We start from the raw sequence: 72,089 nt of genomic DNA on the forward strand, positions 1-72,089 counted from the left end.
CCAGGACTGACTACTTAATCTCCAGGGATCAGTGCAATATGAGAACACAGTGCCCCATGTTCAAAGTCAGAAAAAAATTGCCCTTAAAGGTACTAAAATATAGTGTATTTTTTTTCTATGGATACTCTCTCAATTTCTGATGGCATTTTTTATTTGCTAGTTATTGTCAACCATATTATTTATGTGTGTGTGTGTAAAATATTTACAGATTGTCCCTTCAGACCTCACTTACAAAACATAAACTCAAAATATAAAATTATTGTGCTTTTCACGATGGCATCAGCAGAGCGTCAAACCAAATGTGCCCTTCTGGGCATGGGGCTCTCTACAGCTACACAAGTTGCAAGCCCAGGAAACCAGTCCTTCCTTATTATCATTATACCAGGGATGATCTGATCATGGGACACTTCAGCCCCCATAACTGCATAAGCCTATTCCTTACAATAAATCATATATATGTTTGTGTGTATATATATATATATATATATGTATACATCTCCTATTGGTTCTGTTTCTCTGGAGAACCCTGACACTACAATGCTTTTGGATGACTCCCAGGAGAGGTAGGAAGTGATGGTAAATAGCCACATTGGTACTGAGGGTCCAGAGCTGCATCATGAGATTAACGCTCTGGCAACACCGTGGAGAAAAAATGAAGGGGACCACAGTACATGGGGCTAAACCAATTAGGAAGATACTTGAGTAGTCCAGGTGGGAGATGACAGTAGCTTAGTTCAGAATAGTATCCATAAAATCAAAATGAGGGTCTAAGGCAAAATGAGTAAGAGAATTTGCCTCAGGTTGTACCCCAGTTAGGACCTCCCATGACCACTGACATGCGGCTTAAAGTAACAATTCCTGAAATTTGCCTTCAACTCTATTTTACACAAATTGCTATTTTCTCATTGCCAATAAGTTCCCACCATCAGTTTTATTTGCTGGGCTAAAAAATGCAGTGAAATAATCAGTGACATTCTTGTACACCATGATTCTCAGACTTCTCATACAATGACACAAAACCCAAATCTTGAAACACATGAAAAACTTCTCTCACTGACACTACTGCTACTACCACTATGACTCATACTTTTGCACATACACATGTTTTAAATGTAAATGAAGCCACGCGGTTTACAGTTGTAGAGGGAATGGAAAGGAATGATAGTAAGGGTAAATTCGCACTCTTGTCGTCAAGCACATGACTGTCCCCTAATAGCTGCCCTTTTCACTTTTGTGTGAGGTGAAGTGTACAACACGCTACTAGAGGCCCTATCCCACCTTCTGTTTCACTCTTAGAGACCATATGTGACATTTGATACCTGCCTAAATTTACTGCATTTGTAATTTTTCAGATGAGGTTTTTTTTTTGTTTTTTTTTTTACCTTTAAGGACACTTACAGCATTTCTCTAGGGTGAATCCTGAGTTGATTTAAGAAATACATTATTTATTTTGTTTCAAAATAGAGATTTTATGTATTGAACTACCAACGGGATGCTAAGATATATCTAGTCTTAATTATCAACCTTAGAACTTTGGGGGGAATTAACATCAGTTACCAAACCAGATTGTCTCTAGAGCGACTGCCTTTCGGTGGCTCCGATTCTTCATGTTTCCCCCACGCCCCTTCATTTAGAGGGCTGCACACCAGGCCACCGAGTGGGTATTGAAGAGCTGAATGTCTCAGCTGTAGATGACCAGGAAGTAACCCTAATAAACCAACTAGATTATTTCGCAAGAGTGCTAAAATTAGGGCAGTTTCTCTCTCTCTCTCTCTCTCTCTCTCTCTCTCACACACACACACACACACACTCTTTCTCTGGTCAGAACTGTTATCCCTGGAACAGTTTCTACCACTGGGATGGAAAAGCAGCAGGGAACATGGGCATGCAAGATGGAGGGAAAAAGAAAACAAAACCAGCAGAATATGGGGGAAGGAAGGGACAGACAGTCTGGAAAATTTTAGTTCTTGGTTTTAGTCCTATCTGTCTTTGGCATCCGTAGAACATTTCTGTGTAATGGTTTCCTTTTTAGCTCAAACTCTTTCAAATTCCTTTCTCCCACTTGTAATTAAAACAGTTCCAAGTAGTATAATCTCCCAGTCACACCACTGGCACAAGAAAGCACGGACTGGTTGCCAGTATTTTGCTCATACTCTGAGACTGATCTACATTAACTGCAACTTTCCCAAAGAACCTGAGATGATAGCTCTGCAGGTAAATGCACAAAATGGGGAGGCGGTGGCTCGCCCTTTACCTCCTCCTGCTTCAACTCTCTGAGCAGTTTCTCTGGCAGTGCCGTATCCTCCAAGCCTGCTCAGGTCTGCAGGCAGCTCGGGCTTGGCTCATTTATCAAAACTGTCTGGTTTCTGTTCCCTGACTGGCCAAAGTGATTTTTGCTCCTTTGGCTACAGGAAAGTGGAAAGGAATGAATGGGCAGAAAATTAGGAAAAGTTGAAAAGTGTGAAGGATGGAAGAAGCAAGGGAAGCAGATTATGAAAAGGGAGGTCATGCGAAAGCAGAGAGTGTGGGGTTGGTCAGAAATAAAGGCCAACAGGTGGAAAGTAATAAGAAATGAGAGTAAACTAAATAAGGGAGAATGCAGAGTCCACTGGATGCATAGGAAAACTGCATGTTCACTCTTCCTTACTCTCTGGCCTCACTTCTTCCTAATTTTTCAGTCAAAAGATGTTATTCCTTAATGGCTCTTTAATCTCAACAGGTGTTCAAACCTTCTCTACCTACTCTAAATATGGGCACCCCAGCCTTTCCCTCAACCCTGGTTGGACATTAGAAGCACTTGGGCTATGTTTTAAAATGCTGACACCTGGGCCCCACATCAGGCCACATATATCAGCACCTTTGGAAGCGTGACCCAGCACTGATATTTTTTTTTTTTTGAAGTATAGTTGATTTACAATGTTGTGTTAGTGTCAGGTGTATAGCAAAGTGATTCAGTTGTACGTATCTATTCTTTTTCAGATTCTTTTCCATTGTAGGTTATTACAAGATATTGAATATCGTTCCCTGTACTATACACTAGGACATTGTTGTTCATCTATGTTATATATAAAGTATTGATAGTTTGTATCTGTTAATCCCATATTCCTAACTTATCCAATTTATCTCTCCCCCACCCGTTTCCCCTTTAGTAACCATAAGTTTGTTTTCTGCGTCTGACAGCACTAGTATTTTAAAATGCTGCCCACTTCCTACTTCCTTCGTCCAGAACCACACAATAAAAACTCTCTTATTATTATATTTCTTCTGCCTCAAATTTCTTCAGCTATTGTCACTCATATGTTCTTCCTTCCCTATGACCTTAGAGGAAAATTGTCTGCTGTCCTTTCCAAGATAATGCTCTCGTGTGCGCACACTACCTTCTATTTGCGATATTAACTTGCTTTATTGTCGCTTCTCTTTCTCATTTCAATTTCTCCCTTTTCTTAACCTAAAAACTGCCCCAGACAGCTTCTCATTAAGGAAAACTTCTCTTCACCCAACTTCCTCTCCTGGTAGCAATTCTTCTTTATTATCTTCACTATCAAACTTCTTCTTCCACGCTCTTATGCTTTGTCCTCCCGTTTCACGTTTCAACATAGTTTTCACCGTCAACTCCAGTGGCACTGCTTGCTCAAAGACGAACGACGACTCTGGTGCTCAGGTCCCTCGACTTGCCTTGGTCCTCGTTCAACGCAACCTTCCTACACTAGGTTCCTCTGGTCCTCCTGATGCTCTGCCCTATGTCTCTTGCCTTTGGCTAAAATGCTGTATCTGCCTCCTCCTATCCGTCCCCCGAAGTCTCACCCCTCTTTTAAATCTCATTTCAAATGTTCCCTCATCCATAAAGCTTTCATGTCACAGAATCCTCATATCATAGAATCAATCTCTACAGCTATTAACAGCAATTCTTCCCTTCATAATTAATCATTTAAGGTTTTTTAAATGCTACCTTAGAAAAACGGTTATCTAATTTTTTTGTAATAAAACTTAATTTTTTTTTTTCATAAAGAAATACTAACAATTCTGGGAGGTCTATTTGGATGTGAGGAGTAAGAAAGGCATAAGGGTCAAGGTTGGTTCCCAGGTGTCTGGCTTGAGCAAACAACCTTTGAAAGGGAACATGTTAAAGGAGTGAGAAGTGGAGATTAGTTCATTTTAGAGCGTGTCATATGCAAAATGCCTGAGGGTCATACAGACTCATAAGTGAAATAAACACATACAGTTTTGTTGGTGTTGAGGCCATGGAAGTAAGTCTGTTTCTCCGTTGAAAGCATTCAAAGTGAGAAGTGGTTACGGACAGAAGCTTGCAGACACCAATACTTGAGAATAAGACAAAGGAAGAGATTCCAGCTTCCTATTTAGCTAAAACTTATATAACGGACAAAATCAAATACTTTTAAACATTTGGTACCATGTAGATAGATTGCAACTTTCATTATGCTTATTTTATACACAAAACAGAGCACTGTTGAATGATGAAAGGAAATTAAGTCAGTCTAGCAGGAGCTGTGTTCATCACAAAGTCGCTCTAGTTGTTTGTTTCCTGCCTCACCCCCACCCAGAACCTTTGCTTGTAACTCTGCCTGTGGTGAAGTTTTCTATTTCTTCCAACAGAAGCTAGCAACTCCAAAATATTTGGTCCTATCCTTTAGGACAGTCCCTGTCCCTAGAAAAACCTAGGAACGGTAAGTGCGTGAAGCCTTAAATGCCTGTTGAAAGTGTGGCTACACGTCTGCTAGAGAATTTTCACAAGTTAACAGCAACAACAACCGTTACAGAAAATAAATGTAAGAAGAGATTCTCTTGGGAATAAAATAACCTATTTCCTTAAGTATGATTACATCTTCTCGGCTTTGAAGGTTTCTCCGATATATCATCATCATCGTCATCCTTAACATTTTAGGAACATCTTATGTGTCAGACATTGTGCTAAGTGCTTTACTCCTTAGAACAACTCAGTTATGATCATTTTAAAAAGCAGGAACTGAGGTTTACAACAAGTTACCTGAGGTCGCATCATTATTAAACACCTATAATAGTTACCATATGTAAATACAATCCAAGAGTCCCTAACCATCACAACTACGGTGATGGTTATGTTCAGGTTATGGTTAGTTTATGTTTGTGTTTCTCAAACTTGTTTATGCCATTTGTGCATTTTATTCTAATTATGTGACTTCATTTTGTGAATAAGTGATATAGAAGGGTTAAAGAAAGGATGTTGTTTGATGAAAACAAAGTTGAATGAATTTACAAACAACATTGTAAAGATGGATTGCTGAACACTGCTGTTGAATTAGGTATGGGCAAGACAATAAAATTTCTAAAACTTTATGCAGCATTCAAATTGCTTTCCAAGTCTCTAAACTCTTGTTTCACATGTTTTCTTTTTTGAAATTGAGATTTAGTGATATATACATTATGTTATTTTCAGGTGTGCAATATAGTGATTTGGTGTTTGCATGTATTGTGAAATGATCACCATAATGACTCTAGTTAACATCCATTCCCATAAATAGTTACAATGTTTTTTCTTGTGATAGGGACTTCTGAGATCTATTCTCTTAGCAACTTTCAAATATGCAATACAGTATTATTAACTATAATCACCATGCTGGACATTACATCTTCTGACTTATTTTACTTTTTTAACAGCTAGAATTGGGCACTAGATATTGCATTATGATTGTGGTTTATGAGAAAAAAAAAGTAGGCACTGCAATCAGCAGATACACACCCAAAGGAAATGTGTTGGCACTATATCAAATGAACATGCCTTTGTAAGTTTTAAATTTAAACAAAATATTTACGGTATACATGTATCACTTTTTATGACTCACAGCTTTAATCAACTTTTTTGATGACGTGCCCAACCACTGGTCCCATGGCAAGGCTTCTACCAAACACATAATGCTGCAGTGTTCACAGGGGATCACTTGCTATCACATCTGCCTTCTAACTAGCTTGTGAACTCCTTGATCACAGCATCAGTGATCTCCCAATTATTATATATGACTTTGAAATATATCTTAGTATTTAATCTTTTAATAAAAAATAAGTCTGATAATCTGACAACTTGCAATAGCCTCAAGATAAAATCAAGAGTTTTGCAATATTGGTCCCAGGGAAGCTTAGGCACTCAATGGCCACATTCTCTACCTAATACACAGCTGCCTTTCTCTTTTCTAAATAGTATTTCTATATATCTTGAAACAGTAAATAATTGGTTTAATCTGAAACATGCCCTCTGCCCCCCATTTAAAATTCTCAGGTGATATAGGGGAGGAACCCAGTATTTATTATACACCTACTACATGGTAGAAATGGGTTAGGTACTTTACATGACATTTCATTGTTATAGCAACACTGCATGGTAGATATTATTACACTCATTTTACAGATGAGGAAACTAAAATGCCAAGGAGAGAAGTAATCACCCAGCATTACATATAAAATAGGGATTCAAACACAAGTTTGTCTAATTCCAGATTGTACAGTCATTCTGATGCACTGTGGTACTTACGTCACCAAAGAATAATGACATAACAAGGGTAAATAACAATAAGAATTTGAAGGGAATCGATTTTTCACAACCTGCTTGTATTTATTTAATTGATTTATTACATTGTTTTAAAGGGTCATTTCAAGGATCTCATGCTGTTTTTTAAATAGGCCTTTAAAGGCTACAGCTTTAAAGGGAAATGATTTGCTTATTCTGACAATAGGAGTATCTTAATCCATAAATGTTACGACTGTGTAATCCTTGTCTAAAGAAAGAGATAGACTTGCTGGATAGATAGATAGAGATAGATAGATAGAGACAGACAGGGAGAGGGAGAGAAAGAAGGAAGGGAGGGAGGGAGGGAGGGAGGGAAAAGAAAGAAAGGAAGAGGGCTTCCCTAGTGGCGCAGTGGTTGAGAGTACACCTGTCGATGCAGGGGACACGGGTTCGTGCCCCGGTCCGGGAGGATCCCACGTGCCACGGAGCGCTGGGCCCATGAGCCATGGCCGCTGAGCCTGCGTGTCCAGAGCCTGTGCTCTGCAACAGGAGAGGCCACAACGGTGAGAGGCCCGCGTACCGCAAAAAAAAAAAAAAAAAAAAGGAAGGAAGGAAGAGAAAGAAAGAAAAAGGAAGAAAGAAAGGAGGGAGGGAGGAAGGAAGGAAGAGAAAGAAAAAGAGAAACAAAGAAAAGAAAAATTAATTTGCAGGCCATTTATATTGGATATATAGTCTATATACAAACATATGTACATATACACATTCATACCTAAATATGTACATTTCAACTTATGTTGCCACTTTTCTAGGCCAGATGGTTTTATACTATATTCATATATGAGCACATGTGTGTCTCTATAAATTCTCTACCTGCATCTCTTTCTAAGAATTTGCTACAATGTGCTACATAAAATACATAGAAATTCCTGTGAGCATCTATCTGTGATTTCACACGATTACATCATGCCAGGAACTCCATCTACCCCTCTGCGTTCCACTGGGTGCACTCAATTTTGTTTCCAGCAAAAGTTGTATCATGGACTCATCATGCAAGGTTGACAGTCCAGAAAATAACTTGTTTTGATGAGCAGCCCATCTTTCACATCTCATCAGTCCTCTTGAGCCTTTACGGAATGCTGTTGAACCACTGTGAACACAACCAGTAGCAGGTTCCCGGTGACACATTTTTTGTATGTGTGTAGGAGAGAAGGAAGATTCAGGCATAGAATAAATTCAGCCCTCCTCCATGTTTTTCAGACCAACAACGGGGGGGTCCACTTAACTCCCACTGTTGTCTCTCTAACAATGAGTGGGGGAGAAGTTCTTCCTTTCTATGATAAAAGTTCTAATCAAAGAAGTACTTTGAGAGTAGGCCTAAATATAAATATTAGGGATTTCTGTTTTTGCCCTGTACCAATATGCATATTCTATTAGTAAATGAATAACAAAAACATATTTTATTTTTTAAAGTTTATAATTTTTTAATGGTAACTTTTATATATATTTTTAATTAATTTATTTATTTTTGGCTGCATTGGGTCTTCGTTGTTGCATGTGGGCTTCTCATTGTGGTGGCTTCTCTTGTTGTGGAAGACGGGCTCTAGGCACACGGTCTTCAGCAGTTGTGGCATGTGGGCTCAATAGTTGTGGCTCGTGGGCTCTAGAGCTCAGGCTCACTAGTTGTGGTGCATGGGCTTAGTTGCTCCATGGCATGTGGGATCTTCCCCGACCAGGGCTCGAACTCGTGTCCCCTGCATTGGCAGGGGGATTCTTAACCACTGTGCCATCAAGGAAGTCCCCAAAAACATACTGTAGAAGGGTAAAGTTACCAACCCTTGGGGAGGAAAGTGACTTGGATAATGAAAATGCCACCAGGCACTTAACTCCAGCAGCTCTGGCAGGGACAATTGTAATATAATTTATCACCAGAAAGCACACTAAGATGCAGAATACATAATCATCTTATCAGGAAGCTGAGAACAGTGGCAAAACTCATTTGAATTAAGAACCAAAAAATGTTATTAGTCTCAAGGAAATTATAAGTGTGAAACAATCAGTAAAATGGAGATAAATGCTAACAGCCCTTCAAGAGGTAATGTTAATTTGGGGGGGGGGGATTCAAGTCTGTAACTATCAAAGGGTTAAAAATGTACCACAACTTTAAGAGTAAGAATGGCTTGTTAGGGATGTATACATACTTGAAAGAGAATAAAATTTTCTACTTTGCTTTCTTTCAGAGAACTATGTATTTTCATATCACTACTATAAAAATCAAATTATTTCCGTTTGCTGAGAGCCTAAAAGTACCTCACCCAGGGTCTAAACTTCATTCAGTGCACAGCGTTTAGGTTTTCTCCGCTATTATCAAATTTTCTCTTGTTTTTAAGGGACTCTGTGTTATGTATAAACCACACTATGCTCTTTTTTCGACTGAACTGGGAGCTACGCTAAAAATGTAATATCTGGCACACTTTAATAGCACTGGATCCTTTTCAACCATTTTCACATATGCTTTTGCAAGAGACTAGCCCTGGGCAGGGGAAGAAAGAGCAGTCTTTTTTGTCCCATGCATTCTCCAGGAAGAATTTCTTAATAAATGCTTCACCCCACAGGGCTTGCAGCATCTCTCAATGGTCCAGCCTAGCACTAGGTGAGCGCCCGCGGGCACAGCGTGAACAAACCAGCTCCCTTTCCTTTCTCTCCTCAGTGCAGACAAGCCAGGATGTAATTTCCAAAATGAACCGTTCTACAAAACAACAAAAATAAGCAAAGGAGCTTTTCCTCAGCTTCCGCTAAGGTGCTCGGTCCTTCCGAGGAAGCTAAGGCCGCGTTGGGGTGAGGCCCTCACTTCATCCGGCGACTAGCACTGCGCCCGACAGACCCTGCCTAGCCCTCGCCTGCACCATGGCCTCCGTCTCGGAGCTCGCCTGCATCTACTCGGCCCTCATCCTACACGACGATGAGGTGACGGTCACGGAGGATAAGATCAATGCCCTCATTAAAGCAGCCCGTGTAAATGTTGAACCTTTCTGGCCAGGCTTGTTTGCAAAGGCTTTGGCCAATGTCAGCATCGGGAGCCTCATCTGCAATGTCGGGGCAGGTGGACCTGCCCCAGCAGCTGGTGCTACACCAGCAGGAGGTCCTGCCCCCTCCACTACTGCTGACCCAGCTGAGGAGAAGAAAGTAGAGGCAAAGAAAGAAGAATCTGAAGAGTCTGATGATGACATGGGCTTTGGTCTTTTTGACTAAACCTTGAGTAGCACGTTCAATAAAAAGCTGAGTTCTTTAAAAAAAAATAATAATAATAAGCAAAGGCAAAACTATAAAGATGAATGATATTAGTATAAAGTGGAAGTGTCCAATCTAGGACATCTGAAGCCTGCAAAGAAACAATGGTGGCAAAGGAGAAAAAACATAAGAGTTAAGCTAACTCATCTTGCTATAAAGTCTTTTGCTATAAAGGTTTTTTTGGTCTTACACTGGATATTTGTGCTTGGATATGGTATGTATACTGAAGACCCTCCATTTTGGTTGTAATGTGTTTTTGTTTTATTTTGTTTTGTTTTATTGAATTATTTTATTTTATTTTTTATACAGCAGGTTATTAGTTATCTGTTTTATACATATTAGTTTATACATGTCAATCCCAGTCCTCAATTCATCCCACCACCTCCCCTCCCCACTTTCCCCTCTTGGTGTCCATACATTTGTTCTCTACATCTGTGTCTCTATTTCTGCCTTGCAAACTGGTTCATCTGTACCACTTTTCTAGATTCCACATATATGCGTTAATATACGATATTTGTTTTTCTCTTCTGACTTACTTCACTCTGTATGACAGTCTCTAGGTCCATCCACGTCTCTACAAAGGACCCAGTTTTGTTCCTTTTTATGGCTGAGTAATATTCCATTGTATATATGTACCACATCTTCTTTATCCATTCGTCTGTCGATGGGCATTTAGGTTGCTTCCATGACCTGGCTATTGTAAACAGTGCTGCAGTGAACACTGGGGTGCATGTGTCTTTTTGAATTATGGTTTTCTCTGGGTGTATGCCCAGTAGTGGGATTGCTGGGTCATATGGTAATTCTATTTTTAGTTCTTTAAGGAACCTCCATACTGTTCTCCATAGTGGCTGTTATCAACTTACATTCCCACCAACAGTGCAAGAGGGTTCCCTTTTCTCCACACCCTCTCCAGCATTTGTTGTTTGTAGATTTTCTGATGATGCCCATTCTGACTGGTGTGAGGTGATGCCTCACTGTAGTTTTGATTTGCATTTCTCTAATAATTAGTGATGTTGAGCAGTTTTTCATGTGTTTCTTGGCCATCTGTATGTCTTCTTTGGAGAAATGTCTATTTAGGTCTTCTGCCCATTTTTTGATTGGGTTGTTTTTTTTTTAATATTGAGCTGCACAAGCTGTTTATATATTTTGAAGATTAAGCCTTTGTCTGTTGATTCGTTTGCAAATATTTTCTCCCATTCTGAGTGTTGTCTTTTTGTTTTATTTAGAGTTTCCTTTGCTGGTAATGTGTTTGTTTTAATGTGTAAAACGTGACTAGTAACTCCTACTTTATAGGACTGTTATAAGAATTATAATTTGTGAGCAAATGTGAGGCATTTTTTAACCTGTTGAAGCAGTTTTGATCTAGAACACCATGTTATACACTGTTACAGTTGGCAGGGCCTTGCAGGGATGTGCAATGCCCCTGTTGTTAGTTCAGAGCTCCTGAATCCATTCAATCACAACACTATCTGTGACATCTCCAGTGAGTGCTGCTTTGTGTCCGAGAATCTGGCCATGACTCACACGTAATAAATTAAAAAACCAAAAAGTTTTACGTGGTCCAACAGCCCTATGCCTTTTAAAGGCACACTGTCCCCCAAGATCTTGCCCCTCCCATCTCTATCCAATTTTCTATTTCTCTCTTAAATGAGATTTTCGTGTTTGCTTCATTTGGATAGCACTGATGTCAGGCTCCTATAACCCACTGAAGCCAGCCAGTCCCTCCCTGGTTTAAGTGTCTCAATTCTAGACACAACTCCTTTCCCCTTTCCTATTCTTCCCATAAGGGAGGTGTTCTTGTCAAATGAGTGTAGTTTCCCAATATCTCAAGCATTTAAAAATAATCCTATATATGCATATATTATACGCAAAAATTCACGCCATCGTATTGCCTGAGATCCATCCTGTGAACGCAGCCAGGCATGTTAGGTCCCACAAGTCACCACCGCGGCCAACGCAAAGCCTCATTAAGGGCGTAAAGAAGGACTGAGAGAGACAACCCTCACCCTCTCCACTGGGAAGTAGGGTTAAGTCAGAGAGTAGAGCAGGAGAGCCAGGAAAAAGCCTCCTGCAGTCTGGGCCTTGCATCAAATATGAGGCAGTGATGGTCTACCCCAGAGGGAGGGGCAGGAGAGCTGAGAGGGACCCACAACGAGATGCAGGAAACTTAAGACCTTTTGTGTCTAAGGGTGAGGAGAACTGACCAAAATTCTCCAACACGCCATACCCCACACTACCTCTTTTACGCACAATGACCAGCATTCAATAAAAAAATATTACACTATGCATGAAAAAGCAAGAAAACACATTGTCAAGAATCAACAGTCAATAGATGAAAACCCAGGCATGGAACAGATGTTAAATGATCAGACTGGGACTTTAAAGTAACCATTCCTATCGGCCAGCAGCAGAATAGGATCGACAGCCCTCTCATTATTCAAGCAGTGGTTCTCAAAGTGTGCTTGGAAGATCAGCAGCAGCAGTAGCTCCAGGGAACTTATGGGAAATGCAAATTTGGGGCCTCACGCTATACCCACAGAATCTTGGAAGGGGGCTCAGCAATTTGGGGTTTAACAAGCCTGCCAGGTGATTGTGGTACATGCTAAAACTTAAGAACCACTATACTAAAAAAACTGAATTCACTACCGTAAATAAAGACAACATAGGGTTCAGCTATCTCCACTCGTTAATTCCATTAAATATTTAGAATGAAATAATAGCAATGCAACATGGACATTTTCAGAAAACAAAGGAAAGTGGAACAGTTTTGAACTCATTTCAGGAGACCAGCCTAAGCCTGATACCAACCTGAGAGAGACATTATAGGAGAAGAAAACTATAGACCAATATCCCTCATGAACTCATATATTCAAAATGTTAGCAAAATATTAGATAATTTAATCTAACAATGTATAAAAAAGATAATACATCATGACCAATGAGATTTATCCCAGGAATGCTAAGTTGGATTGACAATAGAAAATCAACCGTGCATATTAACAAAATGAAAGAGAAATGTTATATGATCCATTTAATAGATGCAGACAAAGCATTTGACAAAAATTTATACCCATTAATGTTAAGGATTTCCCATCAAAGTAGGAGTAGAAGAGAAATCATAAAATTTAATCAAAGGAGTCTACAAAAAACCAATGCTAACTTCCTACTCAATTGTGGAACATTAGTCATAAAGCTTCTGGAACAGTGCTTGGTACAAAGTAAGCACTACAAAAGAGTTTACAAAAATAAAGAATTACACAGGTCTCTATTTTGCCTTGCCAGAAATGCTACAAGTAACTACATGTTGTGAAAATTTATGATATAATATTAACTTTCATCCTGCCAAAAATTAGATGTTCAGTAGATGTTCTTTTTTTGTTGTTGTTCTTGGATCCCTACATTTTTAAAAAATTCTCATTATATTTGGTTTTGAAATTTAATCATGTTCTAAACACTTTAGTACAGGAAAAGAGAGATTTTTTTGGTCATAAAATTATTTTTAAACATTATTACTCTTTTCTTCCTTTCTAAAGAATGGATAATGCCTTCCTATTTTCACTGACTGAAAAGCTTTACAGCAAAAATACAAGTTTCTGATGGTGTGACTGTGTGCGTTTCTGAGAGAGGGTGAGCCTGTATGTATTTTATGTGTTCTGCGCGTCAGGGTCCCTTTCATCTTGTCCTAGTTTATGTGTCCACCTGAATGCAGCTGGGACTTTACTTGCAGCATCAGATGTCACTAAAGCACAGGCATTTGGTGGTGGCACAGTAGTTCCAACTGGACCTTAGTGTCCCATAATGTTTCCCAATACAGACATTAAAAAATCAAAAACCAATTTAAAGAAGTGCAATATCTCTCTGCTTCTCTTTAGGTGCCGGAAGGGTAAGAGGTTTTCTTTCTTAAGAAGTTATCTTAAGAGTTATGAATTACTCCTAACTCCTATTTCACATTCACTGAACTTCAGTTCTCTCATCAGAAGGAAAAAGAAACCCACCTTTATCCGTAATAATTTATATCCTCCCTACAGCCCTGTGATATGATACTAATATTACCCCCATTTTATGGATAAGCAGACTGAGTCAACATGAGATTAGGCAATTTAAAGTGCCGTAGCTAGTAAGTGGTAAAGTTTTGAACCCAGGTAGACTGACTCCAGACTTCTAGCTCTTCAACAACTCATGTACTGCCACTCAAATTGAAATCATTTGATTAAAGTCTTTATTAAATCATAGGTTTCACAAAGCCACCAACTATTTACCTGGCTCCCAGGGCATAGAATAGATACCTAAGAAATAGATGAATGAATGAACCATATCATGTAGCTATTCTTATCCCTGATTTACAAATGAGGAGACTGAGATTAAAGAAGCCAAAATAGTCTTCTCAAAATCAAGCAAATACAGAGTACATCCAGGATTTGAATCTAAACCACTCTGACTCCAAATCTTTTCCTCATTCCCTTTATAGCACAGCACACTAACTCTTCTTTAGAATTCTGGAAACCTCCTGATAATTAGTTGACCGCAAAAAAGCACTGGGGAGAATTTGTCCTTTTGAGGGGTTGTATATGACACCACTTTTGTCATGAGGCCTTTATAAAAGAAGGCAATCAACATCACCTGCTGGTGACGGCAGTAGCCTTGAGGTCCCTGATGATGATGATACCTATGATGAAGAATTAGTAATGGGATGGGGGGAGAGAGCAAAGTTCTACCCCTGGGACATAATATTTTTAACCTCAATTAGTCCATTAGGCATTATGTACACAAACTTTGATATGTTCCGTAAAACAGATCTGCTACATTAATGGTCAGACATTATCTGGGCAAGTGATAAATTCATTTAATTCAGTAATAAAACAACAGATATTGACTCTGAACTGTCATTGACATAGCACTACAGGACTTCCCTGGTGGCGCTGTGGTTAAGAATCCACCTGCCGATGCAGGGGACACGGGTTTGAGCCCTGGTCCGGGAAGATACCATATGCCGTGGAGTGACTAAGCCCGTGCGCCACAACTACTGAAGCCTGCACGCCGAGAGCCCGTGCTCCGCAACAAGATAAACTACCAAAATGAGAAGCCCACGCACCGCAACTAAGAGTAGCCCCTGCTCACCGCAACTAGAGAAAGCCCGTGAGCAGCAACGAAGACCCAATGCAGCCAAAAATAAATAAAATTTTAAAAAAAGAAATAGCATGCACAATCTAGTTTACAGTTGTTTATTTTTAAGAAATTTTAAACTTTTCACTAACCACTTTGACACTACATGAAATATCCTTAATACAAAAAAGGGTAAAATAAATTTAAGATAGACAGGCTGGACTGAAAGATATCAGTACAATCATAATAAAATATATAAAGGAAGTAAATCAGATTTACTTGTATTCTTTACGGATTCAGAGGTAAAAATGAAAATTCATATTTTAGCACATAGCTAATTATTAGTCTAATAAGAAGAACATTCATGTCACCAACAACAAAGTCAAAAAGACATTCTCTTAATGGTGATGTTCAATGTAGTTCTTTCCTGTTACGTCCAATTGTTTTCTTCTTAAAGAAGGAAACTAAAAAGAACTGGAAAAGCAGTTACCATTCAGAGTCAGCTGCAGGCATAGCCACAGGGTCTATGCACGTAAATAATGGTCTGATGCTGTCCAGACAGGCTGATGACTCATTCCCAGACTTGCTCTCTAGATAGAATCGTAATTACCGGAAAATTTCACAACTTTCTGCCTCAGACTAAGAAATCACCCAAGTATGTTTAATGAACAAATAAAACATTTGCTTTGCGAGTTTGAGTGATTCAATCTAATGCTTCAATCTTCTGATCAGTAAAAGACTAAAATACCTTCCACTAACTCTTAAAGTAGCAAGAAAAGGAAGTGGCATCAGAAAGATGTGTGCTGACAAAATAACCTGTGACTCAAGGCCAAACTAAAGTACATTGTCCTTACTTTCTCTCCTTTCCTTCCTTGCTTCCTTTATTCACTCATTCAACAAATATTTACTGAGCACCTATCATGAGCAAGGTCAAGTGTGTGGCTATGTCTACTGTGCTCTCAGCACGCATCAGGAAGCTAGGACACCATACTGAAATATGGTGGTACACGGTGGACGACGTTATTCTTTCCACTTATGTTTAGCCTATCAACAACTGTGATTAAGTGGGGTTGCTTGAAGAGAGCTTCTAGCTGGGTAATCAGATAAGACATCTGAGACCCTTCTTGCCTCTCCTCAAGACCAGCAATCCATTTACAACTCCTTTTTAAAAAATATACTAGCCTTCTGCTTCTCTTTGTTTTCCTCTTAACTAGAATGGAGATATTCCATTATGCAACATTTCAATAATATATTTATGTCCTTATATTTTGATCTCATGGGTCTTGCAAAATACCAGTCTTGGATAAACCCACTTATTGATTCTCTACTTGCTTATATTCATTGTTGGCATTCCAATACCTTTTTTTTCCCCCATATAATTCTGCAGTCACATTACTCAGCAGTGACTGTTTTAAACCTTTTCCATTTTCCTGGAGCTTCCATCCCTGCTACTTTCCACATTGTCCTTGGTGTTAGTAGTTCATATTACCTAGTCTCTCAGAGGGAAAGTAGGTGCCACCAGGTAACATTTCCTCCATCTCTAAATCACCAAACATCCCTTCTCTCTTCACCCATCTCCACCCTCTCTTTTGGCAAGAGAGGAGATGGTCCTCCTCCCTGTATAATTCAAAATCTGCCAGCTGTGACTGAGAGGCTACCCTCTCCCACCTTCCCAGGAACTTTACACAATCAAAAATTTTTTTCTCTGCAATAGTTTCTAATTTTCCCTTAAGCCTGAATATTGTCAATTGCTTTTAAGCTCTCTCAAGCCTCTCTCAGAGAAAAAAACTAAAACTCTTACCTCATCACTCATTCCCCTTCAGCTACAACAGGCTTGTCAACAACATTGTGCATATTTTGCTGTTTCCAATTCTCATTTCATCATCACCAGTCAGCACTCTAATTTGGCTTGAACGCCCACCACTTCCACCGAACAGCTTTCATCAAGGTCCCTAGTGACCTCCATGTTACTAAATGGAATTTTTCTTTTAGGTTTTCATCTTATTTGATTTCTCAGTAGCATCTGACGATGTTGAATGTATCTCCTTCTTAAGACACTTTCTTCTCTTGATGTGCTATAGCACATTCTCCTGGCTTTCCCCCTATGTTTGGCCATAGCTTCTTGGTGTCCTTTACACGCTCTTTCTCTTCTACCCTGGAAGTAATTCTTGGCTTTCCTCCGGACCAAACCTAGGCTCTTTTCTGCTTTCACGCTTCCCCCTAAGCAATTCCATGGTTTAGTTACCAACTATATGTCTAGATTGGACGTAAATCTCACGTACCTCCTAAGATATCTCCCAACTGCCTCCTTATTTTTTCTTGGTCAGCATCCCACCTAGACTCAACTACACCTCTACTTCAAGTTGAATATGGAGGTTAACTTGGGTGTTAAAGGTTGAGGAGAATTTTACCAGGTGGAATAGAGAAGTAGAGGAAATTATTCCAGATATTGAAAATGGCAAAACAAAGGCATAAATTCATAAGAAAAGATCAAGGTGAATTTTGAAATTGGTAAGTAACCTGCTTGACATGAGCACAAGCTTTAAAAATAGGGTCACAGAGGCACTGGGCTGTCAGATAAGGAGCCCAGTCCCCACTCAAAAGATAAGAGTATTCCTATGATGGTTTTCAGTGAGGGTCATATGGTATCAAAACAGTGGTTAAGATGACAAACCTCAGGGCCTTATGCAGGGTGGCTTTAGGGAAAGAGACTGTAGAAGCTGGAACATGAAATTGGGATATAACTATTTTAGGTTTCCTGTTTTGGGGTGATAAAGGCCTCAATCAAGATGACAATGACAGGGCTTCCCTGGTGGTGCAGTGGCTAAGAATCTGCCTGTCAATGCAGGGGACACGGGTTCGAGCTCTGGCCCAGGAAGATCCCACATGCCGTGGAGCAACTAAGCCCATGCGCCACAACTACTGAGCCTGCACTCTAGAGCCTGCAAGCCACAACTACTGAGCCCATGTGCCACAACTACTGAAGCCCTTGTGCCCAGAGCCTGTGCTCCACAACAAGAGAAGCCACGACAATGAGAAGCCCGCGCACTGCAACGAAGAGTAGCCCCCGCTCACCGCAACTAAAGAAAACACGTGCACAGCAACGAAGACCCAACACAGCCAAAAATAAATAAATAAGTAAATAAATAATTTATTAAAAAAAAAAAGCTGACAATGACAACTGGAAGAATGGGCCCAGAAAACATACTGAAAGACAGCAACAAAATGTGATACATGGAACATGCAGCAGATGAAAATTCAGGCTGAAAACTCTCTTGAAGGTTGAAGGTAATCACAAAAAGGGAGTCACTATTTAACGCTTAGAAGGCGATTTGAAAACACGGATCTAGCATCTTGGAAAGAGGCCTGGGGTGTTCTTATTAATTTAAAAGTCACACTCCAAGAGACGGGAGCTGAAAATTTCACAGCTGACTTTTCCAAAGAGAAGCATAAGTAGAGAAATGGAAGAGAAGAAAGTCAAGGCTAAAATCTTGGGAGGTATATAAAATGTTAAGGAAGGAAACAAACAAACAAACAAAAGACAAGCAAAGATGAATGTAATTTGTGCAGGGCCAGAGAAGCCAAGGAAAGGAAGCACGTCAAGAATGCTTCTGAGGAGCCACAGGGAGAGGAAAGGACATCGCAAATTCCCTTGCAAGGGATTAGGAAGAGATTGATGAAAGCAGCTCGGTCTTTGAAGAATGTTGTGGTTAAAGGAAGAAAAAAGTTACAAGATACTAGTCTAAGGAGAGAGTCAAACCGGTGAAAAGTTTATGTTTTTGCTTGCTTACTTTAGGCTAAGGAAAACCTGACAGCACATTTATACAGTGTGGAGGGGCAATTGGAGAGGTTTTGGCAAAAATAGCTCAGTTGTGAGGACCTGAGAATGAGGTACTCGGGAGTCTGGATGAGATAAAGTTTTAGGGCACTGTTGGAAAAGAAAGATAAGGGAGGAATCAGATCACCTGCAGTTATTCATCTCCTAAAATGGCCACGTACAAAACAGAAAAGAGGGGCTGCCAAGATAGTTTTTTAACATTTCTTTTGAAAAGTGATTAATGAGTTTTGCCCAAACGATTGTTGTATCTGTTATGTTTAGAAAAGTCTGACCCTGGGAAGGCAAATAGGTTTAATCTGTCACGTCAATTCCAATTGATTAGTAAACCTGCAGTGCTATTGGAAAGGATTATGAAACCTGCTCTAGCTCAGTAGGAGAGTGCCCTGTGATTGATTAGCAATGTCTACTTTGGGCCAAGCATAGAGGGTTGATATATTTGCTAACTCTGGAACCATAACTATTAGTTATTTAGTCTAATCTTCTGATGTACAGATCAGAAGCAAGACAGCATTTAGATATTCATCACAGGTTTATAGGAAAGTAGAAATGTTAGGCAAAGTCATCCACTTGAAGATTCCTTAGCTGAAAGACGTGGACTTTGGAACCCAGGTTTTGAAAGCTGCAGAATTCAAGCAGAAATACCAGACCTCATTCATTTTTCTAAACTGTTTCAGAGTTCAAGTCTGTTTCTTCCTCCCAAATTCATCTGGAATTGGCTTGTAACACATTTGAACTTTACATTTAAAAAATATACATACAACCAAAATTTGCACCACTATCCAAGACTGGTTGTCTGATATTCTCTTCAGTAGAAAGAATACTATTCTGGATCAAAAAGCTTTCAAAAGGTACTCTTTACAGTGGGATGAAGCAAGAGAGAATGACAGAGAGGGAGGAGAGCAGCAGCATCTCTGTGTAGCGAGAGGTCTCTGCAGATGAGGAAGGGCTGGTGGAAGCACCATGACAAAACACCTTCTATAGTGCCAGCCCCTATCGTGTAAATATTGGTCAGGGGCCCTGGGAAGAAGGCAGGGTATGGTTGGGACAACACAGTCCTGTTCATTTGCTTCAATGTCTCAATTTAACTGGAGGTAGAAGTTAGCTATAGAAAAGAAAATCAGAAGGTCCATCATTTTAGTAAAGATATGTTACTAAGAATATAAATATTGATGTATTTCTTGAGTATAGTTAACTTTTTGGTTAGCACTGTTGAAACTAAGCTCTATACTTAATAGTTGCATTCTTGTTTTCTATACTTGTGTTATAAAATTCCTCTGCTATTATGTAGTACATTGTTCATGTGAAGCTGTTTTTAAAGGAAACACAGTTCTGTCTTGATAAATATCAGGAAACTACCAGATGTTTCCTACTGTCTAAGCCAAACCAGCCAACAGTATGATCATGCTGTCCCTGACATAGTCATGAACTGTATACCACCCATGGCCTCCCCTGTAATACAGAGTTCAATGCTCTGGCACACAGCAAAATGTGCAATTTAAATAGTTAGAAAACAAAATGAAACAAAAACAAGAGGAACATCATTCTAATGTTATTTTACCTTTCTTACCTAAAAAATGCTATTTTTTTCTATTCAAATTCTTAATCCATAGAAGAATAGACTTCCTTTCTAATATCTTCCAAAAATAGAACAGAATTTATATTTTTTCTCTTCTGAAAGTGGAGAGTTATTTAAGAGATTAGAGAGAGAAAAAGCTAACTTGTTCTTTAAGAATAATATATTAAGAAAGGCTAGTTGTTAAGCAAGTTTCTTATTTTAATAACCCAGGCTGAACCCTTGCTCAGCCTGCATTCTAGCCTTGGGGCTATCTGGACAGGGGAGAGATAGGGAGGGAATACAGGGTTTCAGACAGAGTAAATGGCATATGTAATGACTAGGAGACAGAAAAGCTTAAGGCATACTTAGCTATCAGCCAGCGGTCCCCTGGATAGGTATATACAGAAAAACAATGGGAGGAAAATATAACATGGTGGATTCAAAATGTGTGGTGTGGCACTTTGAAGCCAAGCTGAGTAGTTTCTACTTCTATCAGCAGATAATATAGGGCCATTGAAGGCTTTTGAAAAAGGAAGTGTATTATTGGATCACTAGTGAGATTCCTCATGAAGAGGCGTAGAGAGAGAAGTGTGAAAGGCAGGGGTCATGGCATGTCTGTGTATAAGAGCCTGGAAAGAGTTGCTAATAAAGAAGCTGGAAAAGCTCCAAGAGGCAGAGGCAGCTGGAGGAGCATGACGGGTGAGATTTCAAGATCAAAGGAGGAAAGTGAGTGTAAAGCAGATTCCAATGATAGAGAAGGTCACAAGGGATGAGAATTTAAATGCCCTGGATTTGGCAGTTGGGAAGTCATGTAGAGATACAAGCAGCTCATGCAGCTCAATATCAAAAAAACAAACAACCCAATCCAAAAATGGGCAGAAGACCTAAATAGACATTTCTCCAAAGAAGACATACAGATTGCCAGCACACACATGAAAGAATGCTCAACATCACTAATCATTAGAGAAATGCAAATCAAAACTACAATGAGGTATCACCTCACACCAGTCAGAATGGCCATCATCAAAAAATCTAGAAACAATAAATGCTGGAGAGGGTGTGGAGAAAAGAGAACTCTCTTGCACTTTTGGTGGGAATGTAAATTGATACAGCCACTATGGAGAACAGTATGGAGGTTCCTTAAAAAACTACAAATAGAACTACCATATGACCCAGCAATCCCATTACTGGGCATATACCCTGAGAAAACCATAATTCAAAAAGAGTCATGTACCACAATGTTCATTGCAGCTCTATTTACAATAGCCAGGACATGGAAGCAACCTAAGTGTCCATCAACAGATGAATGGATAAAGAAGATGTGGCACATATATACAATGGAATATTACTCAGCCATAAAAAGAAACGAAATTGAGTTATTTGTAGTGAGGTGGATGGACCTAGAGACTGTCATACAGAGTGAAGTAAGTCAGAAAGAGAAAAACAAATACCGTATGCTAACACATATATATTGAATCTAAAAAAAAAAAAAGGTTCTGAAGAACCTAGGGGCAGGACAGGAATAAAGATGTAGACATAGAGAATGGACTTGAGGACATGGGGGGGGAGGGTAAGCTGGGACGAAGTGAGAGTGGCATGGACTAATATATACTACCAAATGTAAAATAGCTAGCTAGTGGGAAGCAGCCACAAAGCACAGGGAGATCAGCTCAGTGCTTTGAGACCACCTAGAGGGGTGGGATAGAGAGGGTGGGAGGGAGACACAAGAGGGAGGAGATATGGGGATATATGTATATGTACAGCTGATTCACTTTGTTATACAGCAGAAACTAACACACCATTGTAAAGCAATTATACTCCAATAAAGATGTTTAAAAAAAGATAACCAACAAGTACCTGTTAAAAAAAAAAGTGAATTGGAAAGGAATGACCTTCTATGCAACATTTCAGGTATCCAGTTAAACTTGTGATTCATTATGGTCTACCTAGAGTAAAAGTCACAGGTGAGCCTGGAGGATAGGAGCTGAGTTTACACCTTTCTTCTGATTTGAATTGAGAAAGCATAAGATTTGTCTAGTGCCCAGAGAAGGTTCAATGCCTGGCAGTTTTGATTCGACATAGGGAAGTTGTTTCATCTTGAATTTTCAGAACAAGTATGTGTATGGAAGAGAAGACTTTGGGCTTATCAAAGTAGTTTTTCTTTCACTTTTCACAAGTTGCACTTATTTTCATAAAACAGAAACAGATTTCAAAAAAAAGAAAGTCATGTGGAGAAAGTGGTTAGTGAGAATGGAAGTGAAATTGCAAGATTTCGAAGATTACTCAAAGAATGAGAAATTAGTAAGGAATGGAGTCAGGCAATGATACAGGCAATGCTCTAAAATGTGGGAAATTGAATAAAAGCATGGAGAGTCTTGCTCTGACAGGAAGCAGAACAAGGGCAAGTTTCTCCTTTTAGTGAAGTTTTACCATTATGATTGTTGTTAATCAATTTGGGTAGAGAATCCAAGTCACACTTTTAGGCAGAAAAGAAGAAACCAATCAGGGGAGAGAAAGAAAAATCTAAGATATGGCATACTTTATAGACTTAGGTCCTAGGAGATCCAGGGATAACAGAGCTCAAGAAGATAGGCTTAGCAAAAAAAGGAAAATATTTGCTTCTCCATCAGAAAAGCGAGGGATCAAGAAAGATGAATTTGACACATTCTCATGTAGAAAGGAGAAAAAGTAGGGGAGTGTACATCTGCTGTTCTCAAACTCTCCTACTGAATAAAATGGTAGGACATTTGCCCGTAAGATGGCCGGTTGAAATAAGGCTGGACTCTTGAAGAAAAGACAGAAAGTTGGCAACCGATGTAGTGGAGAATCCAGGCGAGAAGTAAAAGAACCCCCCTGCAGCAAAGGGCTTTGCCAAAATTAGTCAGGGCTTCTCCACACCTCGTCATCATCCCGGAAACTGGATAGCAAGGCTTGGAGAGAAATATGGTGGAAAGACAGTACCAGAGATACCTGATACTTCACTTGAGGTTGTTTCTTCTTTTATCTTATAAACTCCTCTTCACTCAAGTCATGGATAATATTTGCTACATACAGAAATGTCCTGGGAGGGCTCCCCTGGTGGCGCAGTGGTTGAGAGTCCGCCTGCCGATGCAGGGGACACGGGTTCGTGCCCCGGTCCGGGAAGATCCCACATGCCGCGGAGCGGCTGGGCCCGTGAGCCATGGCCGCTGAGCCTGCGCGTCCGGAGCCTGTGCTCCGCAACGGGAGAGGCCCGCGTACCACCAAAAAAAAAAAAAAAAAAAGAAATGCCCTGGGAGAACAGTTTTGGGGAAATGAAGAAAAGACTCAGAGAAGAGAATGCTGGCCCAAAGTGGAATGTGAGGGAGCTGGAGCGATAATTGGGTAGAACGCAGAACCAGAGGTGACTTGCGAAAGTAAGCCTCAGGAATTCACATACATGGGGATCGACTTCCCACGGGGCCTGAGTGATTTTTGTCTAACTCTTAAAGGACAGTATGAAATTATCTGATGTCAGAGTAATACAAGTATGATGCTTAAAATGGGTGACTACCTGGGCCCGGCTGGATAGAGGCAAAGAAGTTCAAAATGTGGGGAAAAAATATTGGGAAAAGTAGAGGGACTATAAAGGAGAAGGTGGATGAACAGCAGTATTTCTATAAAGGACAGAAAGAAAGACGAAGGCCTGAAAAATTCACAAGCTTGGGATTGAAGGGGAAAGAATTTTAAGATAAGCCAGTGCTGGCAGAGATAAAGTGAAAGAAAAGATGAAGGAAACAAAGTAGTGACTGCAATCCTGCAGCAAAAGAACAATACTGGAATTTTGATGTTTCAGTTGGTAATTTTTCACAAAGCAGCACGTGGTTGTCATTATATTGTACATTCTGCCCCAGATGCTGCTCCGCCTGAAAGAGGGTCAGGGTTCAGGCCTGAAGTCTCTTTGACCTTGTGGCTTCCGTGACTGAGGAATAAAGTCCTGGTTTAAATAAATCATCTAAGAGCACCAGAGGTCTGGCCCCTGACAATGCAGCAGGCTTAGAATAAGAAGAGGAGGAGAGTGAAGTGCAACAGTAATCAGCCTGAGAGACAGTCTGGGAGTTAGACAAGGTAATGACCTCCCACCCTTCATTGCTCTCTTCAACTCCTACAATCCCCCTACCACACTCCTCCTTCTTAGTGTCTCTCCCCACATGTTTTTAAGATCCTCTCATGGACCTCAGGAAGCATGGGACAAACTGTCTTTGGGGAACCCCAAACGACTAGAACATCAGATTCTCAACTCACTAGTAACCTGAGAAATTAGAATGAAGACAAAAACAATACCTTTTAGATAGCTTAAAAGGTATCACATATTTGCTATGTGATGGCAAAAAGAGTACATATCATAAGAGTATACAGCACAAAAAATTTTCACAAAGTGAAAACAATTGTGTAATTAGGGACCTCAACCTATACCCAGCATTCCAGAAGGCTTCTTCCTGTCCCCCTTTCAGTCATGCCGTTCCCCTAACAGCAACAACAATCTTGACTTTTAACACCATGGATTGATTTTGCATTAAAAAGTACAGTGTTACTTTGTTCATATTTTTAATACTTTCTGGGCATAGTTCAAGATAGAAATTATTAATATCCCAAACTGGTAACATACCAACAAAAATACTAGTATTTGAATACCTTAAATGGCATGGCACAAAGTAGGCCTGTATAATGGAAGGGTATCATGGGCAATACTAGTATTGTAATCACTGGGGTTAAGGAGATTGAGAAATTCTAAGGTGGGAGTGTCAAAAGTCACCTCATCATCTTAGGTTGGCGGGAGACTAGGGGGAAGGGTGGAGGCAAGGTCTCTGATGTCATCAAGGGAGAAGCAAGGCTAGCAGGTGACTACATGCAGGGAGAGAGGATGGCAAAAGAGAGCAGCTTGAACTTCGAACGTGGGTGAGTGAAGGCAGTCCGGTGGTGGTCAGGAAATGGCAGTGGGGAGCCCTCGGCCCAGGAAGGAAAACCGGTGAAAGGAGGAGAAGTCTCTGAGTGATTGTGATAATGGGGAAAGCCACGGGAAGGAAACAATTGAGAAGATGGGTCCGTTTGATTACCGCAGAATGGAAGGTAGGCAGGGCTCAGCAGAGGGCACATGGGACTGGGGTCCAAGCCTCCAACGCAGTGAAACATTAACAGGGTCTAAACTGAAGGCAGAACTTTCATATGGATTATATAAGCAACCTCCCTCTCAAGGTAAAGAATCCTAACTGTTTTTTGGCTTATGGACACTTTTGAGATGAAAATAGTAGATTGTCTTACCAAAGCGGGAAGGAGGTGGGGGAAGCATATACAACAGCATTTTAAATTCAATTTTAGAAGGTTGATTAACTCCTAAAACTCACTCGCACATGCTTGTGTATATTGCAAGTTATGACAGTGAGTGAGTGAGAGAGAGAGAGAGAGAGAGAGAGAGAGAGAGAGAGAAGAGGAGAAGGGAGAGGAGGAAAAGATGGAGAGGAAGAAAACCAATATGTCAACAACAATGTGGGAAACCAGGAAGATATATGGGATTCTAACCCAAGACCCTACATCTTTTATCCTCATTCATTATCAACCTGTGTTTATTAAGGGTTAACTGAGCCATGTACTAAATACTGAAGATGTATATGATTCAGTTCTTTGTTATGTACATATCTACCAGGTAACTAGGTGGTTTCTTGTGAAATAAAATCAGCATCTCTAGAGAATGGAATGTACAACATCCAAGGAAACAATACTGAGCAATGAGAAAATGAGATTCAGGTGGAATCAGAGTCTCTGGCTTTGAGTGCTGGTTTCACCATTTAAAACCTGTATGGGGCTTCCCTGGTGGCACAGTGGTTGAGAGTCCGCCTGCTGATGCAGGGGACACGGGTTCGTGCCCCAGTCCGGGAAGATTCCACATGCCGCGGAGCGGCTAGGCCCGTGAGCCATGGCCGCTGAGCCTGTGCGTCCGGAGCCTGTGCTCCGCAACGGGAGAGGCCACAACAGTGAGAGGCTCACGTACCACAAAAAAACCCAAAAAAAACAAAAAACCTGTATGATCCTGGGAGATGTACCTAAGCTCTCCAAGCCATAGTTTTGTCACCGTAAAATGGGGCTAATCCTAGTACCAATGTTATAGGGTCCTTGTGAGGATTAAATGACTTAATGTGTAGCAAGCCCTTAGCATAAAGTCAGAAAAACTCAACAAATGTTAGCATTTGTTAGCAGGGATGACACAGGAATAGGAAGAAGCCTCTGAATAAGGAGACTTACAGAGCTGATACTCTCACTGTGGCCTTGCTACTACTTAGCTGTACAACCTTTATAAATGTCATTAGCCCATGGTTTCCTCATCTGAGAATTTAGGAAGACACAGTCCACAAAACCTCCCTCACTTCTGATGCTAATTACAAGTTCAGGAGTCCCCAAGACCACCCTTAGAGTCAGTAATTTGCTAGAAGAACTCACAGAACTCACTGAAAGCTGTTACACGCACAGTTACAGTTCATTACAGCTAAAGAGACAGAGTAAAATCAGCCACGGAAAGTGATGCATGGGAAAGAGTCTAGGAAAGTTCCAGATTTCCAATTGTCTTCTCCCAGTGGAATCACGGCCAACACTGCTCTCTCAGAAACAGTGTGTGACATGCATTGGGTACTGCCAAGCAGGGAAACTCACCAAAGCCTTCATATGCAGAATCTTTGTCGGGGCTCCATGATCAACTGCCCCCATGGCTTGTCCTGTCTCCAGCCTCTCCAGAGATCAAGCTGATACCACATGACTCAAAGATTCCCCGTAAGTCACACCGTTAGACTGTCTGACACGGCCCAAAGTCCCCAGGTACACAGACACTCTTATCAGGCAGGACATTCAGAGGGCTTAGAGATCACCCCGAGGTAGGTAGGGAAAGGCCAGACCTCTCTTTGGATGAGGTTAAATTCTTTATACTATCAAAAGCTGGACTTCCAGTTCTAACACTCTAGACCAGCAACCTTCAAATTTTTGTTGACTGGAACCTACAAAAAGTAATGAATTTTACATGTTGATTTCAACATATACGTGTTTCATAAGACAAATACCCTTTTACTATACGGAATGTATGCTGATATTCTAGTTTGTTTGAATTTATTTTATGAACAATATTGGTAACTTTCCACTAAATTGACCACTAATGGGCCTCAACGTGCAGTTTGAAAGACAGTGATTCAGAGCAGGGCCCTGTGGGCCAAATACAGCCTGCTGCTTATTTTTATAAAATAGCATTGGAGTAGTTGCCACAGAGATAGTACTGCATGCAAAGGCTAAAATATTTACCACCTGGCCCTTTACAGAAAAAGTTTGACGACCCCTGATCGAGTGTAGTATCATGATTTGTGACCTCAGGAAAATACATTTATGATATTGCCTTATATCCATTCCAATGTATGATGAATTCATAAACTTACCCGTTTTGTAGTTTGTACAAATACATGATAACAACACAAATATTAGATTCCAGGGGATAGTTTAAGCCCATGATTTTTGTGTTCTCAAATGTGTGATTGTGCTCCTCGCTATTCAAAAAGCATCTGCAAACTCCTTCCCTTCTAGATAACCTGCACCCTTTTAACTATAGCAAAGTATGAGAAGTTATGTGAGAAACATCTGGCACCGTCAAAGACATCAGAAGCCAGAGAAATACTGATCGGTATTAAAGAGAAGGAGTTCAGCCTTCATAAGAGAAATGTACCAAGAAAAAAAATTCCAACACATACACCCAAAGAAATGTCAGTAGGGGCCCCTCTAAAGTCCACATTCAGATGAAATGTTCAGAAGAATTAAAACAAGAGCAAATTTGGGAGGAGAGGAGTACCCCAATTCACTCTGGACATCTCTCTCATCTCAGCCCTCCAAGACCGAGTATTAGGAAGAGACTAGAAAGAAATGCAGGCTTCCCCAGAGGGTGAGCTAGGAGTGGCACAATAATATCAGTTTCTGAAATATTAGCAGGATTGGCTTTTAGCCTCACCAGACTGACTGACCGGTGTTGGGAACAGAAATAAAAGCTTGTGACTTCATGGGGTTTGACCCTATTGAAAATGAGCCCCTCTGCTCGAAGAGGTGATCAAGTCGCAGGGGTCCTTTCTACTCTCTAACATAAGGTGCGAAAAGGACATAATCAGAACCCGTAACCTTCCGCTTTCCAGAAATTGGTACGTCTGTAAACGGATTTAGTAAAATTAATTTTCAAGAGGCTGCTCGTCTTCTCCTTAGTGCAATTCAGCTTTGCCACACCAGCTGTGAAGGTTTGTCAAGTTACTGAAACTCTCAAATTCACTTTGATACAGATTTCTAATCTTCCCCTTCCCACCTTTTTAAATTACTGCCTGAGTCTGTGCCCTAAACATGCCCATGTTTTGCTTTTAGCACCAAAACCTTCTAGTTTATTCTACTGGAGCTGCTTTTCCCCTGTATCCCTAGGCTGTTCCTGTTGGCTTCCACGGTCCAAAACTGAGACCAAGATCCTCACCCAATGATGCAGGTAGATGGTAAAATATCCCCAACTTTCCGCCCTTCTTTGTATCTGTGCCCTTTACCACGTGACTCTGAAGCTCCCTCATTCAAGAGGGGGCACCTATTGTCCTTTCCTTTGAATCTGAGTTTGTCTTGTGTCTTGCTTTGCACAACTGAACGCAGTGGAAGTGATGGTGTGCTTGTTCTTTCCCTAGGCCTTAAGACACTGTTTTTGCTTCCACTCTCTTAGAACCCTGCTGTACTCTGACAACAAGCCCAGGCAAGTCTATTAAAGGATGAAAGTCACCAACTTTGCCACAGCCAACCCCTAGCCGAAACCCACTGACTAGTCAGCCCGGAGCTGATCCATCAACTGACTACAGATGAATCAGTGACACCCACCAAGATCAACAGAGCCAGGCCCAGATAGATTGACTGGTGAACTCAGAAACAATAATAAATGCATTGTTTTAAGTCACTGGATTTGGGGTAGTTTGTTGCCCACAATAACTGAAAAGCATTTTTAAAGACTTTCTATCAATGACAGTGTACCCAATTAACTATAAGTTCCTTCTGTTCTTGCGATATAAATTTAATAAATGCCTTCTTAGTCGGCCAAGCTGAACTCACTAAGTGGAATTTCTCTCTCTTACTTTAATACCACAAATTCTTTTCCTTCACTTATGCTACTGTGTCTCTTTCCATGAAATGTTCCCAGAAGAAAAGGTAGAAAACGTCCTAGGTTTACCCTCATCATTCACTTATTACCCTCCTTTTCTCAGACACTTAATCCACTTACACTTTGCACCTAAAATTGGCTTCATTAAGTAAACTTGATAACTGTCACCACCATTTGTCTCGACTGCCAATTCCTAGAATGCAGGCAAAATGTTGGCAGAACTTGTCCATAGAGTATCATGTTTACAGGCCCTTAATCCGTTTGTCAAATCAAATTAAAATGAATGGTTTTTAAATGTTTGAATGACTCCCGGCTCCAAATGGAAAAGTCCAAATATTAATTTATTCTACCTTATATCTGTTTTTATATTAAAATAATATATGTAAATAAGGATCAGTTGAAAACCCAATCTTCCAACAATTACTTAAAACAATAAAAGAAAAGGCAAGTCTGGACATGGGCAATTAAAGAGCAAGTGCATCCTCGTTGTATGTTCCTCGTTAATACATGACTTTAGTTATAAAAAGGAAACATTTAGCAACAATGGTCTTTGAACTGTTCTTAAGTAATCAGTGAACTATATCAGTATTTATCAGAGTTTTTAGATGATGTTTTCAAAATATTTAATATCGCTTTAAATGTTTCTCTCCTTTCTTCTTTGTCTCCCTTAGATTGAGACACATCCAGGCTTTAATACTATTCCAAAACACCCAACAAGGCAAGACCAACTCCTTCCCCTTCCTTCTCTGTACTGTGCCCATCAGAGCTGTGAAAGTCGGAGTAACTACGCCAAGTCTGTAGGATGGATAATTCTTTATATATTTATATTTAATCGAATTATTTCCAAATGAGATTTGAGGGTGTTTGTTGATAAATACTGATCATCATCAATACATGAGGACTTTTTATGAATTTAAGGAGCTCTACTCACAACCTAGACAATCAGACCCATTAATTCCCAAAACAACTCTGTGACGTAGGCCATTTACTTCGTCTGTCTCAGGCTGGCTGTAAGAAAAGGCTGAGATGACACAAGCTAAAACTACCTTTACTAAAGAAAACTCAGTTTACAGAGACTGAATTTGATGACTTCTTTGAAAAGATTCTTTGGTACCTGTTCTTTAGGGGTATCAGTTCTCTAGGGGTATCACTAATAATTTTGGTATTTGCAAGAAAGTCTTTATAGAGTCTGATTTATCTCTTCTTGGCACTCTACCATAATTCACGTAGCTTCTATCAGATAAATTCTGGTACTAAACTGAGACATTATATTTTTCAGCAAAAGAGCAAAGCTATTTGATTGTATAATTAGAATTCATCACTGTTATAATAATTCAGAGTTGTGATATGATTTTAACAAAGCAAAATTCACCCCTTTGATAAGTTAAAATTGTTATGCTAGGCTGTGATTACAAAAAAAAATCAACCAACCAACCAATCAACCAACAAATGAAAAGTTAAAATAAGTGACGATAAAACTCGATGTCATACACAGGGCAAAAATTTCTGAGGCTATAGTAGCTGGCTACACATATGCCAAAAGGCACCTCGGAAAATTCTTGAGCTAATAATTCTTTTCACTCTGAATATGTTTTGGCTTCTAAAAGAAAGTACAATTGCATAATGTTTAAGACACAGTCTCTGTTTTGCTAGTTACACTAGCTATATGATTTTGAGTGAATTATTTACCCAATACATAAGGTACTTGTGAGAATTGAAAGACATGATCTATGTAAAAAGCTTACTCCAGTGTCAGACAAATATTAAGCACTTCATATGTATAAGCTATCAGCATCATCATCATTTATCACCATCATCATAATCATAATGCAGGGAACACGGGTTCGAGCCCTGGTCTGGGAAGATCCCACATGCCACAGAGCAACTAAGCCCGTGCGCCGCAACTGCTGGGCCTGCGCTCTAGAGCTTGCAAGCCACAACTACTGAGCCCCCGCATGCCACAACTACTGAAGCCTGCGTGTCTAGAGCCCGTGCCCTGAAACAAGAGAACCCACTGTAGTGAGAAGACTGCACCCCACAATGAAGAGCAGTCCCAGCTCGCCGTAACTAGAGAAAGCCCACACAAAGCAACGAAGATCCAACACAGCCAAAAATAAATAATTAATTAACTAATAATAATAATCATTTAAATGTAATCATCATCATGCCATCATCAGCATCACCACTGAAAAATACAAAACATACTTTCCTGTTTATCCTTAGAGATCATAATATACTCTGTAATTTCCACCTATATCTGAGTAAGTATAATTTCTGTAAATTAAATTCCATGATCCTAAGGGTTTTATCTAATTCAATACTGTACCCTTTAGGCCTAAACCAGTGCCCTATACATAGAGGGAGCTCCAAATATTTTTGTTGTTGAATAAATAAATGCATACATACCTTTACATATTTGTTAATATGGATTATTTTTTATGACTGTAGAATTTTACAAGGATCTATTTCCTTCATTTTAAGTGTAACTTTTGCACAATAACTTTGGAGGCAATTTCTGAAATTTATAAGCCACCTATTTTAATCCCTCCCTGTCCATTTTCATGTTCAATGAAATTATGTACTCTTTAATATTAGATTTTATTCCTTGTTCAAAGAAAAAGAGGTCATCATTTAATGCGTGCGTGAGCCAAAAGGAAAAGGAAGCAATGGCATCAGTGAGGCTCTACATTCTCCCAGTGTCAGTGAATGGTTTTTAATGGTCTGTGGATTCCTCCCTTCAGACTGAGTGTAGCTTGACTGGAAAAGGCGCTGAGGATGTCCTGGTCTTCCCTGGTTAGGACAGCTCAAGGCACAGAGTACGGTATGAGGTTTCACCCTAACAGGAGAGGGCCCCCAGCACTTTCCTTCTGTGATCTTCCCACTCCTTCTATTAAATCAAAGATATCTTCTCACTGGTCCCTGCTCTCCTAGACTGTTCTAATAGAAATAGGGGCTTACTTCTCATTGATCATCATCCTTCTAAGACTCAATTAGAAGAGATATAGGTGGAGTATAACTACTACTGACTCAATATATTTGTCTTACTTGGTGGGATAAGCTTAACAGATCAAACTCTATGATGATTAGTCATATCCTGTAAACTATACAAACTTATTACTGATTCATATGATATTAATACCCAAATATACTTACTTTCAAAAGGCTATACATAGAAATATGAATTTTGCTCTACTTTTAAATTACTTTTATTTTTAAACTAGATAATATATTTGCAAGATCCCCAAATCAAAACTTTATACACAAATATACAATGAGAAATCTCCATCTCATCCTTTCCCACCTGACTGTACCCAACATGGGCCCTAACACGTAGCAATTTTTATTAGTTCCCTGTACAAACGTCCAAAGTTTATTTAAACAAATAAAAGCAGATGCAAATAGGTATAATATAATGTGCTCAACATGACTAATCATCAGGCAAATGCAAATCAAAACCACACTGATAGATCACCTACACCTGTTAGAATGGCTATTATCAAAAAGACCAGCAACAACAGTGTTGGCGAGGATGTGCAGAAAAAGGGACCCTTGTGCACTGTTGGTGGGAATGTAAATTGGTGCAAATTGTACAGAGCTTCATCAAAAATTTAAAATAGAATTTCCATATGATCCAGCAATTCCACTTCTGGGTATTTATCCAAAGAAAATGAAAACATAAGCTTCTAAAAATATATGCATTCCTGTGTTCACTGCATCATTATTTACCATAGGCAAGATATGGAAACAATCTAAGTGTCCACTGATGGATGAATGGATGAAGAAATTGTGTTATAGATATACAATGAAATTAATATTCAGCCATATCAAAGGAAAGAAATCTTACCATGTAACAACATGGATGGACCTTGAGGGTATTATGTTTAGTGATATAAGTCAGACAGACAAAGATAAATACCATATGATCTCATGTATATGTGGAATCTAAAAAAAAAAGGAAAAGAAAAGAAAAGCAAACTCATTGATACAGGAAACTGGTGGTTGCTAGAGGTGGGGTGTTGAGAGAGTGAAATAGGTGAAGATGGTCAACAGGTACATGAAAATCTGACTGCAAAAATCACAGGAAATCAAGGAAGTGCAAATTTAGAAATAATGAGATACCAGTTTGCAACCAATATACAAAACAAATTGTCTTGAAATACCAAGTATGGGTAAGCTTCATATTGTTAATTCTGCCTAGAAACAGAAAAACCAATTTTACTAATGAGTTCATAGAATCTAAGTCTCAAAGCACAAAGCACAGTAACGATTTAATCAGATACTGAATGATTACAGAACTAGATATGTGGGAAGAAATTAAACCCATGATTTAAATTCTACTTAACAAATTCCCACTTACTTGAAGGTTACTTTTACAATATATCCAAATACACGGTTACCATATTTTTTCATTTTCTTCCTAATGTAAGCTAATACATTTTTAGCAGCTGAACACTCTAAAATCAAGAGGATTTTATTACAATTCTACAGGTTTGCTGATTTACTATGATGAAACAGTGAGAAAAAAACATAATTAGATTTAGTAGAAACATCTGTGAGATTGGATATTTATTAAGGAAAAAAACTGAAGTGGGCTGACTAATTTGTCATACAGTTGAAAGTACATGAAAAGCAAACGTTAGGACTTGGAGGCATACATGACTGAATAGGTGAATGTGACTCATAGAAATTCAGCATCAGCCTTGTAATCCACAACTCTCAAGAAGTGAGGGGATACAGGTGCTGACTTGGCCCTCCTTGAAGGAAACAAATGATTTGACCTACCTTCCCAATAACCAGAATACCAGATGTTTGCTTCCCTATACAACAGAAGAAAACCTTATGACTTGAAAGAAATGAAACAGCTCATTAAAGTAAAACTTTTCAAGCACCAAGGTACTAATCCCATGCCACCTTAAATGTTAAATAACTAATAGTAGCAATACTAATTGTACTATGGTTGTTGGAAAAAATATCTTTACTTTTTTAAACTCTACCATGGAGTTGATCATGCTTTGGGATAAAATTATCCCTGGGCTCCCAGTAATCCCAATTGACGTCAACACTTGGAAAAAACGCAGGAAACTGAAGGAAATCGTTCCAGCTCTTGGTTTGCTATAACCTGCTCTTTCAAAGGCCTGGGGTATCTTGTTCCTTCTCTGAGAGGGGAAGGAAGGTAATTTCGGAAGCAGGATGCTGATATACTTTAGGAAGCTACTAGAGGTCACGGGCACCTCTCTGGTTTAATAAGGTACACCTATGCATATAAGCAGGAGAAAAGGCCTCCTTGAGGAGAAACCTGGGCTTCCATGCCACACTGAAAATTGCAGGGCAAGTTAGTAACTAAACCCATTTCAGCTGGAGCTAACCTGTCACGGTTTTGCTCGTCTTTCTTTTCACTTTAACCTGGCGCAATCTGCATCCAAAAAAACAGAGCGAGAGGGGAAAAATGCTCAAAGAAAGGAAGAAAGGTCCTTTTCTTTGAGGTCGTGCTGCCGGTGCCTTCATGAAAGACTTGAGCAGGCCATATACTTTGTTGTTGGTTTTTTTGTTTGTTTTTTCCCAGCAACAGAGACATCAATGGTTTAAAGAACGGGGGAGCTTACATGTCTGAAGCACGGTCCTGGAGTGACACCTCACCGGATACTGCGGACTGCAGGCAGGACGCGCGACGCGACGGCAGTCTTCGCTCCGGGGAAGGGCGTGTGGGGAGGGGCCGGTAGAGGGTGTGCTGGGAGAGGTTACCAGTTATAGGGGAATTGACGTCAGGCCGGCTCATTAGTTACCAGGGAAACCAGTAGAGGTGCACGCCCCTCACAACCCCTTTGCTGATAACAATCACCAGCTGGGGCCTGGGGCAAGGGCATAGGAAGGTCAGTCAGTACCCTGAATAGGATGTAGGTGAAGCAGGCCCTGGTCTGGCAGCGGATGTACACAGAGCAAGGGAACAGCCATCTTGAGTGGCCTGACCATACGTCCCACACCTACATACCCAGCAGAACCCTTACAATCTTGGTCCACAGCTTTTCCGAGATATCTTTGGGGCCAGGCCATATACTTTGGCGTGCTGCATCCTCAGGCTAAAACTTCTGTAGCTAGGATCCCATGGTGAAAAGTTAAGCTGTGAATCGGGAGAAAGTATTCACAACACCTTTCACCTGCAAAGGATGAGTGGCCAGAATACATGAAGAATTCCAACGAAGCAATGAGAAATAAGGCAAGCTAATTTTAGAAAGTGGCAAAAGGTTAATTTGTCCCTTTGGAGAAAGAAAGGAGGCGAGCTTGGCCCGGGCCTGCTGGAAGAGGCTGGTAGGCACAGGCGCAGAGCTAAGCATCTGTGCCAGTGCCCAATGCCACAGAACTGGAGGGTCGCCACGCCAAGGCCTGGCAATCACGTTGGAGATGCGGCTCCCTGCGGGAGGACAGACCAGCGCTGGCCCCCAGGGGGTCCTCCTGATTCCCAGCCCACTCCCTTTCTCCAGGCCACTATCGTAGAAACACTCTGAACAAAATCTGTATGACATAAACCGGGAAGTGCTAGTGTAGACGTGGCTTGGCCTGGTTCCTGACTCAAATAATCTGACTCCATCAACTTTAGGAACTCTGCTCACTCAGTTCCCTAATAGTTAATGTTAGATGAAAACATTCCAGGAGTCAGAACTCAGTGCTGTAAACCTCCTGAGATTTGAAGCAGAGAGAGCTGGATCTGAGACCTGATTTATCAAACCACCTAATCTTTAGATACAGGTCCCAAACACCCAAAAGGTTATGGGAGAAGTATAAAAGGTAATGCAAAACAAACAAACAAACAAAAAATCCCCCAAAACAACAGCCTTCTTAAATCACCCACACTCATTTTCCAGAGATAAAACTTTATTTGAGGCATCAAGCAATATACTGAAAGAGGTGAGTCATGCACAAGTGATGTCCTTATTCCCATAATCGTACATTTGATACTCTCTGTCCTCTTAAAAGGGGTGTGTAGTGCGCAAGATGAGAAGCACATAGCTTTCAGACAAAACCATATCTCTGTGAGCACTTAAGAAAGTCTCCTTTAAATTTTGTTGTTCCTTCTTTAAAAGGCATGTCGGTTTTATTTCAGAAAACTACAACAAACTACTTCTTCCACTGAGGAGGAAGTTTCTCCCCAGAGTTATTTATGAAATAATGCAGCTGCCTTTTTCTTTAAAGGGATTCTTGTCTTCTGGAATTCCTTTCACCAGAGGATCTTCTCCAGAACGTTCTTCAATATAGTTCTTTATTTCTTCAGAACATTTAGACACCTTAAGGAGAAAAAGAAAGGAAAGAAAGAATGAATCAGGTCAGGATTGTTCAAACTTTGTCACCACCCTTCAGTGAAATTAATATAATTGGGTACAACCAGAAGTTTTTAAATGAAATAGAATAGAATAAAAATATTAGAGTACAGCACAGAGCCTATATAATATATATGAATGATACAGTCTAAGTAAAATATATTTCTTACTATGGTCAGGGTCAAAAAAGTTTGAAAGTCACTGTATTAAAAAAATTACCTCCAAATGGACTTGAGGACACGGGGAGGGGGAAGGGTAAACTGGGACCAAGTGAGAGAGTGGCATGGACATATATACACTACCAAATGTAAAATAGATAGCTAGTGGGAAGCAGCCTCATAGCACAGGGAGATCAGCTCGGTGCTTTGTGACCACCTAGAGGGGTGGGATAGGGAGGGTGGGAGGAAGACACAAGAGGGAGGAGATATGGGGATATATGTATATGTATAGCTGATTCACTTTGTTATACAGCAGAAACTAACACACCGTTGTAAAGCAATTATACTCCAATAAAGCTGCTAAAAGAAAAAAATTACCACCAGCATTTTCTATCCACTATGCCTCATGATTTCCTTCCTCTGCTGAAATACAATTATGACGTGTCCACCATATTTTAGGAACTGAAACATACTCCACTTTCAATTTTGCACACTAATGAACAGATGCAATAGTAGATACTCCCCAAATGTTTGGGGGTGTGACCTGCAAAAAGTCTCACTTACTGGGTATGTGCCAGGTTCTGCAATTTCATAAAATGATAGAAGCATTGAAGAAAGTCTGACTCCGGAGAGGCTAATGTTGTCCAAAAGTCACCCCCATCCCCACCCCATGTTTCTGCTCAGAACTGATCATAAGAAAAGACTTATCGGAGGCTTAGTAGGCTTATCTGAGGCTTGTGTTTATATAAGTAGTTTAAACTTTTTCTGAATGGAGGAAGGATTGAATAGTGTCTTCAAAAACTCCATTCAAAAGAGACAGTTTGTAAGACTGATTTTTAAAAAAGGGAGGGGAATAAACAAGAAAGAAAAAAAAAAAGGATTACTGTCTTCATGAAGGCCTGCATTAGTAGTAAGAAATTAGAAGTAAAAATTAGAGAAGTTCCAGAAAATTCCAGTGGAGTCCTCTTAAAACTAGGCAAATGTTCCCATTGATTTTGTAATCTAGATTAGAAATCTTCAAACCGTTTTAATGTTGATCACTAAAAAATGTTTGCATATGTATCCCAAAATGTAAATAATTATTTACTTATAACTAAGTGCAGTTACTACTGTGTTAATACATCATGTATAATCATAAAATATAAACTAGAAATTATTAAAAGATGAGATTCTAAACTAGCCAAAAATATATCATTTTGCAATATATACACATATCAAATCACTATGTTATATGTCTAAAATTAACATAATGTTTCATGTCTATTATACCACAATTAAAAATTTTTTTTAATAAAAAATTTAGTGTTTTACTCCCACACCTCAAAGATTCTTGGCACGTCAGGGTGGAGGCCTAGGTGATACAGTTAAAATGTGGCAAAATAAAATCTTTACAAATCTTTACAAGTACCGTTCGTTCTCTCAGGTAACATTTGCTGTCAATCACTGCTGACATTCATTGTGCGGGCATTTTAAGTGAATTCTCAGAGGTGATGATGTAAGTGTCCATAAGCTGGGCTCTGTGGCCACAGAGAAATTTGTGGATAAGACTCATGTTTCCCCAAATTGTATCTGTTCTTAGAGAGGCTTCTTCATTAGGTTTCCAAAAAGATGTGTAACCTCCGGAAGTGAATAATGACTTCTCTGATGCATTTCCTTCCACAGTCAAGAGGATATGTTTGAACAACAACTAGCTAGAGCCAGAATTCAGACTGTGTATTTTGTATCCTTGGCCTGAGCAGAGTACACGGCTCAGAAGTGAACAATTTATTGACAGAATAGTGGACTGGGCATCAAGAAGATATGTGTTTTAGTGTTTTCATAACAGCTCTATCATTATTTCTGGGGTCTTAAATAAAAGGCTGGTTAGCCTCCTCAGGATTCAGGTTTTTTAATCCTTAAAAGTGAGTGGGTTGAATGATCTCTAAGAGCCATAATGTTTTTCTAGCACTAAGACTCTATAATTCAAAGTGCATAATAAAATGCTGGAATCTTATTATTAGGACGTAGATGCCTCTCCCTCTACCCTCTAAGGTTATCCCTGAAGCTTTCTCTCCCTCTGGCACAGACTTGGGGTTTCTGGAACTGAAAAGCCAATCCAGCAGGGTGTGTCCTAAGGAGTGGAGGGAGCTGGCAGGGAGGAAAGGCTAATGAAGGATACCTTTAACTTCCACACAGTCAGCTGCATCCAGGCCCCTGCCCAATTTCTAATTTGAAGCTTGATAACTGGAAGACACTTGTCTCTTTTTTTCCCTATAAGTTCTGCATAGTGATACCAAATATTAAGATATTTCAACTTCAATATATGCAACTCTGTTTAATTTGTAACCTCTGAGGTTCAATGCGTGAAAAAAATCTAAGTGATCAACAGATGCCCAGCTGTGGGCTTTGCCATCCACAAAATGGATCCCTTAAAGTTTCAAGAAACAATCCTATGCACTGGGTCCTGGAACTTTGGTTTTGCCTTTAAACACAGCAGTATTAATAAGCCACAGAAACTTTCAACATGTACAAAAAGGACTGTGAACTTCAAAATCCTGGAAGACTAGGGATTTGGAAGTTACAGATTAAATTTGAGAAAAGAAATGTATAAAGAGTAAAACACAAAAAAGCCTGCACATTCCAAACATCACTCAAAACGTGCCTTCTGAGTAACAAGACTCTTGTTATGAACAGATTTACCATAACTAGAGCAGGAAGGTAAGTGAACGTATTAACCATACCTACTTCCTTTCCATTTTTTCCTTACCTTTTTCTAGTATTAGACCATAGAGAAATAAAATCAGTTTAAATTTTTCTTGCTGGGGAGAAGGGACTATGTTTCTTGTTGGGGAGAAAGGACTATTTTTCCCTTAAAAAATTATCTATCCAAAAACCTATTCCTGGACTACAGGTTGCCTGATTGAGGAAAAAGGGAAGAAACGAAGGCCTGTATTCCCAGTAAAAACTTAAAGTAAAAATTACAAAGTCTCCAACAAATTTCAGTGGAGACTTCTGAACACTGGGACATATGTTCTAACAGAATTTGTAATCCACTTCAGTGGTCTCTAAAATTTCTAATCATGATCACAAAAAAGAACTTTTGTATGCAGTATAATTATTTGTTCATAAATAAATACAGATACTACTGTATAGGTATGAGTTCATTGCACATACTTACAAAACATAAAGTGGAAATTATAAAGGGATGAGATTTACAAATAAATAAAGATAGATACTGTAATGTTTTGCTCCCAAGCCCCAGTGGACTGTTCATCACACACTTCCTAGAGAGCCCTGATGAAACTCAAAACTAGGTAATTCAAGACTTACATTGTGATTTTTTTAAAAAACCCTTTAAATACTGTTCTTTCCCATTATGAAAAAGATCAAGGAACTAAGTAGCCATCTGCCTTTTCCCTACAGCTTGAGTAGTTTTTAAAACCAACTAACAGCAGGCAGAATTTCTTGTCTGTTCCCCTCATTCTCAAATATTTGGCTTTAAAATTACTCATGAGATCCTTGCTCTCTCCTTTACCTCCTGTGATTTCCCCACATCAGCTGGCAGTTCCCAAGCACCACCAAAGCCCTTCTTCAAAAGAAGCTGCAGAAAAAAGGAAAAAAAAAACAAAAACAAAAACCCAAAACAAAACCCCAACCCCCGCCCCCCACCCCCCCGAGCCAAAAACTGTTTTACTGCAACAAACTAGGAAAAGCTGACTTTGGTTCATTTCAGAGAAGGAAATATTCTGGGACATCCAACTTACCTGTTGTCTCTGCAACTTGACTTCTTTGCGAAGTTGCTCAACTTCCATCTTCAGCTTTTCCTTTTCTGGCAAATCTTCGATGTGAAGGGCCGGCATTTTCGCCCCAGACTGGGCGCAGGGACAGCTGTGGAAGTGGGGCGGCTGGACGTGCCGCAAACCAGGGCGCGTCCCGAACTAACTACGTTGCCTGCGCACCCGGCCAGCGCAGGAGGTGACAGCCTCCCCCACCGCCCCGACGACTTCCCCTCACGCCAGCCCTGCCTAGCGTCCCAGGATCTTAAAACCCCTGCTCTTTTTCTCAGATCTCCACAACCCCAGGAGGCCTGCCCCCGGGAGCCCGGGGAGGGTTGAATTTGCGAGGGGGCCCAAGGACGCAGAGAGGCTGCGCGCTGCGCTGTGCGGTCTCCCGCGGGGATGCTGGCCGGGCCCGCCCCGGCTCCCGACCCTGCCACGCCCGCGGGAGACCGGCCTGGGCTGGGGCCAAAGGGTTGGAGTTGAGCGAGCCCACTTTCCTGCAGAAACAACAAAAGTTTTACTTTTGTTCCATTTTTTTCCCCCCAAGTCACATCCGGGTTTTGTTTGTGAAGCAAGAAAAGGAGGACACTAGCCGGCAGGAAATAACGGCCCTTCACTTCTCCAAGAGTTTCAAAAATATACAGCATGTAACTTTCCTCCAGCTACATACATGTTTACTGTGGGAAATGTGGACGCTTAAGAAAAGGCCCAAGAGGAAAATGAAACTGAGCTGTAATCACAGAAACGCCCATCGCATCTGTTGATGTATACACACCCAGTCTGTTAAATGCCTGAAGCGGATTAACAAATTTTGGAATAAAAAAGGCATCGGGATGTGAATATTGTTTATAACTCGCACAGCCATTTTCTGACATTAATAAATTGTCATCCTCAACAATAGAGTTTTATTCTTTCTGCAGGGGAATGTTTTGTAATGTTCGAAGTATAAGCGGATGATCCTAGAAAAGACAGAAGCAGAAATCTTGAAGTTCTTACCAGAAAGTATTTCTCCATTCCCCATCTGTCAAGGTTTGGGTGACACTTGACACCGAGGGTTTTGAATTCCTGGCTCAAGCATCTTCCTGGATGTTTGCAGTGGATTCGCTTAGTATTGGTTACTCCACTTTCTGGAAAGCAACATGCATCTAGCTGCTACTTTGTGAAGCCAGGAACAATGTCTGATGTGACAAACGTTTGCATGCAATACAAGGTTTCCCTTTGACTATCTAAAACGTTGTTAATGATGCTCAAAAGTCTAGAAGAAAAATAAAGCATGTAGGAAGAAAAAATAAAGTATCCCAAGCAGTCAGATACATATTCCTTTCTCCCCAGAGATTACCTCCTGCCTATGGAGTCAAATTCAAGTTGAGTAGAGGCAGTAACTGAATATTTCAGGGTATTTGGCCTTAGACACCATAGCCATTCCGTTTTGTAAGCAGAGGTTTTTGTTTGCTCATAATTCCTCACCAGGCTCCACCCACTTATCCTCAATAAATATATTAGAATGAAAAGAACAATGAGCCCCTTGATGGGTTGCAGTCCCTGCTCTGCCACTGGCCATCACTAGAAAAGTCACTTATTTCTTCCTGGATTTTGGTTTTCTGGTTTGTGAGATATGTCATGGGGTAGGGGAGGGGTGAATTAGCTAAGGTGAATTTCATTTCTAATTATATTTATGTATCTACATCTGACACATCACTTTCACAAAGAAAAATATTTAGGAGCTTCATTTTCTGTATTTGAAATACCACACATTCCAGGATCTCCCAGGCTCAAAAAACTTGGATCAGCTGCAGGAGCTTTCCCTGTTAGCAAGCAGTGAGCCAACACAAAAAGCTCACATCTGTTTCCAGAACTGATTTTTTTTTTTTTTAATTTCCCCATTGCTTAAATTTAAAAGGTTGGTTAAAACTAGCTTAAATAAGTTAGTGAAAGTAAGTTAATGTGGCCTGAATTAAATAAGTTCAGCACCCAAATTAAATAAGTTGGTTAAGTAAATTAATGTTTGTCTGTTCCAAATCATAAGAATAGAGTTATTTTGGCCTTGAAATTTCTTCCCTGTGAAATCATCTAGTTGCATGCAGTGATATTTATAAATCCATAATGGTTCTTTAAATGGTTCTTTAACTTCTTCCACAGTATTATGAGACTTAAATTAGAAATGAAATACATATTAGTATAATTTTAAAAATTTTAAATTTTAAATTAAAATTTAATTTTAAAAATTTATTTTAATTTTAAATTTAAATTTTAAAATTTAATTAAATTTTAAATTAAAATTTAATAATTTAAAAAATTTATTCTTATCAAATAATTCACATGCCAATAATATCATATTAAGTAAATTGATTAAACTGAGTTGGGAAATGCTGACATCTCATGATCACATGGCACTGAAAAACATTTTGCTGTTGTTTGGTTTTAAATGGTAAAATGATGGGTACTTTTTTCTTTAAAAAACAAAAAAACAAAATACAAGAGTACATAGCTCCCTACTCCTAAGCACTACTTCACCTCCTACGGGGCAACCATGGTAAGCAATTTCTCGTGTATTCTCGAAGACATATTTCATCAGCAAAATATTTTGGATAAACAAATGTTAAAATCCATTATTAGTTGTATCCAATTGTGTTAACTTTTTACTTATATTGTACATATTACCTCTAATGAAGTTACTTTACAAAATGGCATGTGTAGAAACCATTCTGCAGTGAAGATGACAGATGTAATCAGAAATGAACCTTTATTAGCCCACTGTCTCTTGACAAATGTTTTAAAGAATCTGCTAAATTAAAAAAAAAAATCAACCATGTGGTTATTTTCACTTTTAAAGTATAAAAGAGCAAAGACTATGACATATTTACCTTGGCATGTAAAGAAAGGGAAAGCTCTTTGACTATTTTTCTAATGTATTAAGTATGCTGTTAAAAATCCATGTAAAGAAAAGTCTATAAGCAAATGTTGAGGTTAATTTTATTGGAGTTGATTTAATATAACATGAGCTCAAAAAAGCAGGGTTCTGGTTTTATCTTGTGAGTTTTTCAAGACATAGATCCCTTCTGCCTCTGTTCTGTAGTATAAATAAAACTAGGTTACCTCCCAAATTCTGCTCTTCTAAAATTTATAAAGTAAATGGTGACTGTTTAGGCCATGAAAATGATTGTTTCTTTAAGGGAAATATTTAACCCACATTTGATGCACTCGGTTCATTTGATATTCATTCAATTTATTATAAGATTCCTTTTCCAGATAAAAATAATAGGAAATCACAAGATGACCAGGTCTGATGCTCCAATTTTCATTAACAATTACTTACAATTCATCGTATCAAAATGATTTACCAATTCTGTCCATATAAGAGTTTAATTTCTACTGCATATAATTGGTCTTTTTCATTACTCAGTTTACTGTCTTCCTTGTGGCAATACATTCTTTTAAGAATTTAGGAAGTTTCAAATTAGCCTTGTTTTGAAATTGGGCAAAAATCAAATCAATCCAAATTAAAATAACAGTGAGTGTTTTTTTTTTTTTTTCTTGCTAAAGTTTAAACTCACCTATATGTACACTGGTGGCCCTGGAATAACAACTTCTGAAAAAAACCCACAGTCACTGACTGCCAGTTGTAGCTGTGTAGGCTGAGGGACATTCTGATTTTATTACCTTCTTCCTGGACCATCTTTCCTATAATTTTTATCTTATTCAAATTTCTGCTGACAATCTGTATTTTTAAGCAACAGGAATTTTACCCTATGGTTGATTTAATCATTAGTTAAGCCAATAAGAATTCTGAGTTATCCAATATAAAAAATACCTCCCTTGCCTGCTTTTAATTGAACACTTATTAAGTTAATTAAATGGTAGAGACAATTTATTAGTTGATATGGCAGTTTCAAAGATGAACAGTTTCTGACTTGGGAAATTTACAGTATAGCATTGATACTAAGACAACCATATAAATTAGAGTAAGAGAAAGCAATGTTAAATGACTTAAGAGATATATGCTGGGAATGGAATGAGAGACTGAGATAGTTTTTAGTCAGCCTCAGAAGAAGGGTAGGATTTCAAAAGGCTGAAATGAGATGGAGTGGAGGGCCATTTCGGGTGGAGAGCTCAGTATGACTAAATCCAGGTGAGAAAATGAGGTGGCACGTCAGGGATTATTTAATAGTTAAGTCTGTTGACTACAGGAAGTCTAAAGGTTTTATAATAATAGAAGACATTTATTACTTTTTTTCTATATGTTTATCTCCTATCTAAATGATTTTATATAGTCACATAAGGATCCACCTTAATCCATTTTACAAAGTTCAAGTGTTGAAATTACTTATCTGAAGGTCTCAGCTATAAAGTGGATGAGTCAGGGTTTTAATGTAGCATCTTCTGGCTCCCAAATCTATTTCCAGTTGTTAGATGAAAGGTAGAGATGTTGTTAGGACTATACCTGTTACTAAATGCCAAAGCCAAGACTTCATATTTTTTTAATCAGAAAAAAAAGATATATTGAACACTTAATAAACATTAAATGGCACATGGAAAAAGCTCCTAGAGACAGACAACAATTAAACAAACAACTAGATAAAACATATAGGATGCTAGAAGGTGGTGGGTATTATGGAGGAAAATTAGAGTGGGAAAGGGAGATAGGGAGTGCTGGGGGTAAGGGTGGAGAGGGTTTTTGTAATTTTACACAGGGGAAAAAAGCTTCTCCTGAGGAAAAAAGACAAGACTCCTGTAGTTTATCTTGGAATTCCTTAATACACAAAGCATGTTTTGTAATAGGGAAGAATCTTTTGTATTCTATTACAAGTTAATCACTAAAGGGATATTGCCTATAAGCTTAAATTATACATAATGGCCCATATTTGGGAACCCTGCCTCCTAGGTAATATGCATTTAGCTAAAATACCTTTGTTTAGCTCACAGGAAACATTCTGACCAGGCCCACCTATGAACGATGGCAGGGAAGAAGAAATGAATACATCCCCTCCAGAGGCTGATGGGAACCAGGAAAGGTTTGACTTTACTCCCTCCCCTTTTAGTATAAAAGAAGCCAGAATTCTAACTCAGGCAAGATGGTTCTTTGGGACACAAGCCCATCATCTTTTTTAGTTTGCTGGCTTTCTGAATAGAGTTGTTTATTGCTTTCTGAATAGAGTTGTTTCCCGAAGCATTCATCTCTTGATTATTGGCCTGTCGTGCGGCAAGCAGTATGCGCTTAGACTCAGTAACAGTTTGATATGTGTTGGAGTGTGTTGCTAGCGATTCATCCAGAGATCCAGAATTTGGCCCTGAGAAATTTGCCAATTCATTTCTCTGATCCTCGATTTTCTCCACTCCAAGATGAAGGGGTTGGACAAGTGTCAACAGATCTTTGCTGAACATTTACTCAGAGTAGGAGGGCACTGTGCTAGGAGCCAAACCTGAGACGACCTTTAGATTCCCTTCCAGGCCCAATCATAGATAACGTTTATCTTGTTTTTTGTTTGTTTTTTTTTTTTTTTTGCTGTACGCGGGGCCTCTCACTGTTGTGGCCTTTCCCGTTGCAGAGCACAGGCTCCGGACGCACAGGCTCAGCGGCCATGGCTCACGGGCCCAGCTGCTCCGCGGCATGTGGGATCTTCCCAGACCGGGGCACAAACCCGTGTCCCCCGCATCGGCAGGCGGACTCTCAACCACCGAGCCACCAGGGAAGCCCTTACCTTGTTTTTAAAAGGATGACAATCAATTAGCATTTGTGAGTATTCTGATTACTAATGTATCCAAAAACAGCACTGTAAATGTGGGACAGCAACAAAGAGACACTAACAACAAAAATAGTTTCCGAGTTGGGGTAGTTTACACTTGTCATTTGTTACAGAAGCGTAAGCAAGTTATCTCTTAGTCATTAGCACAAAGGTAGTGAAATTTGGCTTATGAAAACAGAGTTAAGATGCCGGGAGGAAACTGATTAGGAAGGTGATGCAGGTGATGGCTATTATTCTATCATCTGCAGAAAAAATTCTATTCTATCACTGCTGCAGAAAAAAAGGACTATACTGGTGAGTCTTCGTGGGGAGGGGATGGAATAGCATGCATCTTAAAGGATTCTAAGTATTTTCTCTAGTTCTGTTCCCAGTAATAATACTAGTTAACACTTATTGGGTCTTACTACATGTCAGACAATATGCTAAGTGCTGTAGTTACCCTAGTATAATATTTAACCACCATGAAAAAGGGGGTTGGATCATTATTATCCCTATCCTACAGTAGAAGAAACTGAGATTAAGTAATTTATCCAAAGTCAGGCAGGCAGTAAAGTGCCAGAGCCAGACCTTTCTGGCTTCTCATGACCTTTATTTGAGTGCTGCTTAAATCCACCATGCTCCATGACCACAGACTGAACCCTTAATCCAACTGGCATTCTGGGAAAAAGTCATGTCACTGGTGACAAGCAGAATTGGTAAGAATGCAGAAAGAGGTTATGTTACAACCACTGCTGCTGACTGGGGGTTGAAAGAGGGAAACAAAAAACAGAACATCAACAACAAAACTCTTCACAGCATACATTCTGCCAAGATAGGTTTTCCGTGAATCAAAAGAATAGATTTCTTAATTCTCTAAGTAAGTGAAAGGTTGGGGAAAATACAAGTCTAACCATGAAATTAAGAGTGCTGAAAGGGTAATGGAGAAACATAAAACATTAACTATATGCTGGCATTCGGAATAATATAGACTCATTTATAAAACATATTATTGTTAAAGAAATGGGTCAGTCAATATTTGTTGTCAATTATGTGTTAAACCCTGTGCTAAGTACTTTAAGAAAAGCGTAGACTTATGCATTATCACAGTCCAAATTTTATTAAATGCTCATATTTATAATTTTAAAATTCATGTACATGCTTAATAGTATTATTACATATGACCAAACAGTATGTCATTAAAGCTCAAGATATTCCATGGAATTAAAAAAATTTTTTTTTATGAAATCACACAGCCTCCTTTGAGCTCCTTGAAGGGATTTTTGTCCTCTGGGATACCCTTTACTAACGGATCCTCCCCAGATCTTTCTTCAACATAATCCCTTACTTCTTCACAACATTTGGACACCTTAAAGGAAAAAAAGAAAGAGATGACTCATTTGGCTTAATAGAGAATACTGCAGAATCCAAGAATGCATTTATAATAATAATTTTTGTGTGTGTTCTATCTTTTTAATGTGATTCTGCTTTCTGCCAATGCATTTGTACTTTCTACGAGAGAAGAAGAAATAGCTGCTCCCTGCCCTGTCCTTGTGGATATCTCTGGGCAAAGGCTAACCAGCCGCCATACTCCAGCTAAGGGCTCTCAGCGCACGCTGCCTCCAGCTTCTTTAGAGGAGACAGGGTCCAGGGATCAGAACACAGCTGACAGCACAAGTCAAGAACGTTACCAGAGTGAGCATTGATTAAATCGTTGACTTCATTCCAAAAATATGACCTGTGAAGGTGGAAGGGAATGAATAATTGTTAAATTCCAGGTTTATCACCACTCCTGGATTCTCAGAAGTATACACATGTAATTTTATTTTAAGCTGGTCTACAATGATTGATCATGATTGTAAACTTGAAGGTGAGCTCCAAAGGGACCTTTGGCTGATTTGTTCACATGTATCCCAGGCATCTAGAACAGAGCCTGCATTTAGTTGGTGCTCAGTAAATAAATACTGGCTAAACTAGATCATTCGTTTTGCTTATGAGCTTGCTCCTTAGTCATCTGCTCCATTACAGTAATGACCCTGTGAAAAATCAGGCTTTAGTATTTTAATGGACTCAGCCAGAGCCTGTTAATGTACCATGTAACATACTGTTTAGAGAGAGGCAAAGTTCTATACGCGTGTAAGTATGAGTATGTGTGCGTGTGTGTGTGTGTGTGTATACACATGCATATACACACATGGGACCAAATTATTCATTTCTTTTAATGGTCAACTTGTTTTGTTTTCACTTAATTTATTCTTCATGACATTAACACAAAACTGCTTCATTTTTGGCAGTCCATGAAGTGACCATTCTGTAAGTTACCTAAGGAATTTATTGTTTTGTTTTAATAAAATCTTCACACCATTTTTGCATGAAAGTTCTAAGCAACATTAGACAGAAGACTTAAGATTACTTAGACTCTGCAAACTCATTATCTACATATTAGAACAGATCATTTCTAATCGGGGGCAGGACATCGTTCAGGTGGCTCCTTCACAGGACGATACTTGGAGTTTATGCACACGTTTGAAATATGCAATACTTTAGATTCACTTTTTTCCCCTCAAAATTCAAACTTGAGATTTAGATTCACTTCTTCCCCTGTCTTCCAAACACCAGCTCTTTGGGCCCCAACCAGTTGTCAGGAACAGGACTCAGTGAGGGGTTAGTTTTGACAGTGCCTGGCTAGGATCTGAGGATCCTGAGGAACACACTACCTAAAATCCTGTGTGGGTGGATGTGCTTCAAAACTACTTCACGGAGCCTTATTATAAGTATATATAGTTTAATACAGGATTACATGGCATGGTAGAAAGAGCACGGGCATTGGATTCAGGCTATCCCAGGTTTGATTTTGACTCTGCCCACTTACCAGCTGTGTGTCCTTAGTTAAAATAGTTTATCTAAGGTATAGTTACTTCATCTATGAAATATGAGAAGCAACACAGATTGCATTAAGTACCTGGCATACAGAGATAGTCAATCAAATGGTAGCTATTACTATAAAGATTCCTTTTAGTTTTTGCCTATTATATTTGCTTATAGTCATTGTAAATCTTTCAGCTTTAGAAACTGATGCAAAGAGTTGTCTTACTCTGACAATAATGCTGCCTTAACAGCAAAGTAGGTTGAGGCACATTATGAATCGGTCTGGTTCATAGATATAAATAATAATTTTTAAAGTAATAATAATTACATATTGTTACTATTCCCATTTTATAGAAGAAGAAACTGGCACAGATGAGTTAGCTCATTTAAGTGAGTATTACAAAGGAAGTAAGTTGTAGAGCCCCAATCTGAACCAGGAATATGGTTCCAGAGGATACCCACTTACACGTACCGTGATGACACTATGCTATCCTGTGTCAGAGCTCTGGATTCAGGCTTGGAAAGTTCTGTGTGTGAGCATGTATGTGTAGTTTTGGCAGTCTGATACTAGATTAAATTGACTTCCAAGAGCAAAGACACATTGAGTAATAGGGCAAAGGAAACCCAAAACCTGACAAATGGGGACGGATGCAATATTTATCCAAAACAAAAATTCCCAGGTGAACTTGCCACAAGTGAATAGTAAACATGACGACAACCAAACTGCCTACAAAACAATCCTGAGTATATAAATAACAAAACAGCTTTTGGATGTTTCAAATAAAGAAGAAAAAGATAACCCTCCTTTACCTCAAAAGTTTATTTTCCCCCAATTATAAACATAAGGATTTAAACTTTTTTGGTGTGCGTTCCAAGCTTCTGTGCTGTTTACAGATTTAATTTTATCTTTTAAAAATTACATGTTTTGCCTGTATGGAAAGGGCAACAGGGAAGTTTGAGACAACTATAAACATAAAAGAAGTCAAAATTCCAATTTTTACTGGGAGTAAGAGTTTTGAGCAAAGTATGAAGATAATACAAGCTTCTTTTTTTGCTTTGGCCTGATGAGGTTTTTGTTTTTTTCTTTTTTTTAAGAAATATGAAATATACTCTTCTCACTTGTGAAGGAGTTTTTGTTCTACTGATGTTCCCAAAACAAAGAAATCTAAAATACATATCTACATTTTCTAAGCTTCAGTCACTGTTTGGTGGAAACTTTTATTCCTTTGCCATTTCTCCTCCTTCTACTGGCAGAGGACTTTTGGTAACCATTTCTAAGATCTGACAAATGTTTTTAGGAGAAACCAGTGAGTTCTTGTGCCTGAACTCATTTTTATTTGCAAAGAAGGAATAGAATGTATTCATTCATTACTGGCCATGACAGTGCTGGAGGGGATGTCTTGGCTAAAAGTATTTGAACAATATCAAATAAAGAGAAGCTTATCAATTTAGAAAAGTAAAAACAAAATGCCTATACACATTGCTTTACTTTATTGCTAAGCTAAAATATGATGTCTCATATTCTTCATTTTATTTTTCTTTCCCTTTTATTTAAAATAACTCTATAGGAGGACGCTTCAAGATGGCGGAGGAGTAAGACGTGTAGATCACCTTCCTCCCCACAAACACATCAGAAATACATCTACATGTGGAACAACTCCTACAGAACACCTACTGAACGCTGGCAGAAGACCTCAGGCTTCCCAAAAGGCAAGAAACTCCCCATGTACCTGGGTAGGGCAAAAGAAAAAAGAATAAACAGAGACAAAAGGATAGGAACAGGGCCTGCACCAGTGGGAGGGAGCCAAAAGGAGGAAAGGTTTCCACACACTAGGAAGCCCCTTCGTGGGCAGAGACTGCGGGTGGCGGAGGGGGAAAGCTTCAGAGCCGCGAAGGAGAGCACAGCAACGGAGGTGCGGAGGGCAAAGCAGGGAGATTCCCATATAGAGAATCACTGCCGACCAGCACTCACCAGCCTGAGAGGCTTGTCTGCTCACCCACTGGGGTGGGCGGGGGCTGGGAGCTGAGGCTCGGGCTTCGGAGGTCAGACCCCAGGGAGAGGACTGGGGTTGGCTGCATGAACACAGCCTGAATGGGGCTAGTGCACTACGGCTAGCCAGGAGGGAGTCTGGGAAAATGTCTGGAGCTGCCTAGGAGGCAAGAGACCATTTTGAGGTGCGTGAGGAGAGGGGATTCAGAGCACTGCCTAAACGAGCCCCAGAGGTGGGCGCGAGCCACAGCTATCAGTGCGGACCCCAGAGACGGGCATGAGATGTTAAGGCTGCTGCTGCTGCCACCAAGAAGCCTGTGTGCAAGCACAGGTCACTCTCCACACCTCCCCTCCCGGGAGCCTGTGCAGCCACCACTGCCAGGGTCCCGGGATCCAGGGACAACTTCCCTGGGAGAACGCACGGCAGGCCTCAGGCTGGTGCAACATCATGCCAGACTCTGCCACCAAAGGCTTGGCCCGCATTCTGTACCCCTCCCTCCCCCCAGCCTGAGTGAGCCAGAGACCCCAAATCAGCTGCTCCTTTAACCCCGTCCTGTCTGAGTGAAGAACAGACACCCTCAGGCAACCTATACACAGAGGCAGGTCGAAATCCAAAGCTGAACCCCAGGAGCTGTGCGAACAAAGAGAAAGGGAAATCTCTCCCAGCAGCCTCAGGAGCAGCGGATTAAATCTCCACAATCAACTTGATGTACCCTGCATCTGTGGAGTACCTGAATAGATAACAAATCATCCCAAAATTGAGGAGGTGGACTTTGGGAGGAACTGTAGACTTGGGGTTTGCTGTATGTGACTGACTAGATTCTGATTTTTATGTTTACCTTAGTATAGTTTTTAGCACTTGTTATCATTGGTGGATTTCTTTATTGGTTTGTTTGCTCTCTTCTTTTTTTAAATTACTTTTTTATTTTAATAATATTTTAAAAATTTTAAATTTTAATAACTTTATTTATTTGCTTTCTTTTGTTTTTTTCCCTTTTCACCCTGAGCCGTGTGGCTGACAGGGTCTTAGTGCTCTGGCGGAGTGTCAGGCCTGAGGCTTTGAGGTGGGAGAGCCAAGTTCAGGACAGTGGAAAACCAGAGACCTCCTGGCCCCACATAATATCAACCGTGAGAGCTCTCCCAGAGATCTCTGTCTCAACGCTAAGACTCAGCTCCACTCAACGACCAAAAGCTCCACTGCTGGACACCCCATGACAAGCAACTAGCAAGACAGGAACACATCCCCACGCATTAGCAGAGAGGCTGCCTAAAATCATAGTAAGTTCACAGACACCCTCAAACTCAGCACTGGACACGATCCTGCCCACCAGAAAGACAAAATCCAGCCTCATTCACCAGAACACAGGCACCAGTCCCTTTCACCAGGAAACCTACACAACCCACTGAACCAACCTTACCCACTGGGGGCAGACACAAAAACAATGGGAACTATGAACTTGCAGCCTGTGAAAAGGAGACCCCAAACACAGTAAGTTAAGCAAAATGAGAACACAGAGAAATACGCAGCAGATAAAGAAGCAAAGTAAAAACCTAGCAGACCAAACAAATGAAGAGGAAATAGGCAGTATACCTGAAAAAGAATTCAGAGTAATGATAGTAAAGATGATCCAAAATCTTGGAAATAGTATGGAGAAAATACAAGAAACATTTAACAAGGACCTAGAAGAACTAAAGAGAAAACAAACAATGATGAACAACACAATAAATGAGATTAAAAATTCTCTAAAAGGAATCAATAGCAGAATAACTGAAGCAGAAGAACGAATAACTGACCTGCAAGATAAAATAGTGGAAATAACTAACACACAGCAGAATAAAGAAAAAAGAATGAAAAGAATTGAGGACAGTCTCAGAGACCTTTTGGACAACATTAAATGCACCAACAATTGAATAATAGGGGTCTCAGAAGAAGAAGAGAAAAAGAAAGGGACTGAGAAAATATTTGAAGAGATTATAGTTGAAAACTTCCCTAATATGGGAAAGGAAATAGTCAATCAAGTCCAGGAAGCACAGAGAGTCCCATACAGGATAAATCCAAGGAGAAACACTCCAAGACACGTATTAATCAAAGTATCAAAAATTAAACACAAATAAAAAATATTAAAAGCAGCAAGGGAAAAGCAACAAATAACATACAAGAGAATCCCCATAAGGTTAACAGCTGATCTTTCAGCAGAAACTCTGCAAGCCAGAAGAGAGTGGCAGGACATATTTAAAGTGATGAAAGGGAAAAACCTACAAACCAGATTATTCTACCCAGGAAAGACCTCATGCAGATTCAACAGAGAAATTAAAACCTCTACAGACAAGCAAAACCTAAAGGAATTCAGCACCACCCAACCAGCTTTACAACAAATGCTAAAGGAACTTCTCTAGGCAAGACACACAAGAGAAGGAAAAGACTTACAAAAACAAAACCCCAAAATTAAGAAAATGGTAATAGGAAGATACATATCAATATTACCATACATGTAAATGGATTAAATGCTCCAACCAAAAGACACAGACTGCCTGAATGGATACAAAAACAAGACCGGTATATATGCTGTCTACAAGAGACCCACTTCAGACCTAGGGACACATACAGACTGAAAGTGAGGGGATGGAAAAAGATATTCCATGCAAATGTAAATCAAAAGAAAGCTGAAGTAGCAATTCTTATATCAGACAAAATAGACTTTAAAATAAAGACTATTACAAGAGACAAAGAAGGACATTACATAATGATCAAGAGATCAATCCAAGAAGAAGATATAACAATTGTAAATATTTATGCACACAACATAGGAGCACCTCAATACATAAGGCAAATGCTAACAGCCATAAAAGGGGAAATCGACAGTAACATAATCATGGGAGGGGACTTTAACACTCCACTTTCACCAATGGACAGATCATCCAAAATGAAAATAAATAAGGAAAAACAAGCTTTAAATGATACAGTAAACAAGATGGACTTAATTGATATTTAGAGGACACTCCATCCAAAAACAACAGAATACACTTTCATCTCAAGTGCTCATGGAACATTCTCCAGGATAGATCATGTCTTGGGTCACAAACCAAGCCTTGGTAAATTTAAGAAAATTGAAATTGTATCAAGTATCTTTTCTGACCACAACGCTATGAGACTAGATATCAATTACAGGAAAAACTCTGTAAAAAATACAAACACATGGAGGCTAAACAATACACTACTTAATAACCAAGAGATCACTGAAGAAATCAAAGAGGAAATCAAAAAATACCTAGAAACAAATGACAATGAAAACACGACCCAAAACCTATGGGATGCAGCAAAGGCAGTTCTAAGAGGGAAGTTATAGCAATACAAGCCTACCTCAAGAAACATCTCAAATAAACAATCTAACCTTATACCTAAAGCAATTAGAGAAAGAAGAACAAAAAACCTCAAAGTTAGCAGAATGAATGAAATCATAAAGATCAGATCACAAATAAATGAAAAAGAAATGAAGGAATGATAGTAAAGATCAATAAAACTAAAAGGTGGTTCTTTGAGAAGATAAACAAAATTCATAAACCATTAGCCAGACTCATCAAGAAAAAAAGGGAGAAGACTCAAATCAACAGAATTAGAAATGAAAAGGGAAAAGTAACAAGTGACACTGCAGAAACGCAAAGGATCATGAGAGATTACTACAAGCAACTATATGCCAATAAAATGGACAACCTGGAAGAAATGGACAAATTCTTAGAAAAGCACAACCTTCCGGGACTGAACCAGGAAGCAACAGAAAATATAACCAGACCAATCACAAGCACTGAAATTGAAACTGTGATTAAAAATCTTCTAACAAACAAAAGCCCAGGACCAGATGGCTTCACAGGCAAATTCTATCAAACATTTAGAGAAGAGCTAACACCTATCCTTCTCAAACTCTTCCAAAATATAGCAGAGGGAGGAACACTCCCAAACTCATTCTATGAGGCCACCATCAACCTGATACAAAAACCAAACAAATATGTCACAAGAAAAGAAAACTACAGGCCAATATCACTGATGAACATAGATGCAAAAATCCTCAATAAAATACTAGTAAACAGAATCTAACAGCATATTAAAAGGATCATACAGCATGATCAAGTGGGGTTTATCCCAGGAATGCAAGGATTCTTCAATATACGCCAATCAATCAGTGTGATACACCATATTTACAAATTGAAGGAGAAAAACCATATGATCATCTCAATAGATGCTGAAAAAGCTTTCGACAAAATTACACACCCATTTATGATAAAAAACCCTCCAGAATGTAGGCATACAGGGAACTTACCTCAACATCATAAAGGCCATATATGACAAATCCACAGCCAACATCGTTCTCAGTGGTGAAAAACTGAAATCATTTCCACTAAGATCAGGAACAAGACAAGGTTGCCCACTCTCACCACTATTATTCAACATAGTTTTAGAACTTTTAGCCACAGCAATCAGAGAGGAAAAAAAATAAAAGGAATCCAAATTGGAAAAGAAGTAAAGCTGTCACTGTTTGCAGATGACATGATACTATACATAGAGAATCGTAAAGACACTACCAGAAAACTACTAGAGCTAATCAATGAATTTGGTAAAGTAGCAGGATACAAAATTAATGCACAGAAATCTCTTGCATTCCTATACACTAATGATGAAAAATCTGAAAGGGAAATTAAGGAAACACTCCCATTTACCACTGCAACCAAAAGAATAAAATACCTAGGAACAAACCTACCTAAGGAAACAAAAGACCTGTATGCAGAAAATTATAAGACACTGATGAAAGAAATTAGAGATAATACAGACAGATGAAGAGATATACCATGTTCTTGGATTGGAAGAATCAACATTGTGAAAATGACTACACTACCCAAAGCATTCTACAGATTCAGTGCAATCCCTATTAAACTACCAATGGCATTTTTCACAGAAGTAGGACAAAAATTTCACAATTTTTATGGAATCACAAAAGACCCTGAATAGCCAAAGCAATCTTGAGAAAGAAAAATGGAGCTGGAGGAATCAGGCTCCTTGACTTCAGACTATACTACAAAGCTACAGTAATCAAGACAGTGTCCATCATCGGATGAATGGATAAAGATGTGGCACATATATACAATGGAATATTACTCAGCCATAAAAAGAAACGAAATTGAGCTATTTGTAATGAGGTGGATAGACCTAGAGTCTGTCATACAGAGTGAAGTAAGTCAGAAGAGAAAGACAAATACTGTATGCTAACACATATATATGGAATTTAAGAAAAAAAAATGTCATGAAGAACCTAGAGGTAAGACAGGAATAAAGACACAGACCTACTAGAGAATAGACTTGAGGATATGGGGAGGGGGAAGGATAAGCTGTGACAAAGTGAGAGAGAGGCATGGACATCTATAAACTACCAAAGGTAAGGTAGATAGCTAGTGGGAAGCAGCCGCATAGCACAGGGAGATCAGCTTGGTGCTTTGTGACCGCCTGGAGGGGTGGGATAGGGAGGGTGGGAGGGAGGGAGATGCAAGAGGGAAGAGATATGGGAACATATGTATATGTATAACTGATTCACTTCGTTATAAAGCAGAGACTTACACACCATTGTAAAGCAATTATACTCCAATAAGGATGTAAAAATAAAAATTAAAAAATAAATACAAATAAAGCAACTCTATAAAAATTTTAAAACATTTTTAGCTTAGTGGCCATAGAAAAACAGGCTAACTCCTGGATTTGGCTTATGGAAAATAGTTTGTCAAACTGTTGATTTTAACTCTAAATCAAAAGATAATTATGATTATTAATTTTCTTAATTTCTGATGAATTTTATCTGAACAACTTGTTTTCAACTATATTGAGTTTCTCCAGTGAATGATGTGGGAGAGGAAAAATAATTTTCCCTCTACACTTCTAGGTTCTTGACTGAGATAACCCTGTAATAAGAAAGACAGATTAACAGGAGAAAAACAAACAGAAGTTTAATAACATGTACACCTCCTGTATACAAGGGAGAGACTCAGGAAAACTGAGTAGCTCCCTGAAATAGTCCAAGCCACCATCTTAAATCCCACTGCAGTGAAAGACCAAAGAAGATGGTAGGTGTAGATGACAGGGGTGTGGGGAGCCAGTTACGGGCTTAAGATAATTACCAGAACCTTACCCTAAAATAATTCATGACAGCCTATCCCTTAAGGACGAATATTTCCTCCCTTATGTCAGAGTACAACCTCTTGGCTTTGCCTTTGTAAGCCCCTGACTCCTTCTCTTCCCTGGAACACTCTTTCCGTTTTACCCAAATCTGTCTCCTGAACTGTAATTCTTAACACCCCAAATACACGTTTTTTATTCGGAAAAAAAAAAAAAAAAAGGAAAAGCACAGTATTAAAAAAACAAAACAAAGCAAAAACAAAGAACAGTCCCTAAATGGACAAAGCTCCACATCAACAAACCAAAACTTAATACCTAACTTAACTGCAGTTTCAGCCTTTCCCAGGAGTGGAATTTAAACCTGTCAATCTGTAACTTCCTGATCAGCACTAGTGAGGTAATCTGCATGATAGACCCCTGCTCTTCCCACAAAGGAAGTTGCTCCTGCCTGAAATAATTCTTTCTTTTGTTTATGACTTCCTTGTCCCACCCCTTTGTGCCTATAAAAACCTTCCATTTTGTACAGCTCCTTGGTGAGCCTTTCTACTTGCTAGATGGGATGCTGCCCAATTCATGAATTATTTAATAAAGCCAATTATATCTTCAAATTTACTCAGTTGAATTTTGTTTTTTAACAACAGCAAACAAGGGTAAGGCTGTTAAGCAGATCTAATCCTTGTGTTCTCCATGATAAGAGTTTCTAGAGTCATGCTTCTCCTCCTGACACAGAGAAGGAGACACCCTTACTAATGGAGATTTCCCTTATAAATGTAACTGTCTCTTAGGAAAGGGTAACTTCTAGTTGGTTTTCAGAGCTTCCCCTACGTCTGCTATTTTTCAAAAATAATCAGCCTAAAAGAATCCATATGCCAAAAAGGCATATTTTGGGGTGGCAAATTCTGCTCCCCTTCAATGGTTTTTAACCTGGTAATGCTACAGTTATCTCTAGTTTAAAAATAAAATTCAAAACAGAGCAGCAGTTTACCAGCATTCTTTCCAGTGTCACTTCTTTCTTGAGCTGGTCAACTTCCATCTTCAATTTGTCCTTTTCTGTCAGGTCCTCAATATTGATCACTGGCATCTTTTGCCTGCTGAAAAGGTAGAAAGTTTATACACCTGAATTGCTAGACTCACGTCAAGTTAATGTTAGCCAACCCTTCCCTCAGCTCTTAACCTACTAAGTGAACTGTTTGTTTTAACTTCCTGTGATAGTCAATTTCTCTTGAATGCTCTCTGAACAATTCTAGCACTGCACACTAGCCTTGAGGTTTTAAAGCTTCCTTATAATCTTCATTAATATGATTAAACTAAGTATTTGACTCTAAATACCTGCTAGTAGGTTTGTGGGGAGAGGTCAGTTCAGTCAGTAAATAATCTTAAATATCCAATGCTCCTCCTTTTCCCTGTTTATTTGACACAGTGTAAAAACTTGAGGTTCCAACCCTTATCTCCAATTCCAAAGCCCTCCCCCATACGATTTATGCCATTTAAGTTAGTTTGAGGTCATTCTGAGGACTACCCATTAATCCCCTAAATCGCCGGAGTATTTGATCTGGTATTAACAGAGAAACATACAAAAAGTGTCATTATAAGTTCCTTGTAAATAACGGATTGAAATATAAACCAATGGAATGAAAATATAGCAAACAAATAACCTTGTTAGTTAGAAACAAACTAGCATACTACTTAGATGTGTTTCTCCTGGAATTTTTTTGTATGTAATTGTCACAACGAATTGGACAGCAATGATGAGCAAATGCAGCAGGATAAAGGGGATGCGGGGAGTCTGATCTCCTGATGTACATCATAAAAAAAGACTCTTCTGCCCTTTTAGCAATGTCTTCTTCTTGTTAATTAGATCAGTGGGCGATGGGAAAGATGGCACAGTAGCTAGTGATTCCTGTATGAAATTGCCTGGAAAATATTTCACTGTAGCCAAGTGGCATCACGCTTTATAATCTGTCCTCTTTAGGTCCTCTCTTCTCTTTTGTTTCTCTGGTTCAACTTCTATGACGACATATTTTTATTAAAGTAGACACATTTAGGTCACATGTTATTTCAGAAAACAACATCATACATCTACATAAAAATACGCTGCTAATCACATTTCAGCAATTAACTTACTTCCTTGCATTTATATAGTATTTTCATTTCCAAAACATTTGAGGAAATATTATTTTCCTTCTTTGTTTTATAATATCCTGTTCTTCTCTGGAAAAGAGGTAGTTTAACCTATTTTTTAGGGATAAATACCTACATAGGCCAGCACAGAGGTACCCGATGGGTACCCAAAGCCAATGTTTCCTATCCTTTTAATTTTTATTTTATTCTGTTCTTATTTTAAGAATCAATATGACAACAAAAAAGTCATTTCTTCCTGTGTAATTATTGCTTGGTATTCAAGAGCCCATTCTCAGTGTTATTCTTACCTTCCTTCTTACTCCCTTCAGACTACCTGCAAAAATTCACAAGCACCTCTGTTTCTGCTGATCATTTTTACCTGTTGACATTGTCTTTTGCACAACTTTTCTCCATCTTGGAAAATGTTTTCCACTTGGCAGTGACTTTGAAGAATCACTTTAGGAATTTGTTAAAATAGAGGCCCAACTTAAGGGATTTTGATTTGGGGTAGGGGTTAGGATTTCATTTTCTCTATTCCAGTAAAGCTTTACCATATATTGCCAATGAAATGATCACTCACTGGCACTTGCTGGCTGTGTGGTCCTGATCAAGTTATGTAACCTCTCTGTGCCTCAGTTTACTAGGAAATAGGAGCAATAACAGTACCTACATTGTAGATGTTTTCTGAGAAGAATAAAGATCACATAACACTGCATAGCATGGAGCAAGCCCTCAGTACCTGTTAGCTGATGTTACTCACTTACTCTGTACGTCTAGAGTTTCAGATTATGTTGTCTTACATGTCACTTGCTGATAGGTGGCTTTATAAATGCTCTTAAAGGATATCATGTGGACATGATTTAGCTCCTTTAATACCATGTGTAGTACATGCCGATGGTGCCCTTCCCAGACCCCCCTTTCCCTTTCCAGGTTGGGGTATTTATACCTCCAGAAGCTGCAGTTGTTGACCACCAAACCTTTACATACGTTTGTCCTTAGCTGATGGAAGCCACTTCAGCTGGTGATGTCTGGAAGATTACGACAACTGGCCCCTGTGGGTGTCCTGTAGCAAATGGCTGGCTGAAATGGGGTTCTAATAGCCCAGACAACTTGCCTCTGGGCTGAAAAGCCTTGGTGTAATTGAGAAACTTCCTGAGCACCCCATGGGTTCAGGATGAAGCTAGACTTCTGAAACCGCATCTTTGCCTGTCTTCTCCTCCTTCATCCTGCTTTCCTCCTTCCTTCAGAGATTTCTCCTGAGAGCTCACCATCAATAAATCACCTGGACAAGTGTCCATGTCTTAGGCTCTGCTTCTAAGAACTCTAAGACACGAAGGACTGTAAAGACCTTTACAAGAGCATCCATATCTTTCATAACTTATGTCTTATCACTGTGTACTGTTTTGTATATTGTTTGGTATACAGAAGAGAATCATGAAGTATTGATAAAGTCACTTGCAACTTACATCAGAAATATTCACCTAGACATAGAGAAAAGTGCATGATGTTGCAGGGGAGGAAAAATAATGTTCCCTCTATACTTCTAGGTTCTTGTCTGAGACCATCCTGTAATAAAAGATTAATAGAAGAAAAACAAACAAAAGTTTAGTAACGTATATACCTCCTGTATACGTGGGAGAGACCCAGGAAAACTGAGTAACTCCCACAAATGGCCCAAGCCACCACCTTAAACGCCGCTTCCAGCTAAAGACAAAAGAAGATGCTGGGGAGGGGGAGGGGGAGTCAGACATGGGAGGTTAGCAGGCAAAGCACAGTAAACAAGGGTTATGAGAGTTGAGTTGCTGCCTTCTCCACTGATAAGAGCTTTTAGAGATTTAGATTCATCCTCCTCTTTCTGGTACAGAGAGGGAGACAAATTACAAATGGAGATTTCCCTTATAAATGTAAATGTCTCTTATAAGAGGATAACTTCTACTTGGTTTTCATGGCTTCCCCTGTGTCTGCTGTTTCTTAAAAATAATTAGCTCAAAATACTCCTTATGCCAGAGAGGAATACTTTGGGGTGGCATATTCTGCTCCCCTCCAGTATATAACTTCATATTAATAACAAATGATTTCTTAACTCTAAAATGCTGTGATTCACCATATTTAATAATAATTTAAGCAAAACACACTTCATTTGGTGGAGGTGAATCTTAGATTTGAGAACGCTTGCCAAATTTGATACCATGGGTCTTGTATGAAAAATTTCAAAGAGTGAGGATCAAAACTCTCACCACCCTCAAGGACACCTAGATACACAGAGAAGCACAGCATATATTGTCTGCATGGAGAGTTCAAATGCTCAGAGTTGTATTGAAGTCAAGGATTTAAAAGGATTCAAAGAAAACATACAGATGGCCAACAAGCATATGAAAAGGTGCTCAACATCACTAATCATTAGAGAAATGCAAATCAAAACCACAATGAGATATCACCTCACACCAGTCAGAATGGCCAACATCAAAAAACCTAGAAACAAATTCTGGAGAGGGTGTGGAGAAAAGGGAACCCTCCTACACTGATGGTGGGAATGTAAATAGATACAGCCACTAAGGAGAACAGTATGGAGATTCCTTAAAAAACTAAAAATAGAACTACCATATGGCCCAGCAATCCCACTACTGGGCATATACCCTGAGAAAACCATAATTCAAAAAGAGTCATGTACCAAAATGTTCATTGCAGCTCTATTTACAATAGCCAGGACATGGAAGCAACCTAAGTGTCCATCGACAGAGGAATGGATAAAGAAGATGTGGCACATATATACAATGGAATATTACTCAGCCATAAAAAGAAACGAAATTGAGTTATTTGTAGTGAGATGGATGGACCTAGAGTCTGTCATGCAGAGTGAAGTAAGTCAGAAAGAGAAAAACAAATACCGTATGCTAATGCATATATATGGAATCTAGAAAAATGGTACTGAGGAACCTAGTGGTAGGGCAGAAATAAAAATGCAGACTTTGAGAATGGACTTGAGGACACAGAGGGGGAAGGGCAGGCTGGGACAAAGTGAAAGAGTAGCACTGACATATATACACTATCAAATGTAAAATAGATAGCTAGTGGGAAGCAGCTGCATAGCACAGGGAGATCAGTTCCATGCTCTGTGACGACCTAGTAGGGTGGGATAGGGAGGGTGGGAGGGAGGCTCAAGAGGGAAGGGATATGGGGATATATGTATGCATATAGCTGTTTCACTCTGTTGTACAGCAGAAAATAACACAACATTTTAAAGCAATTATACTCCAGTAAAGATGTATTAAAAAAAAATATAGAACCTTCAAAAATTATAAAAGTGGAATCTTTAAAAATTATATGTAAATTTATTATATTGAATATATAGTTATATACATATATTCATTTTAATAATAGTGAAAATATAAAATTACAAACTAAAAAAATAAAAGATTCAGATATAATATCATTTAATTACTCTTTTTAAAAAATATTGTTATTGGGGTATAGTTGATTTACAATGTTATGTTAGTTTCAGGTGTACAGCAAAGTGAATCATTTATACATATACATATATCCACTCTTTTTTAGATTCTTTTCCCATATACGCCATTACAGAGTATTGAGTAGAGTTCCTTGTGCTATACAGCAGGTTCTTACTAGTTACCTATTTTATATATTGTAGTGTATATATGTCAATCCCAATCTCATCCCTCCTCCACCTTATCCCCTGGTAACCATAAGTTTGATTTCTGTATCCACGACTCTACTTCTGTTTTGTAAATAAGTTAATTTGTACCCGTTTTTAGATTCCACAAATAAGCGATATCATATGATATTTGTCTTTCTGTGTCTAACTTACTTCACTCAGTGTAACAATCTCTAGGTCCATCCATGTTGCTGCAAATGGCATTATTTTGTTATTTCTTAATGGCTGAGTAATATTCCATTGTATATATGTACCACATCTTCCTTATCCATTCCTCTGTTGATGGACATTTAGGTTGCTTCCATGTCCTGGCTATTGTAAATAGTGCTGCAATGAACACTGGGGTGCATGTATCTTTTCAAATTATGGTTTTCTCCAGGTATATGCCCAGGAGTGGGATTGCTGGGTCATACGGTAGTTTTATGTTTAGTATTTTAAGGAACCTCCATACTGTTCTGCATAGTGGCTGTACCAATTTACATTCCCACCATCAGTGTAGGAGGGTTCCCTTTTCTCCACACCCTCTCCAGCATTTATTGTTTGTAGATTTTTTTGATGATGGCTATTCTGACCAGTGTGAGGTGATACCTCATTGTAGTTTTGATTTGCATTTCCCTAATAAATAGTGATGTTGAGCATCTTTTCATCTTTTGGCCATGTTATCATTTAATTTCTCCTTGTCCCATTTTGCAGATGAGGCAAAGGTGATCCAGAGAATTGAAATGCCCCAAATCACACAGTTGGTGACAACAGAGCTGGGGATATAACACAAGTGTTTGTTTTCTGGTCTAGGATGTTTTCCACTCTAGCACACTTCTCTCAGTTACCCTCTTCAAACTAGTTTAAAAGAGTAGGTTTGCTTTTTTTTTTTTTTTTTTTTTTAATATATATATACTCCATCACTCCAGAATTACATAGAGAAAGAAAGCACAGAGTTGACAACCAAGGGCACTAACCACCTCCATCCCCCCAGTGCCTCCACTAACTAGGCCACTTATATTCTAAACTTCCAGGTTGGGCCACCCTCCATGGGAAGACCTAAGAGGGGCTAGATCAGATTGCTGGAACTGTTAGCAAGTATCCCCATTCCCACTTTCACCAGAATATAACGGGAGGACTGGAGACTCATAGACCAACAAGCTAAGGTAGCAGTTACAGCTAATTCAGGGGAGAAACATACCCTCATTAGGTAGAATATATGTCACCTTTTACTTCTTCCTCCATCCTGCACTACTACTATCAGAGGAGCTAAGGCCCAAAAAACCCAAGAAGAGAAGAGGAGGGGGAGAAAGTTCTCAGAGCTGTACCCCATCCACAGAGCACTGGTTCTCAATGGGAGCAATAGTGCCCCCTAGGGGGCCTTTGGAAACTGTCATGTTGTTTATGGTTTTCACTGGTTTTGTAGGTACCGGTTAGGGATGTTGAGGATAGAACTACGTAGAGTAGCTCAGTGTCTCACTAATGTCTTTCAGAGTTTCCATAGGTTTCTTGATAATTTGTTTAGAACTAAAACGGCCTAGTGTAAAGTCAAAAGGCTACTTGTTTCCTGTTTGCTTTTACCAATTATAGACTAACGTATTTTGAAGTAAGAAAACTTGACTAGGGCTTCCCTGGTGGTGCAGTGGTTAAGAATTCACCTGCCAATGCAGGGGACACGGGTTCGAGCCCTGGTCCAGGAAGATCCCACATGCCATGGAGCAACTAAGCCCGTGTGCCACAACTACTAAGCCTGTGCTCTAGAGCCCGCGTGCCGTAACTACTGAATGTGCGTGCCACAGCTACTGAAGCCCACATGCCTAGAGCCCGTGCTCCACAACAAGAGAAGCCACCGCAGTGAGAAGCCCATGCACCACAATGAAGAGTAGTCCCTGCTCGACGTAGCTAAAGAAAGTCCACGCTCAGCAACGAAGACCCAATGCAGCCAAAAATAAATAAATAAATAAATTTATTAAAAAAAAAAAGAAAACTTGACTAATAAAATATTTAACTTATAAGGGCTATATTAGGGGAAATTATTAAAATTAATTTTTAAAAGTCCTTTGTTTTATACAGAGGGTCAATCACAGATTCTTTGAAATAGAAATGTTAGCACTTTAAATATGTTGATTCATAAACATTCAGTTTGACACATTTTTTTCAGAAACAAATCCACTCTGTTATGTACAATAAGCTTGTAATCATATGGGTATAAATTTTGTCTCACACTGTTCTTTTTCATCCTGACATTATACTTGGGACTATTAAAGAATAACAGCTAACATTTTATTCATTCATTCAACAAATATTTACCAAGTGCTATTATGTGCCAGACACTATTCTAGATGCTTGAGGGTAGAGCAGAGAAAAAAAAATCAGAAAACTTTGCCTACAGGGAACTTACAGTCTAATGAAGGAGACAGGCAATGAATAAGGTTAAAAAAAAATTAAATGAGGCAATATAGTGTGATAAGTCCTAAGGAGAAAAATAAAACAGAGAAGGAACAGGAAGTGTCAAGAGAAGTATTTCAATTATTGAGAGAGTGGCCAGGGCAGGCTTCTCTGAGACAATGCTATTTGAATGAAGACCTGAAGGAGTGAGCCATGAATGCTTATTGCTTATTGATTATTACTGATTATAAGAGAAGATTATTCCAGGGAGCAGTGAGCTAGTACGACTGGGAGGAGCCAAGTGAATATGGGGAAGAGTAGTTTATGGTATCAGTGATCACGTGGGTCTTTCGGGCCATTGTAAAGACTCTGGATTCACTCAGTGACTTAGGGAACACTGGAGGGTTTTGAGTAATAGAGTGATACTATCTGTCATATATTTTAGTAGCATTATTCTGGCAGCTATTTTGAGGCTAGACCATAGAGGGCAAGGGTAGAAGCAGAGAAGAGACAATTTCGGTAATTAAGGTGAGACATGATGGTGGCTAAAACCAGGGTAATAGCAGTGGAGGTGGGGACGGGTGGTGAGATTCTAAATATATTTTGAAAGTAGAGATAATAGGATACGCTGAGAGATCAAAAGTCAAGAAAAAGTCAAGATAACATCAATGATTTGGGTCTGAACAAATGAAGAAGGAATGCTATTTCCTGAGACGAGGAAGACTTGAGAAGGGGAATCCCATGTTTAAGATGCTTGTTACACATTCATTTGAATGGGCAGTCTGGAGTTGAGGGGAAAGGCCAGAGCTTAGGAGAGAGCCATGAGAATGGATGGGAATACCCAGGATGAATAGGAAAGAGAAGAGAACAAAGGATTAAACACTAACCCTCTAAAGGGAGGGAGATGAGACAAAATTAATAAAGGAAAGTGAGTTTGTTGTGATGATTAGTTAATAACTTTTGAGCATTCACCATGTGCCAAGACACTGTGCTGAACACACATATGCAATACCTCTATCGCTTTATATCTGTATGTAGCTACTCTTCTTCCTTCTGTCTTTGTACATGGACCAATAAAATGATAGCAGCTAACAAGCATGTGTTTATTCAGCAAATATTTATTGAGTAACTACCACAGACCAGGCACTCTTGATTGCTAGGGGTTGAAGCAGCAAACAAAATCAACTTTCTTATCTCTTACTGTGTTTATACTACATCACTCTATAAATCATTCTTTTCAGCTGAGGGTTTTTTTCTTATCACATAAAAGGTAGTTTGTATTTGGGGTTTTTTCTTCCATCTAATCAAGTTGATCACACATTTTATCATATTTCATTTTTCAAAGCCAGTTGCGGGGAGAATGGATACATGTATATGTATGGCTGAGTCCCTTTGCTATACACCTCAAACTATCACAACATTGTTAATCGGCTATACTCCAACATAAAAAAAAAAAAAAAGCCAGTTGCTTTTGTATATATTGCTATTTTTGTTACATGAATACCAATCTCTCTCAACCTATAGCCTATACTTAAGACACATGTGACTCATAGACATTCAAATATATTCTATGACAACTCGCTTTCTTCCCCAGGGCAACTCTATTTCTCTGTTTCTACTGAGCCAGATGGGTTTTCAAGACATTTGGAAAGAAGTGTGATTGTGGCAATAATAAGTAATTCGTTTGTTCCACAGACATTTATGAGATCCTACTTTCCAGGTCTTGTTCTTAGCATCGGGATACAATGGTGAGTATGACAGGTAAGTTTCCTGTTCTCATAGAACTTATATAATAGTGAGAGGATTAGACAAGTCAAATTAAAATAATAAACATAGTGATTTCAAATGATAAAGCTATAAGGATAGTTTGTGATACCATGAAGTCATAAGGAGTAACTGAGATATTGGGCAACATCATATAGGCTGATTAGAGGTAGTGCCAGTGGGACCAACACCCAAATGCCGAGAAGGAGTCAGTGAAGTAAAGATCAGGAGATGAGCATTTCATGCAGGGATAAGGGCTAAGCAGAGGGAACAGCTCATGCAAAGGACCCGAGGTGGGAACGAACTTGTATGAGGAGAATAAAACACACAGTGTAACTTGAGTCTAGTAAGGTCAAGAAAGAGTGATGGGATGAGGTCAGTAAAGGGAGACAGTGGTCAGATCCCATAGTCACTCAGTTAGTGACTTCCACGGTGAGAAATAAATGAGGAGCTAAATGGGGGGCTTTATTTTTATTTTGAAGGCGTCAGGTGTTATGACACAGTCTAATGTGTTAAAAATACTCTGCTCTGTGGGGTTTAATGGAGAACTAAAGTGGAAACTGGGAGTTTCCACTAACCTAACATAATGGTCCCATAAGAACAGATAGATTTGAATTAAACTGGTGACTGTAGATATAAAGAGATACGGGCAAATTAAAAACGTGATTTGGAGGTAGAATTGACAGGACTATTGATAGACTGGGCAATGAATGGATGGGAGGTGTTAAGAATGATTCCAGAGTTTTTAGCTTGAGAATCCAAGTGTGTCATTTACAGAAATGAGGAAGACTGGGGGTTATCACCAACACTCCAGTTTAGGACATATAGCATTTGAGATGCCTGTTAGACATCCAAGTGGATATGTTAAGTAGATAAAAGTGTTTGGAATCCAGTGGTGAGATCGAGACTATCCATAAATATATGTATATGTATGTGTATGTAAAGTTTATGTGTATATGTACTTGAAATCACATAAGGAGAGAGTAGAGTTAGAGCCTTGAGTCAGCCCAACCTTTAATTGGCAGGCAGAGGAGAAGGATAAATTGATTGAAAAGCAGTCAACTATGTAGGAAAAAGCCAAAAGAATGTGGTATGGTAAAGACTAAAAAAAAGGCATTTCAAGAATGACGAAGGATTTGAAATTGTTAAATACTGCTGAGAGGTTAAACACAATGCAGATGGAAAAATGTGGTCTTTGGTGACCTTAGGGCCAGCTGCTTTGTCATACGTATTGAGAGGTCCAGTAAGATGTGGCAACATGATGAGTTGCTCTTGACAAGAGCACTTCCTGTTCTTCCTCTTCCCAGTATGAAAGTTTACTGAGTGGAATGTGGGAAAAAAGGGAGAGGAAGTGGAGCCAGAGAGCGAAGATAACATTTTTGATAAGTTTTGCTGGGAGAGGGAGCAGTGAAGTGGGGTCCTTACAGGAAAGGGATGTAGAATCAAATAAGAATTTTAAGTTTGGGATGAAAAAGAATCAGAGATAGAGCACTCCAAATGGAAACGTAAAACCTGGGTGTATGTGCTGAATGTCGCAGAGGAGTGAGTGAAGTCCTTGAGAAGGCAAGAGAGGAAAGGAGCCAGAGCAGTAGCCAAGGGGTTGGTCTCTGACCAGACCAGCGCATGCCCTCCACTGCAAGAAAAAGCAAGACAGAGAATACAGGACATTCAGTTGCCCAGTAGGAACAACTGACCCTTCTCTGGCTGGTTCAGTATATCTAGTCCAGACTAGTGTACTCAATTCTCTTCTAATACAGACATTTCAGTTCAATTCAGTTTTTCCCTCAGCTAATAGATAGTCAATAAGAGGAAAAAAATAGTGGTAGTGCTAGGAGATGTATGCCCATTTCAAACTGCAACTAATGTTTTCTCCTGCCCCCAAATGGCAGGTTGTCCCTCCTGTGTGATTTAATATACAAAGTTTTTCTACATAAAGCTAGAACAAATGAACATTTGGAGGGCTTATGACACTTTAGTAAGTAATGAAATTTGGGTTAGAGTATAAAAATAACAAGGCATTTTCATGAAAGGGTATCTTTATACTTGAAAGGTCAAGATCCATTACTTACTGCTAAATATAACCCTGATAATAAGGTCTTTAGGGATTAACTCTCTCAATCCTCTAATCTGATTACCAACTTTGGCAGATGTTTCTCTTAGAGCATTAGAGCAATGTATTAAATTGTAGCTATCTGTTAGTTCTCAATTATAAACTTCATGTTTGAAGTAAAAGGAAATCTGAGATAGAGCTGTCCACGTACTGAACGAGGGTCACGAGCACATGCTCTATATAATGAACCTGGCTTTGGTCCCCACTAATGTGGAAGAAAAGGATCTGTGCACAGAGACCAGGGGACCAGAATTCAGACTGCTAGTTGTATAGTTTTGACCAAGTCATGTATCTATCTAAAGCTTCAGCTTCTTCATTTGCAGAGTGGGGAGAATAAAGTACCTGTCTCAAGTAGTTATCGTGGGGGGTTTAATAAGCTAATGAATGCAAGGTACAATGCAAACTCTCAATAATAAACATTTTATCCAGTATTGTAGTTATTGCTATTGAGGTTTCCACATGGTATACAAGAGTTAGGGGAAAATTTCCCCTTCTTCCCCCATTCTTAATGTGTCACTCTCTAGTGGACTGGTAACCCCAGCTAGAATTCTGGGTAGGTGGTGAAGCTGCATTATGCCAGAAAAGTCTTGGATAAAATAGTCCAAAATCTGTTCCAACCTTCTGTGTGCCCTACATAGTTAAATGTGCAGCATCTGAGTGAGAAAAAAGATGGTCCGCATCCTACGTAGGCACGACCTTTGAGGGAACATACATCTAGGAAGAAGAGAAAGGGGGTTTCTGAGATCCTGCCCTTCTGCAGAAGGCAATGCTTTGTCATAACCACAGCTGCTAAAAGAACCAACCAAAGCAACTAGCTGATGAAGAAAAGTGTCTGTGTCTCACAGGCACTGAAGATGTAATGTGAGATATGTTTGTGTGGATTGGTTTTTATTTCTAATTGAACTCTTGCTTAAGTTTTATTTATTTCATCCTCCATAGTCCCATAGAACCTGGTACATATTTTTAATATTATAATAAGAACACTATATTGTGACTGGGTCATAGAGTGTTCATCTGTCTACCCTATTTTGCCGTGAGATCCCTAATGTGTTTATTCATCTTTGTATCCCAAATGTGCACAAAGGCACAAAGTTGGGCACATTTTAAATGTTTAATCTGCTTATTTTTAAAATAGGTGAATGAAAGAATGGCCATGGTAAGAGACACATTATACACTCCATTATCTTGTTCTGCCTAGGGAGAAGGAGAATAATAAAATTAGGCATGGGGAATGTCTCATCTTCTAAGTGACTCCACTTTATTACAACACTGACAAATGCACTCTGTGTCCGACAGAGGGTGCATTAGAGCAAACATTTCCTACAAGGCCCAACCCGCTGGAAAAATGTCTAGTTGGTGAAGGAGCTGTCTAAACTTTAACAGAACTCTCATGACCCCTAATTTCTCAGAAGAGATTAACTGCCTTTCTTAGCAGATGTGCAAACTCCTTGTTAGTGCCAGCTGGACTCATTTCAGATTTTATTTTGACAGGGCTAAACTAACGGGCAGCAAGAACTTTGTTTATTCAGAAGTTATCAGTGGGCTTCCCTGGTGGTGCAGTGGTTGAGAGTCCGCCTGCCGATGCAGGGGACACGGGTTCGTGCCCCGGTCCGGGAAGATCCCACATGCCGCGGAGCGGCTAGGCCCATGAGCCATGGCTGCTGAGCCTGCGCGTCCGGAGCCTGTGCTCCGCAACGGGAGAGACCACAACAGTAAGAGGCCCGCAAACCGCAAAAAAAAAAAGAAGTTATCAGTGTAACTCCTTAAGTGACTATGTTATGTTATACACAACCCCAAATCACTGGGCTAAATTAATTCTCCTCATTCACTCGTAAGTTAGACATGCCACCTCTCCCTAAGGTATCTGACAGAGAGGAAGACCATCTATCTCAATCTTTTCTTTAAATTCACGGTCACCTTTCAAGACTGTGGAGCTCTCAGAGGGTAGAACAGCATGCTCAAGGCTTGGGAATTCTAGGAGCTACTGTGTTCCAAGTCACCTTCACATCCACTTGTTATGGGTCCAATGCGGGGGAGGGTGTGGAGAAGAACAGAGGCAAGGATCTGACACCTCAAAGCTGCTCCTGAACTCATGGGAGCCTTTGTGTGTTTCAATTCTGGAGTTTAGTGTTCTGCTCTACGGTCTTGATACAGTAGAAAGAGCTTAGGTCTGGGTATGTCAGAAAGAATACAAGACTGAGTGAGTATCAGGAATGTGGGTTCTAGTCTCAGCTCTGCCAACAAACTAAGGTAATTAAACATGACCAGCCATTTTATCTTTCTAGGTCTCAATTTGTAAATGTAAAATAAAAATACTGGAACAGATGGTATTGATAGTTCTCTTCAGCATTCAAATTATAAGAATTCCATGCCTTATTTTACAGAGATCTAAACTATTTTGAGCCTCTGTCTTTAGCTGCAGCCACTAGAGCTGTCACTTGGTCTGGCAATGACAAATCAATCTGGGTGACGGTTCTTCCCTGATCCCTCCAGCCTTGTACTTCCTGTTGACTTTGGATTAAGGAATTCTTTTCCTCAGCTGTGGTAACCTTTTGGCCTAGACACTGGTTTAAGGAAATAGAAGTACTATGACATCCCTATGGGGAGGCTGATCGTGGTGGTCACATGGCTACTTCCACATAATCCTAAG

The 72,089-nt window shown here is 39.4% G+C and overlaps 2 protein-coding genes and 1 pseudogene across 2 annotated transcripts; 1 reads left to right on the top strand and 2 right to left on the bottom strand.

The window, feature by feature from the left end:
* Nucleotides 1-9,287: 9,287 nt before the first annotated feature.
* On the top strand, nt 9,288-9,748 carry LOC132430649 (large ribosomal subunit protein P1 pseudogene; annotated as a pseudogene).
* Nucleotides 9,749-36,298: 26,550 nt separating this feature from the next.
* Nucleotides 36,299-41,058, bottom strand: GNG11 (G protein subunit gamma 11). Its single transcript, XM_060019901.1, has 2 exons — nt 40,655-41,058; nt 36,299-36,720 (listed from the first exon to the last, which is right to left on the bottom strand). The coding sequence occupies exons 1-2, from the start codon at nt 40,748-40,750 to the stop codon at nt 36,595-36,597; spliced, it is 222 nt and encodes a 73-aa protein (XP_059875884.1). The 5' UTR covers nt 40,751-41,058; the 3' UTR covers nt 36,299-36,594.
* A 6,571-nt stretch (nt 41,059-47,629) lies between these two features.
* Nucleotides 47,630-58,485, bottom strand: GNGT1 (G protein subunit gamma transducin 1). Its single transcript, XM_060019902.1, has 2 exons — nt 58,390-58,485; nt 47,630-47,758 (listed from the first exon to the last, which is right to left on the bottom strand). The coding sequence occupies exons 1-2, from the start codon at nt 58,483-58,485 to the stop codon at nt 47,630-47,632; spliced, it is 225 nt and encodes a 74-aa protein (XP_059875885.1).
* Between the last annotated feature and the right edge of the window lie 13,604 nt (nt 58,486-72,089).

The sequence above is a fragment of the Delphinus delphis genome, chromosome 9 (assembly GCF_949987515.2).
Source record: "Delphinus delphis chromosome 9, mDelDel1.2, whole genome shotgun sequence".
Taxonomy (NCBI): domain Eukaryota; kingdom Metazoa; phylum Chordata; class Mammalia; order Artiodactyla; family Delphinidae; genus Delphinus; species Delphinus delphis.

What these genes read in the sequence shown, in the direction of transcription:
- GNG11 (XM_060019901.1), bottom strand. Translation starts at nt 40,750, where the DNA reads ATGCCGGCCCTTCACATCGAAGATTTGCCAGAAAAGGAAAAGCTGAAG. An exon ending in TCAAGTTGCAGAGACAACAG is followed by an intron (nt 36,721 to 40,654) that starts GTAAGTTGGATG and finishes TTTCTCCTTAAG; the next exon opens with GTGTCTAAATGTTCTGAAGA.
- GNGT1 (XM_060019902.1), bottom strand. Translation starts at nt 58,485, where the DNA reads ATGCCAGTGATCAATATTGAGGACCTGACAGAAAAGGACAAATTGAAG. An exon ending in TGACACTGGAAAGAATGCTG is followed by an intron (nt 47,759 to 58,389) that starts GTAAACTGCTGC and finishes TTTTCCTTTAAG; the next exon opens with GTGTCCAAATGTTGTGAAGA.